Source organism: Phacochoerus africanus, chromosome 1 (genome assembly GCF_016906955.1).
Source record: "Phacochoerus africanus isolate WHEZ1 chromosome 1, ROS_Pafr_v1, whole genome shotgun sequence".
In the NCBI taxonomy this organism is placed as follows: domain Eukaryota; kingdom Metazoa; phylum Chordata; class Mammalia; order Artiodactyla; family Suidae; genus Phacochoerus; species Phacochoerus africanus.
In genome coordinates this window covers 21,165,670-21,237,758 of record NC_062544.1, presented here as the reverse complement: position 1 = coordinate 21,237,758, position 72,089 = coordinate 21,165,670, and positions in this window count along the sequence as shown.

The window sequence follows — 72,089 nt, the reverse complement described above, 5'->3', positions numbered from 1 at the left end:
TCAATTCAATTCTTCTCTTAGCTTTTCAGTTTGCAGGGATCACTTAGACTGTCAGATCCTATCCAAAAAATTCATTAATGAAAAGGAGACCAATTCCCGAATAATTCTCTGTTAAAAATAAAGACAACAAGTAACTTCACTGTGGTCCTAAATTCAGCTTCTTTTCCCTACTTGATATCATTATAATCATATCAAGGCATCATACACTCATGCTTTAAGCATCATTGTGCTCTCTGATCTCCATCTCGTTTCTGTCATCCCATAATATCTCCAGCAAATTTCATTTTCTTTCCTTTCATAAGTGCCACAATCCCAGGTCATACCAGGAAAAGTGAAACTACAAAATGTTCTCTTCATTTTAGATCACTGTTTGAAGATACATCATCTCTATTTTACAACATTTAAAAGGATTTTCATTACTCACACCTACCAGTAAAATGTGTGTAAGGACAGCCCTTAATATATATAACAGTATTTATTTAGAGCATTGTGTCTTGAAATACTGTGCTAATAAATTTTTCACATGGTGAGATGATACAATAGCTATGTTTAAAGGGTAAGATAAAATAATAGTTTTAAATGCCTCTAAGCATGGTTACTTATTTATACCATTAATGATAGTGGGTTATTATGTATACACCAGATTATCTTCCTAATAATTTATTTTTTGCCAACTTCCAGACAGTTTAGATCACAATTGTTTGACCTCATTATATTGGTGACCAATAGTTTATAATTAAACTTGTGGTATTAGGGCCATTTCTTTTTGATTGCTGTGCTTGCATGATGAGAATGATCTTCAACATTTTTGTAAAATATTCATTCATTTTGCAAAGTTAATCTTAGTTAAACTGGAGACTATAATCCATAAATCCACTAGTCCGATGTAAATGTCAGTAAGCAACAGTGAACTGAAATCTAGAAGGAATGAGGAGTGCACTGCCAGCTCCATTGGTTTGAAAACTCCATTCTTCCCTAAGGATGATTTACTTACCAAGTGTTACATGGGAGCACATGACACACAGACCTAATATCAGTGCCAGATCACTGATATATTAAGTATTACTAAGCTCATTATTTGAATATTGTAGATTAAAAACAAACATAAGCATTTCATATATATTCTTTAACATCCTAATGGGTTGTGGTTCTTAAACCCTGGTTATGCTCATAACACTTTAGATATTTTCAATTCTGGAGCATAGGTCTGATCATATCCCTCTACTTGATAAAAATTTGATTGGTTCTTCACGCTTAACCAAACTGTTTTTATATTCAAGATCATCCATATTATAATTTCAACCTATATTTTCTAAGTAATAATCACATATGTACCATTTGTTTTAAACACTTGGAAATACTTATTTTTTAAATGCATCCCATACCCTCCCATCAGCAGGTTTCTGTTATACCTTTTATCTAAAACATTACTCCAATTCTCACTTCCACCTATCAAAAACCTTCCCTTCTTCAAAGATCATCTCAAATATTATCTCAATGGAGTTTTTTCTTAGATCAGTAAATAAATTAATTTCTAACATGTATTTCATTTTGGTCATATTTCTCTCATAAAACAAAGCATGCACTGATTTAAAGAGGATGTGGATTAACATATAGCATAATTATTCCATGAGGTTTAAGTAAGGTGAAGTCAGTAGGTAAAATGAGTTGGGGATCTTTTCTTGGCCGTATTGGACCAAGGTGAGGAAATTGGTTGAGGGTCAATACCAAGAACCTCAGGTTCAGAATTTCTGAAATGATGTACCTTCAAAATACAGATGTCCAGTGAAATGACTGAGGTACTCTGCTGATAAAATTAAGTATTAGCATTTTCCCCTCTGCATTAAAAACTCTGTATATATAGTTTTCTTAACTTAAAGCTTTTCTCCACCATAGATATTTCTTAAAGCCTTTGATAGCTTAATATTTACATGTACTACAATATACAATTTCTCTCTTAATTTTTTTTTTTAGTTACTTGAGACTGAATATAGTTGTAAATACTAGGTTTCTCAAAGTGCAAAATTATTTCTAGTAGTTAACAACTGTGGTAGCCCATATTCCACATTATTAATTGGCAAACACTTTTCCATAATGGGATGGATAGTAAATGCTTTAGGCTTTGTGGATAACAGGGGAGCTGTTAGAACTATTCAGCACCAACGTTGTAAGTCACATAAACAAACGAGCCTGACCGTATTTTGATATATCTTCACCCACACTGTTTTAATATACCTTTCATATGTTAAAAATATTCTTCCTTTGATTATTTCCAACAATTTAAAAATGTTAAAAACTATCCTTAGCTCAAGGACTATACACAAACAGGCAATGGACTAAATTTGAACCATAACCCACAGTCTGCAAGTCTCTGTCCCAGCTCACGGATGGTCCAATTGTGTTCTGTTTCTGCCCCAGGTGCTAACTTTTGAGGCAAATCAAAAGTGAAGAGGGTAAGATTCCAGATCAGAGTGTTATCAATTTATAATTTTTTAGAGAAGCAAACATTGCCACCCCAACATGTGTCTTTTTGGCAAGAAGATTAGTTTAGGCTGATTATTTTTAAGGAACACAAGACGCAAGAAATTTTACTGTTACTCCCCACTTTGGCGCCCAAATAATTTAGATAAGGGCCTTGGTTCAGGAAGAGCACTATTTTTTTTTTTTTTGTCTTTTTGCCATTTCTTGGGCCGCTCTCACGGCATATGGAGGTTTCCAGGCTAGGGGTCGAATCGGAGCTGTAGCTGCCAGCCTACGCCAGAGCCACAGCAACGCAGGATCCGAGCGGGCGTCTTCGACCTATACCACAATGCCAATGCCGAAACCTTGGCCCACTGAGCAAGGGCAGGGATCGAACCCGCAACCTCATGGTTCCTAGTCAGATTCGTTAACCACTGCGCCACGACGGGAACTTACTATTACCAGAGATTTCTCCAGAGATCATGGACCAGGTGTGATGAGGAACACTTGGCAGAGTTCATTCTGTATCACACTGTCTCTGCATCGCCCAGCAAATAACTGTTTACCAAATATTTGCTTTCTCCCCCCATCCATGGCAATCACCTTTCTCCCTTTTGAAGTTCAAACCTCTGTCTCTCTCCAACATCCTCTTTTGTTTTAAGCTGAAGATAGTATTTAAGGAGAGAGTTTTAGCCATTTTGAAAAGTAACTGTTCCCTTGGTCCCTATCATGTGTAAGTGTTACTAAAATTTTTTTTTAATTTTCTCCTGTAAATGTTTCTCTTGTTAATTTAATTATTAAACCAGTCAGAATAATATAGAAGGACAGAGAGAAGCTTTTGTTTGTTTTCACTCACACTTCTTTTTTTTTAAATTTGGTAGATACATGTGGAAATAGGTTTCCACGGTAATCTTTAATATTTGTGTATTTGAACACCATAATTCTGAAAGAAGAGAAAGAATTTAGTTAGGGACCTGAATAAGGTGAGCTCAAACACATAAATAAGAAAGTAACTTGAAGGATAAACTTAGTTAATCCTAGTATCTGAGCTGATTGAAATAGCTAAGCCAGCTGGAGGGACCTTGGGGTAGTCTGATTTGCTTGGACATATAGAATAGCTGGTTAGAGAAGCTGGGCCTGGCAAAGTAGCTGGAGTGGTAGGAAGAGAAACAGGGTAAACTGGAGTAGCTGGGGGTGGGGGTGGGGGTGGGCTACTTGGAATAGTTGTAGCATAGCCTAGGAGTTATTTTGGAAAAGTAAATGGGGTGGAGGTGGGCAAAAAGTAGAGAAAGAGGTTCTTATTTTTTAAACATGGGGATGCAAAATTTTCTATGCCTGGTTTTAAACTGAAAGCAGCTCTTTTTGCCCCTTTCCTGTTTGCCCATTTCTGTTAATGTGAAAAGAACCTAATTATAGGAATGAGATCATGAGGCAAGTTAACCTAATTCCTGACCTATGCTCTCCTGAATGCACACCATGCCTTGTCTAACCTATTGATTCTTTTCCTAGACAGAAAGAAGATTGAAGAATTAAACAGACACAAACATGACTAGTTCTTTACCCTCAATAGCCCCCTTAACAATCCTGCAGGCAAATCACTCAAGCAAGATAACCTCTGCAGAGATTCAGCCAGGGTGCACACAACGGGGAATGCTATAAAACCCAACCACTGCCTTAATGATTCACTGAGATTGTCCCCTCTTTCCCCTTAAAAATTGTCATGGGCTCAGCAGAATCTTCCCAGTTGGTCTCTGGACATTAGTCCACCTTCTCCCCAGTTTGTCAGCTTTTCTGATTAAAGCACCTTTCCTTTCTACTGACACTTGCCTCTCAAATTATTAGCTTTTGAGTAGTGAGTAGGTGAACTTGAGTTCAGTAACAAAATAAACTAAATTCTGGCATCTGAAAGGTCTCTATTACAATGCAGCATACCAAGACTGTAAGCTTCTTGTGTGCTGGCTCAAGCATATTTATTACTACATATTCTTGATGAGTCTATTACAGTATTTTAAAGGTAATTCTATCAATTTTGCTAAGTCCAATTTTTTAAGGTAATAGAATAAACTGTTAGAACAACACAAAGAAGCCTTATGCATTAGGACCCAATTTGATGATGAGCAAAGCCAAACTGCCAAGGAAATCCATTATCATAATAATTAAATTCTAAATTTGAAATAGAATAAAAGATACAATTATCCTATTTTTGTTCTTATGAATCAAGATAATACTAAATGACAATGAGCCCTAAATTGAAAAGCTCATTTCTAATATGTTTCAGGAAATTGTAGGAGACTGGGATTTGCCACTCCAAAACAATTCTCTTTGGCAGAAAATTTATTTTAGGCTGGCTATTTTTAAGAAACTATAGCCACAGGAGAAGCTCTGAAAGCCAAGTAGAATTTACTCTTTATAAAAGACATTTACATTTGCATGGGAAATCTCCTTTTGTAAGGGTGTCTGTATAAAATGGGGATGACTGGTATCACTGTGAGACAGAATAATAACTCAGGTAGTCAGTGTAGGAGCAGGGGCTTCAATGCAGTCTTTGATATGGCTAATGATTAACATTTGTGGCTTAAGGGTTCCAGGGATTAACATCCCCACAGGCCTTGTTTGCTACAGGGAGTGTATTTATGCCCAGATGGACAGGAATCCCTAATCCCCTGTGACTCAGTCTATGGGAGGAAAAGGTCAAAGAAACCATGAGACTTTCAGGACATTTCCACCCCTAAGATCCCTACTGGACAAGGACTGAGATAGGTAATTGAGCAAGGCCAATGGGAGAAAACCACATCTTTCTGGACCCCACGCTGGTACCCCCCATCTTTAAGGGATAAAACCCCTATAAGACAATAGAAAAGGGGGCTCTTCTCCCTCCTCCCCGCAGCCCGGGGAGCTATTTGTTTTCCTATAATAAAGACTTTGCTTGCTTGCTGCCTGGGTGTGTTTGTGAAGTTCATTCTTCAGCTGTGTGAACAAGAACTTAGATTCTGGTAACATCTTTCTGGCATCAACTGGTGAATTTAAAATCTGCATAAGGACCTTACTCTTGATTGCTGTGTTTTCCCCTACTACAACATCTTTTAAAAAACAAACAAAAAAAATTTTATCTGTACCCATATTTAGGTACAGGCTTTGACTATTTTAGTGAGTTAGTTTCTTGGGTTTCTCCCATGTGTACATGCCCTGAAACTTATGTTTGTCTTTCTTCCTGCTAATCTGTCCAATGTCAATTTAATTATTAGGCCATCCAAAGAACCTAGAAGGGGAGAAGGAAAATTTTTCCCTCAACAAAATATTCTCAAAGGTGCTATACAAGAGAAGACATAATTTGAACTTATGGCAGTAATTTGAATATCCTTTCTATTTTCCAAATGCTAACTGTGGTCAGGCTATTAAGCTGGTGAAATGTAAGAAATTACCCTGTCCATTGTAATATGGTTGAAGATATCTCAGCTAAAGAATTAGGAAGTGACACACAGAATCTCTTCTCTATCTATGATTAAAGGGAAGGGAAACATAAAACAAATCTGGCAGATTAAAAAAAAAAACTAGATAAAGAAAAAAGTGAAAAAAAAAACCATTGCTTGTTGTACTGTATTTTAAGTATGTAGAAATGCCTTATGAATAAGAAAACTGATAAGCTCTGAATTCTTAAAACACAATTACTCTCTTAAAAATACAAAGCATCTTTTAAAAAGTCAATGAGTACATAGGATTGATAGCTTCTGAGAGTGGTTCTAGATATCCTCTCAATGGATGTTATGTTGTCTCCCTGATTTAGACTAAAATGAAAAATAATATTTTGTTGTCATTTTCAGCTTTAGGTTATTTGGCTTAAAGTCTAGATAAAGATGCAAAATCAAGCCACAGAATCTGAGATTAAAATTTCACCTCTGAGGTTAGGATAGCAATTAACACTTCTACTATTAAGTTAAAAATCACCTCACAGGACAACACTAAAAATATAACCCCTGCAAATGGGAGTATTCTTTACATTTTCATTGAAATGACATGTGATGTAAGAGAAGTAATTTTGCAGTACTCTAGAGTCTAATTTACTTCTTAAACAAGTGCCATGCTGAACAATGTTCCTTGACAAAAATAAATGGTTCCTTCACAGTCACTTTCAAACAAAGTAATATGTTCAAAATTGGGGAAATATTTAAAGACAGATGAATCTTAAGTGACACTGACATATTTTTGGTGGTGACCAAAATATACAGAACAGGTAATTTCCCACTTATAAAAGACTCTTTTGCATGTCACCCCACTTTCCTCTCCTTTAGAAACATAATTCCCATTACCCCAGTGAAACTGAGGAGGGCCCTGTGGGACTCCTGGACACAAAAGCCTTTCTATGTCCCCCACCTCTTCCCTTTAGGGAATAAACTTCAGCCTCCATGACCTTTCCAGAGTTCCAAAGGGTAGATTCAAATAGTTGATAATCAGGAAAAGGAGGGGGATGCAGAGACAAGGGAGGAACAGTCAAGAAAGAATGGTACAGACTTGGGGCAGGATATTGGTTCCATCTCAAGGAATAAACATACTGTATCTTTGAATTCTTCTGCAGAACTAAAACCCCCAACAAATGAAAGAAGTTAACTACTTGGTTAAGCATTCCATAAAGAAGGATGGCCACCAAAAGCAGTCCTTGGGCCACCAGCTTTGAAGAAGAATGCCAGCTTGCATCTTCTCTGATCTTCATCTGTGGCCCTATTTTCTACTTCAAAACTATAAAACCACATTCTACTCTCTCCCAAAGGAGGGCCCAGTCTTTAGAGCATTAGCCTACTGTGGCTTCCTTTGCCTGATAAAGCACTAAAAGCTTTTTTTTTTTTTTTCAACTTTCTGCAAAACTTTGGAGACAAAGTTTTGCACTGGTAAACAGAAGCTGAGTTTCAGCAACACCACCATCTATACTGGGATTTCTGGAAATGAAATGGTAAAATTAAAAAAAAAAAAAAAACAAGCAAACAAAAAACTTAAATTTGTATGTGAACTTTGAAGTAAAGGAAGGAACCCATAGCAGAAGAATCAATTATGTTGTACCCAATATATCAACAGTCTGCTCAGGAAAGTTCTTCTAGAGAGAGGACAAGATGGCGGAGGAGTAGGGGGACACACTCGCCCTCTCCCACAAACACAACAAAAAAAGCACATCTACAGAATAAATGACTCGCACAGAACAGCAACCAATCGCTGGCAGAGGAACCTAAACTCCAGTAATGGCAAGAAGTTCCTGATACTGCTGGGCAGAACGGGAGAAAAAAGGAGAGTGACAGAAGGTGAATCCGAGTGGGACGGGCGCTCCCGAAAGGGAACTGCGGAGGAGAAAGGGATCCTGCACCCTGGAAAGTCACCGACACGAGGAAAAGATCAAATGAACTGGAGGAATGTCCAGATGCAGAGAAGAGTGTAGCAGTAAGTTGGAGTACGGAAAAGCCGATCAAGAACCGAACGGACCATCTGAACTACGGGCACAGTCACCAAAAATTGAGACGCCAGGGTGGGGGCTGGGCATCGAGACCTCGCCTCCAAAGGTTAGTCCCCGAGAAAGGGACGGGGGACGCCTGGGTGGGGGCTGGGCACGGAGACCTCGCCTCCAAAGGTTAGTCCCCAAGAACGGGCTGGGGGGGCGGGGCGGAGCAGAAACTGCTTGGGAGGTCTAGAAACCATTTGATGGGGCAGAGACTGCCTGGGAGACTAGAAAACAAAGCTGACAGAGGAAGGGAGCAATACTCTAGGGGCGGGGAAGTGGAAAGCCGCATCAGAGGGAACCTGGGAGAAGAGCCTGGTCTGCTCCCGTGCTGGGGAGGGGAGAGAAGAAGGGGTGGTGCCCATAGAATACCCCCCACGCCACAGAAAGCTTACAGGCCCGCTAGCCAGCTGAAAGCTCTGCTTCCCAGTGTATCCCCTCCCCCCACGCCCGCCACCCGCTACGCTCTCGCCCAACCTGGGGCTGCCTGCCATCCAGGAGGGCTGGCCTCAACAATTGCCTGAAGCCTACCACCGCAGGGGCTGTCCCTGCACAGGCCTGCTTGCCCTTTGGAGGGGCTACACTTCCGCAGAGCAGCACCAAACACCACCACCCCCCGAGAAAAGGCCTGCAGCCCAGAAAAGCTAGAACAAGCCTAGCCAGGCCGTGAATAGATCTGCCTAATTCTCGGATGGTTTTTCTGAGTCGGGCTGCCCCGGGGAGGAGCCTCTTGGATTTCCAGCGGCCCTGCTACCCGCCCAAGCCCCCAGGGGGTGCCAAGCTATAGAGGATCAGCTGCATAGGACTGCCAGCTCTAGGCAGGACCCCTGCAGCCCAGAAAAGCTGCAAGAAGGTTGGCCAAGCCAGGAAAAGATCTCAGATGGTCTTTCTGAGTCGGGCTGCCCTGGGGAGGAGCCTCTTGGGTTTCCAGTGGCCCTGCTACCCGCCCAAGCCCCCAGGGGGTGCCCCACTCCCAAGGAATAGCTGCTCAGCACCACAGCCCAGAAAAGCTGCAACAAGCTTGGTCAGACTGTGAAAAGATCCGCCTACATTCGCAGGCCGTCCTTCTGAGTTGGGCTGCCCTAGGGAAGAGCCTCTTAGGTTCTCAGTGATCCAGATAGCTGCTCCAGCCCCAGGGGGTGCTACTCTGAGGAACAGCTGCCCAACACTGCCACCCCCTGCAAGAACCCCACAGCCTAAAAACACCAGAGCAAGCTCTGCATGACCAAGTGAAATCTGCTACCATCGTGGTGTGGACCTCCCAGTCCTGTCTGCCCTCAGGAAGTCCTCCTTTGCTTCAAAGAAACACTGTTAGCCCCATCAACACTCCAGAAAAGCCACACTGCCTCAAAAAAGATTGACCAACAACGCCAGCCCTCAGGAAATATTCCACGGCAGTGACAAGGCAAACACTGCCCGATAACGGAGAGTACAACTCCCTCAGGAGAAAAAAACAACAAGCAATATGAAGAAGCTGAGAAACCACCCCCAGTCAAACCAACAGGAAACTCACCTAAAAGTCAACAATGAAACGATCCCTGCAGTCTGACAGACCTGGAGTTCAAAAGAGAAATAGTGAAAATACTGAAGGAATTAAGAGACGATATAACAGTAATGCAGATACCCTCAGAAAGGAATAGAACATATAGGAGGAGCCAAGAAAAACTAGAACATTCATTTGCAGAGATGCAAACTGAACTAAGGGCAGTAAAAACCAGAATGAATAATGCAGAAGAACGAATCAGTGATATGGAAGATAGAATAATGGAAATCACTCAATCCGGTCAACAGACAGAAAACCGAATCAAAAAACTGGAAAGCAATATAAGAGACCTATGGGATAATATAAAGCGGGCCAATCTACCATAATAGAATTCCAGAAGGAGTAGAAAAAGATAAGGGGATGGAAGATATATTTGAAGAAATTATTGCTGGAAACTTCCCAAATCTAAAGGATGCTGGGTTCAAGATACAAGAAGCACAGAGGGCCCCAAACAAACTGAACCCAAACAGACCCACACCAAGACACATCATAATAAAATGGCAAAAGTGAGTGATAAAGAGAGGATCCTAAAGGCAGCAAGAGAAAAACAGAATGTTACCTACAAGGGAACCCCCATAAGATATCAGCTGACTTCTCTACAGAAACACTACAGGCCAGGAGGGAATGGCAAAGATATTAAAGTGCTCAAAGGAAAAAATATGCAACCTAGAATACTCTATCCAGCAAGAATATCATTTAAAATAGAGGGGGAAATAAAAATTTTTTCAACAAACAAAACTTAAAGAATACTGCAACACAAAACCCAGGTTAAAGAAATAGTGAAAGGGCTTCTCTAAACCGAAAAGAAAGGAAGGAAGGGAAGAAAAAGAAAAGAAAAAAAAAGAAGAAGAAGAAGAGGAAGAACTAGGACTGAGGAAACCACATCAGAGAGCAGTCACTCAAATAACCCAGCATACAGATTTAATCATGAACATGCTTCAAACAAAATAAAATTAAAAGAAAAAAATAAAAAAGTCATCAAAACCATAAAATGTGGGCAAGGGATGTTAGGAAGTAAATAACCCTTTTTGTTTGTTTGTATGATTCTCTTCTTAATTTTAATATAGTAATGAAGTGTTTGAACTTACAGGACCATCAGACTAAACACACAATTATGGGAAGGGTTAGCATACTTAAAAAACAGGGCAACCACAAGCCAAAACAAATATTGCATTCACAAAAATGAAAAAAAAATACACTCAAGCAGATAATAACAGGAGACCATCCAACCAAAAAAGAAAGAAAGGAAGAATGGAGAATCATAGATCAACTGGAACACGAGGTTCAAGTGGGAATAAATAATCATCTATCAATTATCACCTTAAATGTCAATGGACTGAACGCCCCAATCAAAACACAGAGTGGTTGAGTGGATAAAAAGGCAAAAACCTTCAATATGCTGCCTACAAGAAACTCACCTTAGGACAAAGATACATATATTGACAGTGAAAGGGCGGGGAAAAATAGACAAACAGAAAAGCAGGAGTTGCAACGCTCATATTAGACAAAATAGACTTTAAAACAAAGATAAAGAAAGACAAAGAAGGACACTACTTAATGATTAAGGGCTCCATCCAAGGAGAGGATGTTACTATCATCAACATATATGCCCCAATACAGGAGCACCCAGATACATACAACAAATATTAACAGACATAAAGGGAGATATTGAGAGAATCAATCATAGTAGGAGACCTTAATACCCCCCTCACATCAATGGACAGATCTTCTAGACAGAAAACCAATAAAGCAACAGAGATCCTAAAGGAAACAATAGAAAAGTTAGACTTCGTTGATATCTTCAGGACACTACATCCAAAAAAAAGCAGAATACACATTCTTCTCAAATGCTCATGGAACATTCTCAAGAATCGACCACATATTGGAGACAAAGCTAATCTCAATAAATTTAGGAGCATAGAAATTATCTCAAGTATCTTCTCTGACCACAATGCCATGAAATTAGAAACCAACCATGGGAAAAGGAAAGAGAAAAAACCTACTGCATGGAGACTAAACAACATGTACTAAAAAACCAATGGGTCAATGAGGAAATCAAGAAGGAAATTAAAAACTACCTTGAAACAAATGATAATGAAGACAAACCACTCAAAATCTATGGGATGCTGTGAAAGCACAGTGCTCAGAGGGAAATTTATAGCAAATACAGGCCTTTCTCAAAAAAAGAAAAAGATCCCAAATTGACAACTTAACCCTCCACCTAAATGAATTAGAAAAAAAGAACAAAAAAGTCCTAAATCAGCAGAAGGAAGGAATTATAAAGATCAAAGAAGAAATCATAAAATAGAGACTCAAAAAACAATAGAGAAAATGAGAAAACCAAGAGCTGGTTCTTTGAAAAGGTGAACAAAATTGACAACCCCTGGCCAGACTCACTAAAAGAGGAGAGAAAGAACCCAAATAACCAAAATTAGAAATGAAAAGGAGAAATCACAACGGATACAGCAGAAATACAAAAAACCATAAGAGAATACTATGAACAACTATACGGCAACAAGTTTGACAATCTGGAAGAAATGGACAATTTTCTAGAATCTTACAGCCTGCCAAAACTGAATCAAGTAAAACAGACAACTGAACAGACCGATCACTAGAAATGAAATTGAAGAGGTCATAAAATCACTCCCTACAAATAAAAGTCCAGGACCAGAATGGCTTCACAGGTGAATTCTATCAACATATAAAGAGGATTGGTTCCCATACACTACCTGAACTCTTTCAAAGGTTGAAGAAGAAGGAATACTCCCAAAGACATTTTATGATGCCACCATCACCTCATGTCCTAAACCAGACAGAGATACCAACCAAAAAAGAAAATGATCGCCCAATATCATTGATGAATATAGATGCAAAATTCTCAACAAAATCTTAGCCACCGAATCCAACAACATATCGAAAAAATTATACACCATGACCAGTTGGGTTCATCCCAGGTTTACAAGGATGGTTCAACATATGCAAATCAATCAGCATCATACACACATTAACAAAAAAAAAAGTCAAAAATCATATGATCATCTCAATAGACGCAGAAAAAGCATTTGACAAAGTCCAACATCCATTCATGATCAAGACCCTCGCCAAAGTGGGTATAGAGGGAACATTCCTGAATATAATCAAAGCCATTTATGAGAAACCCACAGCAAATATAATCCTCAATGGGGAAAAACTGAAAGCCTTCTCATTCAAATCTGGAACAAGACAGGGATGCCCACTCGCACCACTGCTCTTCAAACATAGTTTTGGAAGTCCTAGCCACAGCAATTAGACAAACAAAAGAAATAAAAGGCATCCATATAGGAAGAGAAGAGATCAAACTGTCACTGTAATGCAGATGACATGATACTATAATATAGAAAAACCCGAAGGACTCAACCCCAAAACTCCTTGAACTGATTAATAATTCAGCAAAGTAGCAGGATATAAGATTAACATTCAGAAGTCAGTCGCATTCTGTATACCAGCAATGAAATATTAGAAAAGGAATGCAAAAATACAATACCTTTTAAAATTGCACCTCACAAAATCAAATACCTCGGAATACACCTGACCAAGGAGGTAAAGGACCTATATGCCGAGAACTATAAACTTTAATCAAAGAGAATCAAAGAAGATGGAAAGAAATGGAAAGATATTCCATGTTCCTGGATTGGGAAAATCAATATTGTAAAAATGGCCATCCTACCCAAAGCAATCTACAGGTTCAATGCAATCCCTATCAAATTACCCAGGACATTTTTCACAGAACTAGAACAAACAATCCAAACATTTATATGGAACCACAAAAGACCCAGATCACCAAAGCATCCTGAGAAACAAAACCAAGCAGGAGGCAGAACTCTCCCCAGACTTCAAGAAATACGACAAAGCCACAGTCATCAAAAGAGTGTGGTACTGGTATCAAAACAGACAGACAGACCAATGGAACAGAATAGAGAATCCGGAAATAAACCCTGACACCTATGGTCAATTAATCTTTGACAAGGGAGGCAAGAACATCAAGTGGGAAAAAGAAAGTCTATTCAGGAAGCATTGCTGGGAAACATGGACAGCTGCATGCAAAGCAATGAAACCAGAACACACCCTCACACCATGCACCAAAATAAACTCCAAAATGGCTGAAAGACTTAAATATACGACAGGACACCATCAAACTCCTAGAAGAAAACATAGGCAAAAACACTCTCTGACATCAACATCATGAATATTTTCTCAGGTCAGTCCTCCCAAAGCAATAGAATTAGAGCAAAATAAACCCATGGGACCTCATCAAACTGAAAAGCTTTTGCACAGCAAAGGAAACCAAAAGGAAAACAAAAAGACAACTTTCAGAATGGGAGAAAATAGTTTCAAATGATGCAACGGACAAGAGCTTAATCTCTAGAATATATAAACACTTATACAACCCAACAGCAAAAAAGCCATCAATCAATGGAAAAATGGGCAAGAAGACCTGAAGAGACATTTCTCCAAAGAAGATATACAGATGGCCAGCAAACACATGAAAAAATGGCTCAACATCGCTGGTTATAAGAGAAATGCAAATCAAAACTACCATGAGATATCACCTCACACCAGTCAGAATGTGGCCATCATTATAAATCCACAAATAAGCAAGTGCTGGAGGGGGGTGTGGAAAAAAGGGAACCCTCCTGCACTGTTGGTGGGAATGTCAACTGGTACAGCCACTATGGAGAACAGTTTGGAGATACCTTAGAAATCGATACATAGAACTTCCATATGACCCGCAATCCCACTCTTGGGCATCTATCCGGACAAAACCATACTTAAAAGAGACACGTGCACCCGCATGTTCATTGCAGCACTATTCACAATAGCCAGGACAATGGAAACAACCCAAATGTCCATCGACAGATGATTGGATTCGGAAGAAGTGGTATATATACACATGGAATACTACTCAGCCATAAAAAAGAATGACATAATGCCATTTGCAGCAACATGGATGGAACTAGAGAATCTCATACTGAGTGAAATGAGCCAGAAAGACAAAGACAAATACCATATGATATCACTCATAACTGGAATCTATATCCAGCACAAATGAACATCTGTCTCAGAAAAGAAAATCATGGACTTTGGAGAAGAGACTGTGGCTGCCTGATGGGAGGGGAGGGAGTGGGAGGCATCGGAGCTTGGGCTTATCAGACACACTTAGAATAGATTTACAAGGAGATCCTGCTGAATAGCATTGAGAACTTTGTCTAGATACTCATGTTGCAACAGAAGAAAGGGTGGGGGAAAAAATGTAATTGTAATGTATACATGTAAGGATAACCTGACCCCCTTGCTGTACAGTGGGAAAATAAAATTAAAAAAAAAAAAGAAAGTTCTTCCTCACAATTTGGAAACTTTCCCTTCCATTTGGTCACACTGCCTGAGGTTCTTCTCATTAGAGACCCATCTTGATTAACAAAAATCTAATGAAGGCTCAGAATCTGTTATGAATATTAGTCATTCACATGTTTGTATACATCATTTCACCAAATGACTAAATTTGAATTACTTTAAATACCCCATAATAGTTTGGGTTTTAGTCCATGCGATTTTAGTTAGTAAATTTCTTGCTTCAGGAAATGAGAAATTTCCATAAAGTAGCACTGCAGAAGGTTTAAGGCAATTGTTCTCAAAATGGGGCTCTGGACCAGCAATGTCAGCCACCACTGGGAACTTGTTAGAAATGTACATTATCGGCTCCACCCCTTCCTATTAAATCAGGAATTCTGAGTTGGAGATTGGGAAGCAGAAAACTCAGTTTAATAGGGCTTCAAGGTGATTCTGGTTCATGCTTATTTCTGAAAAGCACTGGTTTAGGAAAGCCAGAGACATCCAGTAGACTTGGAAAGGAAATTATTGGAAAGTAAATAATAAATACAGAAAGCAAAAAAGAAGGGTCCCCACGGCCAACCTGTAAGTACATAGTTAGCAGGTCCCCCAAGAAAGAGAACCAGAAATGGCTTTCTTGGCATAAGGACCCATTTTTGCCTAAGCCATTTTGTGATCTAAGCCTGGCCACCACGCTACCTCTAGAACAAGTCTCAGTAATTAATGATCTTAAGGAAAGGAATGCAGAAACTAGGGAAGAACAGTCAAGAAACAATAGCGCATCCTTGGGGGCAGGGTCCTGGTTCCTCAAGGGATATACATAGTATACATCTTTGAGTTCTGCAAGAACAAAGGCCCCCACTCAGTTGGACAGAATGCTGATATTGGCCCTCCTTATTACAATCAACTAAGCCTTGGACTCTGTTGACCTTTTCCCCAATTCTATGCTGAAATCTACTTTATTCAAGCCCCCTTATGAATATGTATGTACTTTAGCGTAAAACTTCCCTAACTTTGCTGTTATGGGAGATGCAGCTTTGGGAAAGATCCCTAGTATTCTCCTTACTTGCTGCAAGTAATAAATCTGTCTTGAATCTTTTTTGTTTTACTTCCTCTTTTGGCCACATCTATAGCTTGTGGAAGTTCCTGGACCAAGAACTGAACCTGTGCCACAGCAGAGACCCAAGCTGCAGCAGTTTCAAAACCACATTCTTAACCCACAGCACTACCAGGGAACTCCAATCCTCCCAATCTTTGGCTTGGTTATGTCTATTGGCTCAACATCTACCAAAAGGCAAATGCAGTTTTCAGAAACAAACTTAATTCAAACATTTTCCAAGGATTTATTACAGTATTAGCATATCTAAGTATACCATGCAATGTTCTCCTTTGAGATTAATATAGAAGAAAAATGGGTTAGCTGGAGCAAGTAGAGTCCTCAAAATAATATCCATCTTAGAGTTCCTGCTGTGGTTCAGCGGGTTACGAATCTGACTTAGTGGCTCAGGTCACTATGGAGGCATAGGTTCATTCCCTGGCCCAGTGCAGTGGCCTGGCATAGCCAGAGCTGCAGCTCAGATTCAGTCCCTGGACAAGAATGTCCAGGTGCCACAGGTGTGATCATTAAAATTAATTAATTAATTAAATTAAAATATCCATCTCTGCTTCTGAACATCTGGGTGTTAGTGCTCTGAGCCTACAGTAGATTTCCCCACTTTAGCTTCTCTTGTGCACATGACACTGCCCTCCATGAGAAAGATCACTAGTGAGGTAAAGGTAGGTTGACAAGGAGATGCGTTGTGGTTATTAAACAATCAACTGCAGTCCCACAGTATGCTTGGACTTTATCTCTGATGCCTGGTCTTGTGAACCTCAATCCCCAATCTAACCTTGCATTTTCAGTTTTCACAACTATCCTATCTCAAATCTATTAATTATCCTGTTCTTACTTCTTCATTTGGCATTCAGCAAGTTCTCTCCTGGTTTAACTCTGGACTCAAACTCCAGTAGCCTCTCTTCCTCACTCCTTCAGTCCAGGTATAATTGAGGCTTTCACTCTGCATTTTGGTCCTCCGAACTATGAAAATTTTCTTTTCTGAACTATAATAACTTGATTCTACTCTATTGAAACACAGCTGGATACCATTCTTACCACATGCTCTTCTCTTCATTTTTAACTCTAGCTTCCCTAGCCCTGCTCATCACATTACTTTTAGTAACTAGACTGTTACTAGACCAATGTTCATTTCCACAGGAGTGAGCTGATCTCTCTCCCATCTGTCATTGTATTTTCCATTTCTTGGTAGAACTATCATGGAGTTCTTTGCTTTCTTCATCCTACAGCTGCTAAAACAATTAGCATCTCTATTTGGATCTTTGGCAGGCTCATAAGTTCTAAATCAGGTGAAACCTACCCTCCTACCAAAAACAGGACAGATAATCTTCATAAATAATCAGAATGAACAAATATTTGTAGAACATCAACTGTGTGGTTGGATATAAGAAATATTGCACTTACTGTGCTACCTACATGGGGATATATCCTTGAACCGGAGAACAGAAACTACCTTCTGCATACTGCGGGTGTGGCTGTAAAAAAAAAATTTAAAAATGATAAAACAAGAAAGAAGGAAAGAAAGAAAGAAAGAAAAGAAAGAAAGAAAGAAAAGAAAGAAAGAAAGAAAGAAAGAAAGAAAAAGAAAGAAAGAAAGAAAGAAAGAAAGAAAGAAAGAAAGAAAGAAATTCAATGAATTTTACATCTGTGGGGGGTTGTATATTTTTAAACAGTGATGATCTAATTGATTATTTAAGCACATCTATGCTATGTGCAATGACAGGGAAATATAGATGTAATAAAAAAAGAAGAAAAACTGAAGCACATTTAGAGTCCAGTAAAACTTCCTTGAGGTAGTAAGATTTAAACTGACACATCTGAAATGACTAAGAATTGCCTGGAAAAAGGGTGAGTACTGGGTAGGAGTTGTAGTATTCAAAACAGATGGAAGAGTTTATACAAATAACCTTAGGCAAAAGTTAGTTCCATGCCTTCCAGGAACTGAATGAACCCCCAGAAGGTAGGGATTGAGGAGGAAAGTAGCAAGAAATGATGTGATGCTCTTAACGAAGGCAAGGAGGAGATTAAACATATGTGAATCTACAGACCACTGACAGGGTTTAGTTTTCATCCCTTGTATAGCTGGGTGTCATCTAAACCTCACTGTTCAAATGGATGCACATGGATTGTGCATACATGGAGCAGTGGCTTCAACTGGGGACTTAGTAGAAATACAGAATCTCAGACTCCACCCAATAATTACTAATTAAAAAATCACTTTACTCATCTTCCCAAGTGATTTCAGTGTACATTAAAGATTAAAAATAACTACTAAATGATTTAAACAGGGGGGTAACCTCATCTAATTTAGATTTTGTAAAGATTGTAGCTATTTGGACCACAGATTTGGCAGGTGGTAGGAAGAATGGTGTATTTGGTAAAGTCAATTCAGTTTTTGGTCTATTGAAAGATGTTGTTATTTTGGACTAGCAAGTTGTCAGCTGAAATGACTGGCTTGAAATATATCAAGGGTGTTCATTTTAGGATCTGGTGACTGATTTATAATGAAGGATGAGTCTGGATAAGGTATCAAAGACAGTTTCAAAGATTTCTTCCTTGACAGCTGGGTAGATAATATAATCATCACTGATAAGGAGTATCGCAGAAAGTACAGATCTGGGGAGAGGTATGAGTTTCTCCACAGACCACACAGGATGTATATAAAAGGTTATGTTAAGAAAAATAAAACTAAAATTTAGAAAGAATGTTATTGTTTAAAAAGTGGCTTCCCACATTTTATCTCAGCTGTTTCTTCCCTCATCCGGTTGACCAAGAAATGCAGAAGACTGCAAATAAAAAAATAATTTATTTTAGGTCTTAGGAATTATAATTCAGGAGACATAGATTTGAGTAAAACTGGAAAACTCTTTAGAGTAAGAGAAAAAGGGGCTTATAAAGGCAAAAGCCACAAGGTTGTTAAAATTTTCTGGCAAGAATTATGACTGACTCTGACACAGAAATTAAATATTTGTCCTTAAGGGATAGGCAGTCACAGGTTATTTTAGGATAAGTGTCCAATAAGTATTTGAGTTTCTAGAACATTAGGCAGATGTTCTGGATGCTTGCACTAAGACACTAAGTGGTCAAAGTTCAGGATCCATCTGAGTTGAGATATGCATAAGTCCCACTTCCTCAGTGGCCTCCCACCTCCACTGTAGAGAGCTCTCTCAGCAATACCAGCTCCATTCTAATTTGATTTTCCATTCACAATCCCAATAAAGGGTGAGATTCAAGGTCAGAGCCAGGTAGGAACTTTATAAAGAAAAGAGCAAATGCAAAGGTATAAATGGGCCCAAGCAGAAGTAAGCAGGTCACTTAAAGGGTTACAGCCAGAAGAAAGGGGTTCTCACTTGGACCAGGATGAAAGCCATGGAAATGGATCAAAATGAACAGCTCTATTCTTAAAATAAACAACAACAACAACAAAAAATGCAAAAAAAACCTAAAACACCTTATAGGACACACTAATGAAAATGACATCCCAGTAGAGATGTTGAGTCAGACACACAGTCCTAAACTTATTGGATAGGTCAGGTCTGACAAGATAACCAACAGACTGTACTTAGAAGCCATGGAATCAGGTGAGATTAGGAAGAGAGTTTGGCTGAAGAACACACAACAAAACAAAGGCCCCAGAAATAAGGATGAGGTTATTCCAAAATTTTGATGGAAAGTAGAAAAGAAACTAGAAAAGGCTATGAAACAGTAAGAACCTTGAACTTTATTTTCTTGGTCATTTATGTAACATATATGCTTTGTAGTTAATGAACACTGTTATAGTCTAGTTATAAATGTTTAGTTATAATCATTTAGTAATATTTTCAAAACCTGAAATAGGTAAGAGTTTTACCATAAAGAGATTTTTAAAAGTTCTTTCTAAAATATGTGGCTGTTATCAATATTCTAGCTTGTGTATGCCACATATGAAATTATAGTTATATACCCTGTTGCTTAGATATTATTTCATAAATTATATATTTGAAATTGTTTCTTGATTTTAAGAATCAAAATACTTATAAGAATAAACTAACTTATTTGGAAATACACATAAATGAAAATATTTTAAAGATACTTTGCTTCGATTTTTATTTCTATATTATCTAAGTATTAAATATACAAGTGTTGGAGTTCCTGTCATGGCGCAGCAGAAACGAATCTGACTAGGAAACATGAGTTTGCAGCTTTGATCCCTGGCCTCTCTCAGTGGGTTAAGGATCCGGCATTGCCACAACCTGTGGCATAGGCGGCTCACATCTGGCATTGCTGTGGTATAGGCCAGCAGCTGTAACTCCGATTTGACTCCTAGCCTGAGAACCTCCATATGCCACGGGTGCAGCCCTAAAAAAAAAAAAAAAAGACAAAAAATATACATTTTGTTTTATTAAAATTTTATATTAATATTTTAGATTGCATTTATTTATATTAAATATTATTTTACTTTTGTTTTATCACTTCTTTTTAAAAGAATTTCTATATCCAATAAAAATGCAATAAGTGCACAAGAATAAAAAGAGGAAGATTAATAGACACTACATGTGAAGAGGGGCATTGACAAACCAAAGAATGGAAAACAGTTAGCTTGGTGAAGTGTTGTGAACATTTTCAAAGAGCAGGAAGGAAAACTAATGCCTAGAAGAGAAAAGGAAGAAATAGCATGTACATAGCAGCTATGTAACATGCAGAAAAATGCTATAGCAAGTACTAAAATTCCCATCACCTGGAATTGTCAACCAAAGTATTTTAGATACATTAGGCATATTATAAAAGTAAAAAGTAACTTAGGGTTGACTGCAAATGCACAAGCAAAAACCCTGAATGCTAATTTTCCCAGATAGGCTTTATTGAAGAAAGAGCTATTATTGTGACTTTGGTTTGAAGAAAAATGTTTTATCTACAACATATAACGAATGTTCTACTATCAGAAATAGAGAAGACTAAATGTGGATTATACAATTAAAATAATATGACAAAATTAGTTGGCACAATTCCATGGCTTCTTTTGTTCGATAAATATTTATTATTATAGGAATGACATTACTATCACTTTTTTAAAAAATATCATTTGGGATAGTGCTAATCTAATAAATATAGCTTTGGAGATTGGCCAGTGTATTTAACTGGGGGGGGGGATGTTTGATTTCACCATAGGACACTATGTCTGAAGCTGTTATTATCATAAATTAAATGAACAAATTGAGAGAAATTACTGGAGCCTTTCCAGCAAAAAAATAACTATCTTTGCAGAGATGCTTCTTCTGTGTGACTGCGGAAAAATAATTGTGAATTCCTGAAAACTGTTAATGACCTACCATTTAAAAGAGAAGCTATAGAACATTGTTGAAGTTTCCCCATAGGTTAAGAAATCTTAAATATGAAACAAATTGAAGGCTGAAATCACAATTTTGTTTTTCAAGTGACTTTAGGAGGACCTAAAGCAGGAAAAGCTTCTAGGGTGGTAAGTGACAGAGCAGCAGCTTTAAGTGAAAAGTATCATAATTGTACATACTCACTTTCCTAGTTCACTAAAAATTTATAAAATTTTAACTCATTTTTTAAAAATGGCAAATTCTAGAATTTCAGTTCTTATATGATATTCAGTGTCTTTTAAAACATGACTCTAAATGTCTCATTTAGTGCTTGCAAGAAAAATAAAACATGTTAATCTACTTTCACAGCAAAGGAAACCCAAAAGAAAACAAAAAGACAACTTACAGAATGGGAGAAAATAGTTTCAAATGATGCAACAGACAAGAGCTTAATCTCTAGAATATATAAACAACTTATACAACCCAACAGCAAAAAAGCCAATCAATCAATGGAAAAATGGGCAAAAGACCTGAAGAGACATTTCTCCAAAGAAGATATACAGATGGCCAGCAAACACATGAAAAAATGCTCAACATCGCTGGTTATAAGAGAAATGCAAATCAAAACTACCATGAGATATCACCTCACACCAGTCAGAATGGCCATCATTAATAAATCCACAAATAGCAAGTGCTGGAGGGGGTGTGGAAAAAAGGGAACCCTCCTGCACTGTTGGTGGGAATGTCAACTGGTATAGCCACTATGGAGAACAGTTTGGAGATACCTTAGAAATCTATACATAGAACTTCCATATGACCCCGCAATCCCACTCTTGGGCATCTATCCGGACAAAACTCTACTTAAAAGAGACACGTGCACCCGCATGTTCATTGCAGCCCTATTCACAATAGCCAAGACGTGGAAACAACCCAAATGTCCATCGACAGAGGATTGGGTTAGGAAGGTGTGGTATATATACACAATGGAATACTACTCAGCCATAAAAAAGAATGACATAATGCCATTTGCAGCAACATGGATGGAGCTAGAGAATCTCATACTGAGTGAAATGAGCCAGAAAGACAAAGACAAATACCATATGATATCACTTATAACTGGAATCTAATATCCAGCACAAATGAACCTTTCCAGAGAAAAGAAAATCATGGACTTGGAGAAGAGACTTGTGGCTGCCTGATGGGAGAGGGCAGGAGTGGGAGGGATTGGGAGCTTGGGGTTATCAGACACCACTTAGAATAGATTTACAAGGAGATCCTGCTGAGTAGCATTGAGAACTATGTGTAGATACTCATATTGCAACAGAACAAAGGGTCGGGATAAAAAATGTATACATGTAAGGATAACTTGATCCTCTTGCGGTACAGAGGGAAAAAAATAAAAATAAATAAATAAATAAATAAATAAATAAATAATATAAGTTTGAATGTGGAATCTATTTTATTATACTATGACTTAAGCATTCTGTAATATAACCTGTGTAAATAACATATTGATAGTGCTGGCTTTATAGCCAATGAGTTCTAAGGTCCAAATACCAATCTAACAAATACTCAGTGGGAATATAACTTGTTTGTAATTTGGATGTCATTGGAATTTTCTAGGATTTTAATATGGTGTTCTTAAGCTTATTTAAATAATAAGTAAATACCTAGAGAAAAAGTAGTGATAAATAACTGAAAAAAATACAATAAGATAGAAGAGGAAAATGCTATAATTCTGATTTAAACAGGTTAGAACAACAGCAAAAAGCCACATAAGTTTCTCCACTAGAGGGGATATGCATGATTTCTTAACCATATGAAAGAGATAACAAGCAAAACGTGATTAATGCACATTTTTAAAAAGAGAAAATTAGGTTATATTTACAGAAAAATGTCCATAAGTTTACAATAAGTTACTAGAGTACAAAATATCCTTGAAGCTAAGAAACTGAGTCACCCAAATTAGAAGGTAATATTGTCTAGACAAATCCTTTTCTTTCAATTCTTTTCATTGTCAACTTTTCTTTCATATATAGATGCTATAATAAATAGACCATGAGAATTTACCAATTTCTATTTCAGTAGTCATAACTTTTATTATTTTGATTAATGCCTATTAGTTATTATTTATCCCCTGTAAAACTAAAAAACATAGAGAAGATTACACCTCCTAAAAATTGTGGAACACGTTTTTTCAAAGATCTATTTGAAGAATCTGAAAAGGAATGGATATATGTATATCTGATTTACTTTACCATACACCTGAAACTGAGACAACTTTGTAAGTCAACTACAGCCCAATAAAATGTAATAAAATTATTTTACATACAAATAAAAATTTGATTACACTAACAAAAAATAATATGAAATATACTGAATGATTTTCTTGGAATCAGTAAGTTAAATTACAGTCTATATAATGTGTGCTTGTGAAAAAAGATTGAATATCAGTTCTGTCATTGTGCCACAACTAACTAAAAATGTCTTTTGAGAGAATTTCAGAGTGAATTTCTAATCTAATAAATACATTTTTAAATGGCATTCATATAATAATGCTTTGAATACTCAGCATATCAGATAAGGTATTTCTCTAGTGGCTTTAAGTATTTTTTATTTGTTTGTTTTTTTGATGTTGTTAGGGTAACCTTCTCTTTACATTAGCCACGTTAAATTTTCTTGAATAGATAAATCTTAGATGGTTCTCTTGAAGTGCCACCTTCAGATGACTCACAAAATTTGTATTTTATTCAAACTAACTTTAAAAATGCAGTAAGGTCTTAAACAATAAGAATTTTTAATTTGAATTAAGAACAAAAGTGTGTTGGCAAAGTCATCTATGGTAACTACACATAATTTTTTTTAATTTTTATATAATGATTTTTATTTTATTTCCATTATAGCTGGTTTACAGTGTTCTGTCAATTTTCCACTGTACAGCATGGTGACCCAGTTACACATATGTGTATACATTGTTTTTTCTCACATTATCATGCTCCATCATAAGTGACTAGATGCGGACTACACATAAATTAAAGGAGGAAATCTTTTTTTTTTTTTAGGGCCGCAACTGTGGCATACAGAGGTTTCCGGGCTAAGGGGCAAATCGGAGCTGTAGCAGCTGGCCTACACCACAGCCACAGCACTGTGGGATCTGAGCCACGTCTGCAACCTACACCACAGCTCACAGCAATGCTGGATGCTTAACCACTGAGCTAGGTCAGGAATTGAAGCAGAGTCCTCATGGACACTAGTCGGGTTTGTTAACCACTGAGCCATAATGGGAACTCCTAAAAGAATAAATCTTTGTACAAAAGTTCTTTTACCTCTTTTTGTACCCATGTTACCTTTTAGAGAAGCATATATGTGAATGATATGACTATACTGTTCAGAATGTTCAAGTTATTTTTCCAGTTGGGGTCATTCTCAATTTTGAGAGCAAATTAATTGATTCTAAGTGCAAATATAATTTTAGCAAACAATTTAAAAGGAAAATAATTTTAGCCATTTTTTTGATAAACTAATGTAATGGATTTAATGTAAAAGTCAAATCTATTTATTAGCCATAGTGTAATATTTGGGAAAAAAAAAAGCCCAGGTTAAAAAAAGTAACAAAACATAACTTACATGTCAGGTCAGCAAATACTAATGGGAAAGAAAGCCAATGGGAATTAATTGACGAATGCACTTCAAAACTTATAAATTCTATTATCTCTCATGCTCTAATATACTTAAGAAAATGTGATGAAAATAGATGCTTTGGGATGAAGTAAATTTATTTTCAATGGCTTGACAAATCAAACAATTATGAAATGAGTTTTCTAGGATTTAGAGTGAGTGTTTCTTATAAGTGAAAAGTTGTTTTTACCATAGCTCCTCAATTTTAGGTTTAACTTCTCAAAGAAAATAATAAATGTAAGGAGAAAAATAAGTATTCACCCTTATAGTAAAAGAAAATGTGAATGTTGGGCTACATATTTAGGGCCTTCAAGTAAGCCAATAAATACATTTCTGTTGCTTGGCAGGAGCCAAAGTTGTCAAAAAATGAGTACTTGTGCTGATTTTTATTTTATAATACAAAACTTTTGTTAGCAACTTTTTAAAAGGAAGAAGACTATAATTAAACACCCTTTGTTCTAGTTATCATTAATTTTTACATGCATCTTATTGGCAAAGCATGTCTTTGCCTTGCATAAGCTGTAAGAAAAACAAAAACCCTGTTAAATTAATACTTCTAAAAATACTTTAAATGTTGGAAAATATAATTCAAAATCCTACTATTTAGCTTTAAGTGTTTTAAAAAGATCATCAGAGTGAGTGTCTATGTATCAAAACAAAAAAAAGTCAAATAAGCAAGCGGTGCCCTGAGCGTTGCCTTTAACTTTGTTTCATTTGTGTAGTCTGTCCACACATCAATGACACTGAATACCTCTTCCTTTTCACTTTCTTTCATTTTTCAATGGCAGTATGGACATAAATTGAAAAATGTAACATTAAAAAAATCCATCACAGAGTTAGAGACTTATTTTTGAAAACATTAACACAGATGACCTCTTAAAAACAAGAAAAAAATAATGAAATCACAAAAAGTAAGTATGACCAAAGAGGAGAGTTACTAGCCCAGCAGTAAAGTAAGATGTACTTGGAAGTTTTTACTCCATTGGAGAAAACTACTTACTAAATAACTCATAAATCATGATGAGAATTAGTAACAATTTCCTCTTAGCTGCTGCAGCACTAAAAATATTTGATTTTCACTTAATCTACTTAAATAGAATGTTTTTATTTGAAAAGCTGCACATACCCCCAACTGATGTAAGTTCAAAAAGGAGTATTCCCAATTTCTAATAACCCAAAATAATATTAGTGTTGCATCTAAATAAATATTAGCAAGATATTTTGGAATTGTGACTATGACCATAATTTTTAAATAAATTGCCTTTATAAGATAAATTATCTTGTAAATGTAAATCATTTTATAAGTTTTTCAAATTTATTCTTTTCTTTTTAATCAGCAACCTTAAATTAAGGAGACTGGAATATTAAAAATATTTCCACATAACACCTCTTAGATGTTTTTGACTACAATTAAAGCAAAGCTGGACTTAAATTTTAGGGATAAGTAAAAATTATGAGTTACTTGCAATTTTCAAAGTATTGTAACTGCATATTCCTTCAAATTGTACATTCCAATATTTCACATTGATTTTATAAAACTAATACCAAACTGTATGTACTGAAAGACTTTCTTTGAAATTATGTCATTGTGGGTTTATTCATTTCATCTCTTTGATATAAAAACATCTCAGATATGAACTTCATTGAATCAGGCACATGACTGAACAAAAATACAGCTGCAATATCTTTTAGTCAGAAGAAGTAGAATTTATTGCATAAGAACCAGAGAGCATGACTAGGACATGAAGAATAACAGAAAAGCAAGGCTGACAGTCACTGCTACCAGCTCATCCTCTAAGAACCACCTACCACATTTCTCAGTCTGTGTCCCTATGGAGTGGATTAGAAGGCGATAAAACACTATTCTATCTATACAATGTACAGCTGACTAGTTCAGAAGCAAAGTAAACACAAAGTAATAAAAGTAGAATGCCTGTCTTTAAAAGGCAGTTCTTGGTAATGCTTCCCTTTGGCAATTTTTAGGTCTTTACTTTAAATTTAATACTTCAGTGTATAAAGACAAAATTTTGTGTATAGTGAGTGCTCAAAAGAGCTTTTGTGGCAATAGAACACCCCTGGAGAATTTATAGAATCTTCTTTAGTCAATTGCAATTCCGATGTTCCACATGGTTACGGCATTTTTATTTCATTAACGCCTAATTTACAAGCACAAACCATTCTCAATGTATCAGAACAGATGTAGGAAATAATTATAATTTAGATTGAAATCTTCATCTCCAAGTCACATATTTTTAACCCATCTATCTTAAGAAAAAATTAAAAAAGCTAATAACATATTGAAAAGGATTATAAAGAAATAAAAAAGTTACCCAATTTAAATAAAGAGGTGCCACAATTTAAGTTATTAATTCCTTCCAATTTACCTATTATTGCACAGATGGGCAATACCTGCTGTATTGAGCTGCATGGTTTAGAAGAGGATATGTGCAACATAGATAACACAATCTGCATCTATTTAAATTTGTTTTTTCATGGAATCTCCCATCGTAGCCCTTGGACATTTAGTTTAATGCTTTGAGAGTTCTTCAAATTTTGTTTTCAACTTTCTAAAGGAAGATTATTTCACTCAATTGACTCAGAATTAAATTTGGCACATATAAAAACACATATAAAAAGGAAACATCTTGCCATTATGAAAATACTAAAGCTTAATGTTTAATATCATTTATTATGACTATCTTCATCAGTTTAAAAAAAAATAGCCAGCCTAGTCAAAAAATTAAGTGTCCACACCCCCATACAGATTAATTGCTTGAATGAAGAGAGATTAACCATTTGTTCTGCTCCTGAATAGAAATAATCCACATGATTTGGATAGGCTGAATTAATCCTCATTCAACGTCAACTTTCAGTTCCACCGTAGTGAGCACATCTCACCATATGCTCCTATTAGCCCTTACCTATCCCAAAATGAATGAAAGCGGGTTGTGTATGGTATAAAACATTGAAAAAAAAAAAAAGGTTTGTCTGAGACCATCTTCTCCCTTAATTTCAATTCATCTATCCATATTTAGATTATGGTATTTTATATTTAGTCCACTTCCTACTCACATTTCTTACTTATTATGTGCTCCAAAATAGGCAGTGTAAGGATGTTCGAACTGTATTTTGCTTGCTAGGCTTCCTATTATAGTCTACATGGGATGTTAGGAATATCTTTATGAAACATCTAATGTTAAGCAAGTACATTATATAATATGTATTACTTTCCCATTAAAATATCAACCTCTGACTTCTATATTACATGTAATCATTAAGTGTCTGAAGATGGAGCAGATGAAGAAAAAAACAAACTTTCACTTATTCAAAATCTTAGTAATTTATGATTTAAGATGACACCAAAGAAAGATTTGGAGGGGAGATAGATGTAATCATCTTTGAAAAGCTTGTCTCAAGGTAGGCGAGTTTTTTTCATTTTCGTTCATTCAACTTTCTTAGAAGTCTTTCATTATGCATTGTACAGATAGCTCTGAACAAAGGAAACATTTTTAAATGATTGTCCCTACCTTAAGGGAAATTTTTGCAGGTCTCACCCCCAGACTTCAAATATCTGCAACCTAAAAAGAAACAAATCTCAGAGTTATTTACTGTATGTAAAAAGCTGTATCCCTCAAGTAAGCCCAAAGTAAGACTTTGTCCTCTCTCCTAAGCAGAGGTATATTTATGGTGGGGAAAAAAAAAAAACAAAAAACAAAAAACAAAAAAAAACAGATGATATCCAGAGATGTTCCATTTGACTATGAATAAAATAAGTGAGTGAATAATAAATTAATGATAACAGTCATGAGATGAAAAGCTCAAGACATGCAACATTAAGTAATCTGAACTTCCCAAATGGGTTTCAGATATGCGGTAGCGGGTAATCTACAGTACCAAGTAATTTCTCTTACCATCAAGATTAACCTGACTTTCCACATATCCTTATCATACAAGGGTATTCACTACTGCTTTTTTATTTTAAAATATTTGTTTAGATACATTATACGATGTTAATATTGGAATATTTAAGATATTCGATGGCATTCACTAAATTTCAACTGATTCTCATATAGCAGCAAAAAACGTAATGACTACATAGAACTTTGTAGTTTACAAAGCATTTTCATACATTTTATGATTTGATTTTTATTTATTAAAAAAAAAAGAGTGAACGATTCAGACACTTAGGAAAACAGCTTCGCAAAAATGGATAGCAATCTCTGAGAGGCAACACATGTGTTAAGTCCTAAAACTGCCTCATCTGGACAATATTACCAAGCTGTATCACCGGGAGAGGAAATCCAATCAGATCCTGGTGGTCTCCCTGAGTTCAGGAGACAGGATTGGAAGCTGGGGAAGTCAAGGTGACTAGAGTTTGCAGGGCGGAGTATTATAGAGGAGAGGCATGCAGGCAGAACTGCAGAGAACTTCAGAGAGTCTCTTTGAGTATTCAGCTGAGTAGTGATTAGTTGATGCCTGTGAAGGCACTACCACAGCCAGGAAAAGAAACGTGTGAAAGTTAAAAGGGAACAATGCCTTGTGTTCATATAGGGATGAGAATAGTGACTATTTCTGTCAGCCAGGGTGGAAAACCTCATAATTCAAGGAACATTGATGAGAATGCTAAGAAGGGTTTTGCCTCAGTAGGAAAGGAAATTAATCCTAGAAGAAATATAACTCATTTCAGCTAACAAAGGAAAAAACAAGATGCAAAAAGATCAAGTTGTTTCCAACTAACAACGTCCTGAACAAAGCTGAAGAATATTTATAGGAATTTGTATAGGATTTAAAAATATACAACAACCTGGAGCTCCCATCATGGCTCATAGTTAGTAAACCTGACTAGCATCCATGAGGATGCAGGTTCAATCCCTGGCCTTGCTCAGTGGGTTAAGGATCCGGCGTTGCTTTGAGCTGTGGTGTAGGTCGCAGTCACAGCTCAGATCCTGCATTGCTATGGCTCTGGCATAGGCTGGTGGCCACAGCTCTGACTGGATCCCTAGCCTAGGAACCTACATATGCCAACTGGTGCAGCCATAAAAATAATACACACACACACACACACACACACACACAATTGTTTGCAACTAACAATGTCCTGAACAAAGCTCAAGGATATTTATACATATTTATAGGATATATAGCTTAAGGATATGTAATATACATATACACACACCAATAAGCTTATAAATACCCTGACCACATATAACAGATCAAAGGTGCTCACAAGTAATTTCATTTAACCATTAGGAAAGGAAAAAAAAAATCTCACTCTAATTCTGCAGCTTACAAATATCTAATTGATTTGTGAAATCGCAACACACCAAGAAATCCATTCTTTCAAGGAAAATATCCAGTTACACCACTGTCCAAAAAGAATGTGTAATGATATTTCCTAGTTCTAGTATTTCGTTCCTCCTTAAATTTTGTTTGCCCAGTTTAACTACTGCAAAGGTGTCACAACAAAAAGTGCACAATTTTATTTTTAAGCATTTAAGAATATATATATGTATATATTTAGGAAATATTAGAAATGTCTCTTCCTGCATCAAAGTGTGGCATAGTGTTGGCAGTGCAAAACAAAGTAGTGAGGAAGAGTTGACAAAAAGAAAAGCACTCAAATTAAAATTTGCAAAGAATGGTAGTATGTATTATAAAATTAACATTAACATAATTTTCACAGTATGTTTCCATTTTATGATAGCAGGGTTTAGGTGACTCACCACAAATTAATTTGTGTTGATTCTATAATTAACATTGAGGATTAATAATAGTTACTATCTTGTTCTATATAGTCCTAGCACTCTACTATTTATACTACATTAAATATGTGTCCCTATTTTGCAATTCAGAATATTATATACTTGTAAAAAAATCCATGAATGAAATAAGTAAATACAAAGGATATGAGAAAAAAATTTATAAATATAATGTCATTCAGAGTATTTTCAGTGCCCTAAAATCCTATGAGTTCCATGAGCTTATCCTTTCCTCCCACTTAACCCTGACAACCACTTCTTTTTTGGGGGGCCACACCTGCAGCATGTGGAAGTTCCCTGGCGAGGGATCAAATCCACACCACAGAAGCAACCTGAGCCACTACAGTGACAGTAGTAGATCCTTAACCTGCTGTGCCACAAGGGAACCCTCCCACTTATTTTAATTTCCTCTATAGATTTGCTTTTTCCAGAATGTCATATAGTTGAAGTTAGTTATACAGTACATGCATAGTCTTCTCAGACTTTTCTGTGTCTTTCTATAACTTAACACTCATCTCTTTTTAATGCTGAATAATATTGCAGAGTCTAGATGTACCACAGTTTATTTATCCACTCACTACTTGCTTCTAAGCCTTGGTGATCATAAATGAAACTGATATAAGCATTTGTATGCAGGTTTTTGTGTAGGCATACATTTTTAATTCATTAGGGTAATTACCAAGGAGCAGGATTTCTGGACCATGTAGTTAGAGTATGTTTAGTTTTGAAAAAAAAAAAAAATCATCATCCAAAGTGGGTGTCTGTCTTGCATTCTTATCAGTGATGCATGAGAGTTACTTTTGCTCTATATCCTCATCAGCATTTGTTGTTTTCACTGTAGGCCATTCTACTAGGTATATAGTGGCATCTTATTTTTATTTTATTTTATTTCCTTAATTTTTGGCCATATCTGGGGCATATGGAAGTTTCCAGGCCAGGGATTAAACCCAAGCCACAGCAGTGATAATGCTGAATTGCTAACCACTGGGCTACCAGGCAATTCCTCCTATTATTATTTTAATTTGCATTTCCCTGATGGCATAGGCAGTCGAGCATCTTTTTATACACTTAGTGGACATCCTGAATGGATGTCTATTCAGGTAGTTGGCTCACTTTCTAATCAGATTGTTTGTTCTCATATTGTTGAGTTTTAAGAGTTTTTGTGTATTTTGTATAACAGTCTTCTATCAGATGTATTTTTTACAAATATTTTCTCCCATTCTGTGGCTTGTCATCTAAATCTCTCTCTATTGCTGTCACAGAGCAGATCCTTTTAATTTTAATGAAGTCCAGCTCATGCCTTTTGTGTTTTATCTAAAAAGAAACACCATACCGAAGGTTATATACATTTTCTTCCACATAATTTTCTTTTTTTTCATACTTTTCTAGGAATTTTATGGTTTTCTGTTTTATATTTAGGTCTATAATCAATTTGGGGTTAATTTTTGTGAAAGGTGTAAAGTCTTGTCTAGATTTTTTGTTTGTTTGTTTTGCATGTTCAAATGTTCCAGAACCGTTTGTTGAAAAAACTATCTTTGTTCAGTTTTACTGCCTTTTGTCTTTTGTCCAAGATCAATTAACTATATTTATGCGGGTGTATTTCTGCACTCTCTATCCCGTTCCATTGATCAGTTTGTCAATTCTTTTGTCACTATCACACTGTCCTGATTACTGTGGTTTTATACAATATCTTAAAGTCCTGTAACATTAGACCTCCAATTTTGTTCTTTTCCTCAAATATTTTCTTGGCTATTCTGAATCTTTTGCCTCTCCATATTAACTTAAAAATCAGTAAGTTAAAATAACTTACTGGGATCTTGATTGGGACTGCATTGAAACTATAGATTAATTAAGAACTGACATCTTGAAAATATTAATGGAATATCTATCCATTATTTTTTCTTTTATTTCAAAAATCTATTTCTTCAAAAACAGCAAGGAATTCCTGCTGTGGCTCAATGGGTTAATAACCTAACTTGATACAAGTTCAATCCCTGGCATCACTCAGTGGGTTAAAGGATCTGGCATTGCTGCAAGCTGTGGCATAGGTCGCAAATAGGCTTGGATCCCACATTGCTGTAGGTGTGGTGTAGGCTGCAGCTCTGACTGAACCCCTAGTCCTAGATCTTCCACATGCCACAGGTGCTGCCCTAAAAAAGCAAAAAAAAAAAATCAAGTAAATTGATATACATCTAATCAAACTGATAAAATATACTCCCACATAAATGAATAACTGATTTTCAACAAAGATGCCAAGCCAATTCAATGGAGAAAGAAGTTCTTTGGGAAAACAGAAAGTGAGTCCCCACTGTGGCTCAGCAGGTTAAGAACCTGACTGATATCCTTGAGGAAGTGGGTTTGATCCTGGCCTCACTCAGTAGGTTAAGGATCTGACATTGCTGCAAGCTGCGGCATAGGTCACAGATGCAGCCCAGATCCTGTGTGTTCCTTAGCCAGGAACTTCCATATGCGATGGGTTCGGCCCTAAACAGAGAAAAATAAATAAATAAATAAATAAATAAATACAATAGATGACAAAAAGTACATCAATTGATACCTCACATAATGTACAAAAATTACTTCAAAATGAATCACAGGCATAAATAATACTCAAAATTATAAAATTTCTAAAAGATAATACATGAGATAATTTTTGGGACTATGGGTTAGGCCAAATTTTTTTTAACTACTCTGAGAGTACTATATATAAGAAAAAAAAACACAATTCAAACTTGATCAAATTTAAGAACTTCTGCTCTTTAAAAGAGACTGTACAGAGAGTAAAAAGACAAAAATAGTTTAGGAGAAAATATATGCAAGCACACAACTGAGAAAGAACCTGTATTCAATGAGGAGTTCCTATTGCGGCTCAGTGGTAAGGAACCTGACTAGTAACCATGAGGATGTGGGTTCAATCCCTTCCTGGCCTCACTCAATGGGTTAAGGATGCAGCAGCATTGCTGCAAGCTGTGGTGTGAGTCGCAGACTTGGCTCGGATCTGGAGTTGCTGTGGCTGTGGCTGGCAGCTGCAGCTCTACTGGACCCCTAGCCTGTGAAATTCCAAATGCTGCAAGAGTGGTCTTAAAAAGCAAAAAAAAAAAAAAAAAAAAAAAAAAAAGAAGAAGAAAGAAAGAAAAAAGAACTATCAAAATTCAGCAATTTTAGATCTTACTACAAATGGGCACAAAAGACTTTTTTGAGAGATGGGACTGTTTTATATGATTTTGGTGGTAATTGCACAATGGATGCCTTTGTTTACAATAAATGTGGTATATTTTACTGAACATAAATGGTTCAAATCCAAGCCTTTCCTTTTATTATCAGTGATGCCACAGCAAAGTATCTTATTGACCCTCAACACTAATTGCTACATCCGATAAATGGGAATAGACACTGTGATCTATTAGGAATGAGTGAATTTACAAATATAAAACTTTAGCCCCAATTTTTACGATGTTTATTTCTATTTTCTCTGAATGCAAACCTTGCATACAATCAGACCTTTTCAAACGTCAACTGTGTCTTTGTAATGTGTTTGAGGAAGAGAAAAGAACCCTGATAGCTGGGAGCTAATGTGCAACTGTCAACTAGGCTATTTTCCTACTAGACATCAGGCAAGGCATTCTGTGCCCAAGATGAATTGAAAAGGCAAAACAAAAGCAAGTCAAAACAAACGAACTCCGTAATCACGTCTGAACTCAGACAAAAACTAGAATATTGCTCAAATAACAAAACTGACCCTAACATTCCCCTCATCTTGCTAACATTAGTGATAGCTACTTCTGTACCAACTACACCCTTAGGACTGTTTCATGTGTCCTGCTTTTTAACTAAGAATTATTAGGATACCCAATCATATAGTTATCCTGTCTCCCTGAAACCTTTTCCAAATTACCTAACACAAGTTCAATTCTTATCATAAAACCCTTCTAACAGCCTCTTAATAGGCAACTCACAACATTCTCTCTCTTTGCAAGAAGTCAATAAACCCAATATTGACCTCAGAGGTGCCCTTGGGAACACTGGCATCTCACATACATGGTCTCTTTGTTTTGAAATCCATCTGTCACCACCTACATATGAAATGTTTGCCTTCATGTAAAAGCTATTTCGGCAACCTAACTGAGATTTCTACCCCTCCCTTTCCTACCTGCAACCCATACTAGAGACTGCTGAATATTTATTAGTCCAAAAAATTTTCTTCCTAAAAAAACCCACTATTTATCGGATATCCAATTTAACATGTCCATTTTAATATTTAGTGAGTGAAAGACTGTCAGTAGCTATTCTCTCAAGAGACAAGATGCATCCTTTGTGCTGGTGAACCAATTGTAAGCTGTGATATATCTGGGTATTCAGAGATAAAGTGCCAAATGCATACCTGTAAATGGAAAAGCAATTTTCTCTTATGCTTCATATAATAGTGTGTCAAAATTCTCTAATTCCTTTGTTTTGTCTTAAATAAAGAAAGGTTAGGTTGTGAGTAAAAATTCTGTTTTGATAGCTTGAATCTTTGCAATAACCCCCAAAGGAATTAACAGGAAGCAAAGCTAGTCAAAGCAATGTTTAGAAAATAGAAGTTTGTACCTTGTCATTATATTTCACATTTTCAACCAGACCCCACAATGAGAACACTAGCTTCCTTTTTTTTAATTCAATAGATACTTTTCATTTGTGCTTCTTAAAAAGTATTTTTAAAATTGTATTTTACATAACATGACACATAAATTGCACACTGTGGAAAGAATTGTCTGCCTCCCTGAATGAAACCATTTTAATCTTGAGAGTTTTATTATCTGTTAAAATCTATTTAAATATAGGCATTCAATTTTACATTACTTGACATTTATGGGGAAGCTATTTTACAGCAGCAGATTTCTGAATAGACAAGATCACAACAAATATTCATGATTATATGACATGCTAGATTGAAAAATATGGGGAAAGGGGAATCTAAGTATTCTGGGCAGTTCACATATGTGAATATATCTAATAAAATTCTGGATCAGAGGTCTACTAATACATTACATGTGTTTGACAACTACAATTATTACACATATAAAACCAGTCTACCTATTTTCACTTACCATATTACAATATTAATTGAAGCTATACTGTTTTGAATACTGGATAAATATTTAATAGTAAAACTGAAGAATAGAGACATGTATTTGTAATGGTGGAATATTGTTCATGTTTAAATCTGTATTTTTTAAGAAGAAAATAATGGCAAATTTGCAGGTTGAATCATCTATAAAGACAATACATTTTACTATAATTATTCATCATGATCTATCCATGGGCTAGAAGATATCTCAGCTTTTACTTCAATGATATAAAAATATCAACCATGGGAAGAGTTTTAGATATGGAAAGAGACAATATTTTAATTTTACTTTTTTTTTCTTTTGGTAACACTCAAATTGCCAGCTTGAATAAGAGTTTAAAGAAATTGAGAGAATGAGCTTCTACAACTAGGCCTTTCTACAATTTGCCTCAATGAATCTCATGTGTGACAATTCAAACTGGATTTTTTTTATGAACAAGAAAGGAAACAAATCACCACAAGATTTTAAATTACACAGAAGAATCTGCATGAAACTTCTATCCATCAAATGGCCACTGAAAAATGAGGTAATTACCTAAAATAATTTGCATGTTAAGAGCTAATACAATATTACAAAGTAAAGTCCAGTTGTGAAAGCAATGCATAATTTCCTGATTAATGTCTCATGCACAATATTCCTCCATGCTCTGTCAGAGCCTAAATAACAATATGCCCAATCAATCAAAAAAAAAAAAGATAACTCAGACAAGAAATGAGTTCAGCTATAATAAATCATGATGTGGACTCAGCGAATTTTAGAATTATGACAACTAATCACAGGATATTGTGTTCTTAAGGCAATACATTTAAATTTTAATTGGCCTAATTACAGATTTTTAGTAACTCAAGATAAGGGTGTGAAGGCTTTTTTTTTAAGTTTCTAAAATGTCATCTATTAAGTTATTGAAGAAAACGTCACATTAAAATATCAAGTTTGTATCTCCGGTTTCTGCCAAAAGTTACAAGAACGATATTTAGTCAGGAAGACTGAGAATGTCAGTGGAGCAATATGACCAAATTTCCTTAGACAGATTATAAAACAGTTTCCTTCTCAGTGCAAAGTGGAAGCATTTCTTCTAAAAGAATCTCCTCTGTCAGCCAAAGGCAGGTGTGAGCCTAAACAAAGGAGAAGCAGGTGAGTCAAAGCTGTACCAATAGATACAAGGATCTTAACTGGGCTCTGATCTGAATCACTTAACAAAGTCAAAAAGGCTTTCCTTTCACTCTTCTGCTATTCTGCTCCTGTATAAATGGAGAAACTCTTTAACACAGTAAGGCTATTTATGGAACTTATTTAGAGGCAGAGCAGAGGAAGAAAAGCCAAGGTGCTTTTCCTTTTTGTCAGGGATGGGGAAATGATGAAAGGGAGGCCAAGAAAGTGTGCTCATGGTTACTCTGACCCAGCCTGAATACTGACTTTCCTTTCCTTCCTATGAGGGAAGCATTAATATATGGCAAGTGAAGAAAGCGAGTCTGGCGGGCAGACAGGCTGTTCTGTCTGGGCCCTACTACTTCCTGACTGTGACCTTAGACAAGTTACTTAACCTCTTTCAAGACTGATCTTTAACCTGAAAACTGATGATAGTAATGTAACACACCCATGGGTGGGGGAGTTGTGACTAATGACCAGCATGATTCACTAGTACTATTAGGAGACTAGTGACTAGTATCAATCACTCAGTCCAGTGACTGGATATACAACACAGGACTTTCTACCAGTGCTGTTATTAAGTCACTTATGGAGTTCCTGTTATGGTTCAGTGGAAACAAATCTGACTAGAATCAATGAGGATGCAGGTTTGGTCTCTGGCCTCACTCAGTGGGTTAAGGATCCGGCGTTACTCTAAGCTGTGGTGTAGGTTGCAGATGCGGCCTGGATCTGGTGTGGTTGTGGCTGTGGCATATAGCTCCATTTTGACCTCTAGCCTGGAAACCTCTATATGCCTCAGATGTAGCCCTAAAAAGACCAAAAAAAAAAAAAATTAAGTCACTTATTTAACCTCATACCCATTCCTCATTTCTAAGATGGTGATAATAACAATAGCCATCAGATATATTTACTGTGAGAATTACATGAATGAATAAACCTAAATTTCTTATAATAGTACTTGATATATAATAAGACCTCGAAATGTTAATAAATTAATCATTGGTAGCCACTAGTCTCATGCAACCAAATTCCAAATTAATTAAAATTAAGTAAAATTTGAAATGTCACATGAATCACATTTAAACTGCTTAACAGCACATGTGGCTAGTTCTTATATTAAAGGATACAGATTAGAATATTTGAGTTATTTCATAAAATTCTATTGGATAGTGATAATATATATGTACACTTGAAGGAAGATTTCTTGGGAAAAATGACCATTCATCTTGTCAGCCTGTGAGTGGGATGGAGAGGATGGAATGAAGGATAGGCATTTATGGAAGATGATCAATTTGCACTTTACATAACTTCATATTGTTTCAGGTTCTTTTAGGTGTGTGCTTTTTTTTTTTAAATTTAGGCATATAATAGGAAAGTTTTTAAAACTATGCTATAACGATTATGAATACTTTAACTTTACATCAAACTGACTCTAGTTAATAAGGAATGAATTATTCAAACTACCAACTCAACAGCAATGTGCCATGTAGATTTCACTTGAGGCAACAACTCGGTTTTCAAAAATATGCCTTTGAGTGATATCCCAATGTAACAAAACTTTCCAGAGGTATGGTAGTCTAAATTCTTTCAATTATGGTGACTAAGACATTTCAAAATGTGTCCGGCTTGAAACAGTCTCACAGATTCATATAACTGTCATGAAATTCTCAGCAGCTATAGACTATTTATTAACAAATAGTATCAGTAATGAAAAGCAATCATATCACTAATTTCTCAAGTAACAATCACTTTCTTAATTTCAAAACTCTGGCTATTTTTTTCCCATTCTCATCTGGATTTCCTGGGAATGTTTGATATTAATAACTATAATTTTGGAAATATAAGTGACTCTAAATCTTGTTATACAACTCTCTCCCTGTTGTATACTCTTCTTTCTCAGGTGAACATGTGGCTTGCTAGTATTCTATCACAATTCAACCAGCATTCTGCTTCAAATTTAATGCTAACTTATTTATTTATTTAAAAAATTTATTACTCAAATGAATTTATCACATCTATAGTTGTATAATGATCATAACAATCTAACTTTTTTATATAATTTTAAATGCTCTTTTGACTGTTCTACTCTGTTCTCATATTTCAGATATCGTCTAAATACTGATTATGTCATGTTCTATACCTGCAGTGCCAATTTTTCCTTTAAATCTCAGGCTTCGATTTTGTGTTATTTTCTGCATGCCCCATAGACCCAAACACAGATTTTCATAAAGAACATTTAACTAATCTTTTTTTCTTCCTAGAGCTTCATTTACAAAAGAAATACCCATGCACGTACAGGTTTTTCTTTTGTTTTCTTATCACTAATAAACACTTGATAATCTTTGAAATGTATCTGTTTTATATTCTTTCCATTAAGTCACTAAATCGTGCTCATTCTGCTTCCCGTTGTATAGAATATACACTCACCCTTCCCTCCAGATGCCTACTTCTCTTGGTTGTATTTAATCTTTCAGAAATCTTCATCTGAACTGCTACAATAACAGTAACTCAACTGACCTATTACCCCCTGCCCCCAAATGCTACCAATACCCTTTTTTCTGAAACACATTTTTTAATTACTTAAAGTTTTTTAATGATTCTCACCACTTACAGGGACTTTCACAAGCATGGGTGAGAGGCACATTTTCATGGCTGTTGCTTACCTCAGTTCAATTTTTGTACCAATACTGTCATGTCCCTGGCTGTGTCAAACTATCTGTTGTTCCTAATAAGTGTTATGCTTTATCTTCCCTCCAATATCCACTGTATATGTTCTGTGCTATACCTGAAATCTTGCCAGTCTTTCGTTTTTCCTTGAGAAAACTCATAATATTTTAAGACTCAAAAGCTACATTTCATTTTTTAGTATACTTTTCTCATACTTTTTTTCACCTTCCTCTTCCATGCAGAACTCAGGTTCTGATGTCACCTAGTACTCCTATACTAATGCATTATAAAGGTAAATTGTTTACCTGTTCAGAGAGATGAGATCTCTAAAAGTTTTACTCTTAGCATAGTGTCTGTAATGGGTAGGTGTTAAATGTCATGCATCAAAGTCCCTCAATAATATTTATTTAATAAATTATTATCTATGGAATAATTGATAATGTAAAATGTGGTTGTAAAATGCTATGAATAAAAAGACTGGGGATTGCAAAAGTACTGACAATTAAAAGGTGGTATTCAGAGGTGCAATTAAAATAGAAGTTTCATCACTCCCTCTTCTGTGAAGCAGCATCTTCACTTGGCTTGAAGCACACCCTACTCTCATGGATTTCCTCTTGTCTTATTGTCTTTTCTTTCTTATTCTACTTTGTAGATTCCTCCTTATATTTGCCTCCTTCAATACTGGAATACCTCAAGCCTAAGATTGTGCTCTTGATCTAGCTGAACACCCATAAAGATGTCATGTAATCCCATTGCTTTCAGTATCTTTGCTATGAAAAAGACTTAGTTTGGAGACTTGTGTGACATGCCAAACTTTAAATTCAACTGCCCACTCTCAATGTAATACTGTCAAATTTCATGTGTTAGAAATCAAGGTCCTCATCTTCCCCACCAAAATGTGCTCTACATCCTAGAAACTTACAATTCTATCCTTTCAATTATTTAAGGAAATCTTGTGAAATATATCCTCAGAAAATGTGCAGAACCTGACCCTGCCCCAAGACCTCCACTACTGTAATACTGTCCAAGCTATCATTCTTTCTCACTCTCATTTGTGTAGAAGCACTTGAAACTGTCTCGTTATGCTCTTCCACCTCTGCTCTCTTCAATCTAGTCTCAATACAGAAACCAAAATAATTCTGATAAAATATAGGTCAAATCATCTCGCTCTTTGCTCATTACGTTCTGGTGGCTTTTCAATTCGCCTACAGTAAAAACCAACACCTTCATGTTGGCCTATGAGATTCTTAAAGATCCCAGTTACATGGTTGACCTTATCTTTACCTTTTCTTCATCCATTCATTTCTAGCTTTCTGGCCTCCTTGCTATTCTCTGAATGGATGATTGACAAAGCATGTACCTAGATCCAGGCATCTGTACTGTCTGCTCTCTCTGTTCAACAAACTCATCTCTCAGACACCAGTATGACTCACTTTATTTCTCTCACCTTCTTCAGTGTTCACCACATTATTTAAAGTGGAAATCACCATCACAGTTCCTGTCCCCCCTTTTTTAAAAGTAATGATCATGTAACATAGTGTACATTTGATTATTAATGTTTGCTTATTTTATTTCTCAATTTTTGTAGAAAGGTAAATCTATAAGACAGGTATTTTTTTTTTTTTTTTTTACTGGTATACCCTTAATGCCCAGAAAGCTGCTTGACACATGGTCATCAGTAAATATTTTCTGAATCAATGAATGACTCTAATAAGTAATTTGAGAAATAAAACTAATGGATAGGTGAAGAAGTGGAAAATATAGCAAAAAGAATGAGTACATACCTAAAAAAGAAATAAGTACATTATTAGGGGAAACAAAATAAGAAATGCTTCCTAGTGGGTGGTCCAATAAAACTTGTAGACTACTGAAAAATAAAAATAACTATTTCAATTTTTACAAAGTAGATAATATTGCTGAACAGTAACTTAATAGTTTCCCTTATAGTTGACCTCTCAGACGCTTCAAAATGTTATATACATAAAGTGAAACACAGCAGACAGTATTTCCATAAACTATTTGACCACATAAACCATTTCTGATCTTCTTATAAAACTAGAGAGTCATAGAATGACTTTCAGGAAATGGTGAGGAGAAAGGGATACTGTATATGAGCTATAATTCTGTCTCAGTAGAGTAAGATAAAAATGTGATAAATGAGCCTAGAAAACTAGAAAGCTAGCAAGATGTTCATTAATGGTGAGTAATAACTTGAATAGTCATGAAGAGACAAGGGCTCTGTGGATAATTATCAGTAATATACAATAAGATGGAATCATATTGCCTGAAAAAATAAGACTTCTGAAGTTTAATAAAAATATATAGTGTAAGACTTTTTCACTGCCTCTGTTATATCAAGAATAATAACATTTCCTATTTCTACAGAAATATAATTTATCCCTATACTTTAAATGTAGGGATAAATACAATTTACCTACTATACTTATCTTTAAATACAATTTATCTACTACACTTGTACTTCTACAACTCTTCCATCCTAGAGGTCATAAGAATTTCTAGAAAAGATAAACCTGTCAAAATTATGGAAGACTGTAGCAAGACATAACAATAAGAGCTAAAGAGTTAGAATCAGAATACATGTACCAGTATGGACATGAGCAGTGACATATAATTGCCCCTATATTCAACTTGACTGGGAAGGAGTTGAGATTTAAGAGTACAGTTTTATAGGTTTATATCAGGAGTCAGTGTCAGAGGCATGATTAATGCATAACCCGTTGATATCTGATAGTTGGTTCATTATCACCTTTAGTTGATTTATTTATCTAATATCAGCTATAATTAGGACTATGTCAGCAATGTAAACTTACATTTAAATAAGGCTATAAAAAGACAGGTAAAAAGCATGCTGATTATAGAAACTGCAAACTAGAATATTTCTGTGTCAGGTCACAGTTGTGATTATATTGTTTTCTCTCACCTTAAAAGTTTAAATTTTAATAAAGATTAAATAGCATCTCTCTGTAATTTAGAAAAATGGTAAAAAACCGGTTTCTATTTATGCATGTATATCTTTGTCTAATTGTTCACATTTCCTAGCATGATATATTAAATTTACTAATTATGAAAATCCTAAAAATTGGTGTTTCTCTTATTCTATATAAGGAACAAAGGGCATTGAAATTACGTGCTAACTTTATATATCAATGAAACAATGTTATTGAAAAATTAAATTTTATTTCTTTCTTTGAAACAGGCTTCAAAATCTATATAATTGTGGGGTTTTTTGTTTGTTTTTACTTTTTAGGTCCACACCAGGCATATATAAGTTCCCTGGCTAAGGGTTGAATCAGAGCTGCAGCTGCTGGGCTACACCCCAGGCACAGCAATGATGGATCTGAGCCATGTCTGCAACCTATGAGGCAATGCCTGGTCCTTATCCCACTAGGCAAGGCCAGGGATCAAACCCACATCCTCATCAATACTAGTGGGGTTCTTAACCTGCCGAGCCACAAAGTAAGTCCCAAAATCTATATAATTGTTTAACAAATAAATCTGCATTTTTCATTTTGTTAAACAATATAACTTAGTTAACAATAGTTAACAATGTTGATATTTTTAATTTTAATTTTCTTTTTTTTTTTCCATGCCCATATCATATGGAAGTTTCTGGGCCGGGGACTGAACCCTTGTCACATCAGTGACCAGAACTGGATCCTTAACCCATTGCACAACAGCAGGGACTCCTGCTGTCATATGCTTGCCAGAGAATTGCCAAAAGTATTTTCCGTTTATAAATTCCTAGTAACTTCCTTGAAATAGATATGATTTCAACAGATTAAAGGTAATAATTTATGTAATGTGAATATTTGAGAAAACTTTTTTTTTCTTCTCAATACATATAATTTTATGGACTCCACTTGACTTTATGTAATGTTTATGAGCAGGGATATATAGTAAGAAGAACAGCACCCAAAACAAATGACCTTAAGTTACCCTCTGCATCATAAATATACTGTTATGAGCACTGTGTATTACTTGAATCTTCAAAACAGTCTGATAATAATAAAAATAATAATTACAAGGGCAAACACTGATATAATGATTACTATAACACATTGTTTTAAGTGCTTTCTGCATATTATATTATTTAATTCATGATAGTATCTATGAGAAAAGTACTATATCTTTCTTTGACAGAGAAGGAAATTCTATGCAGAGAGTTAAAGGAATTTGTTCAAGGTCACACAGCTAGGGAAGTTTTAGGATTTGAATCTAAGTAATTCGGCTCCAGAATCTATAATCTTTATCTGTAAATTATACAATGTCTGTTTTGGTTAAGTTGGCTAGTTGTTTTCAAACTGTCTGGCAAATGAGAAAAGTGAAGGTCAGAGATAGTAAGTTTCAAGTTAGGATTTTGAACTGAAGTTCTTTGAGTGAAATCCTACAATACAGTCTTAGAGTATTTTTGTTCACCAATTTTTTGTTCCCCGGGAGAGCTATTTGTTGGCATCTTTTATGAAAAGTTATGAGTTCTAGAATATGAGTTCAAGTAGAAATGGAATAAGCTACTTGTACACTAGGTGAATGAAATCAGTATGGGTTTCTTAGTTTCTTTTCAAGGGAACTAGGGTCAGTGAAGGGAACTAACCTTTATTTAAAATTCTGAATATACTAAAATATACTGAATCTGTACTAATATCATGATATGTAACTCAGTTTAATTCTTAAAATAACCCCATGAGGCAATACTATTATTACTATTGTGCTGATGAGGAAAAGGAGACTCTGAAACATGAGAAATTCAGTGTCAGGAGGAAGATTTCAACTTGGTCTATTTGATGTTAAAGAGATTCCTATATACCAAATTCAAATACTGCTCAATGAAAGCACAATGGGATTTCAAGCATATTGTCACATGCAAATATTTGCTGAGGCACTGAGAATTGCATAGAGTTAGGCAAATTTGATATTACAAATCACCACAAGCACTTTCATACCATAAAAACTGATATCTTCTTTTGAATGTAATTTGATTAAAATGGAAATTTGCTGTATAATATTACTGATCTGGGGGATGGAAAGATGCAGTATGACATTTGCTACCACATAGTGATAGAATTTGAACACAAGCTTATAATTTCCTAATTCATTATTTTTTCCTATTTGAGTTAGGATAAGAAAAAGGTGTGAATACTTCAGAGATAAACTCATTATCAATATTACTATTGATGCAAAGTCCTGGTAGGATAGACTATTGTGAGAATGTTCAGTGAATATCAGGGATCATTTGGTTATACACGATATTTTGTGTATTATGTTTCAAGTTACTTGGACAATGGATATATTTTCCTTACAAATCAAAAACCAAGTTAGGAATCAATAGTTATTTTTTTAATATAAATACTATAAAAAATACACTTTTTTAATTTAAAAAGAATGATTACCTAGCAAAACTGCTTAACCAAAAATAGAAAAATGAGTACTAAAATGTGGTATTACCATCTTTTCCCCAGATCTCACTTCTCAGGTTTAATCATTAGGGGATATAATTTTAGAACATTTTATATTTTCCAATATATTCAATATTTTTTTTTCTTTTTTTTTTCTTTTTCTTGGGGTCACACCCACGTCATATGGAAGTTCCCAGGCTAGGGATTGAGTTGGAAGTGCAGCTGCCAGCCATAGCCACAGTCACAGCAACTTGGGAGCCAAGTCATGTCAATGACCTACACCACAGCTCACTGCAACACTGGATCCCTGACCCACTGAGTGAGACCAGGGATCAAACCTGCAACCTCATGTCTACTAGTCAGATTCACTTCCACCATGCCACAATGGAAATTCCGTATTTTCATTACATCTATATTTTATGTATTTTCATTCAAAATAATATATTATATATTTTTCATAAGTTGCTTTTGTTTAGTCCAAATATTTATGATGCATATACATAGATGATCTTCATTCTTCTAGAAAACTCTGGAGTCTTCCATAGCACTTCAAATTTTCATATTGAAAATAATGCTGCAAGTATCTTTACATACTTACCTAATTGTAAGATTATTTCTAGACTTTTATGCAGTTTAAAAAGACATGTGGCTAGGAATTATATATAATATCTTGAGATAAAACATGTTGGAAGAAAGAGAAAAATAATATATATATATATATACATATATATGAATATGCTGGGTCACTATGTTGTACAGCAGAAATTGATACAACACTATAAATCAACTATACTCTAATAAAAATAAAATTTTAAAAAAGACATGTGGATTTTCTTCATCACAGCCCCCTCTGCCCACCCTGACCCCCAAGGGAAAAGTCAAATTTTATTTTTTTTTAAGTGGAGAGCTCTGTAGAGGAATTGTTCACTTGTTCAAACTTGTAAATGTGGCAAACTTAATCATTCTCTGTCTCAGCTTCTTCATAAGCAAAATAGAGATTATAACAATGCCTAAAGCAGAGCTTATTGAGAAGATTTAGATCAATTCTCACTTAATAAGGATTCAATAGATATCACCTATAAACTAAAATAATCTTTAATCATCTAGGATATGAATGTTATGTGAAGTGGCAAGCTCCCTGGCTTCTCAACTAACAAAATGGCAAAGTATTTTTTTTCCAAATTTGTTCCACTAATTTGAAATGTGATTTTTTTTTTAATGACACTTAGTTTTATAATTCCACCCAAGCTGGGTTTTTTTTTTAGGTTTTTATTTTTTCTATTATAATTGATTTACATTGTTCTCTCAATTTTTTCTGTAGAGCAAAGTGACCTAGTAATTCATATGTATATGAATATATATAATATATATAACATTCTTATATATATGTAATATATATGTAACATATATATAGCATTGTTTTTCTCACATCATCCTCCATCATATTCCATCACAAGTGACTAGACACAGTGAAATGCCAACTTTATAATACACAAAATTTATAAAATTATCTTTGCGGCTTCAGAACCACATGTTTTTGTCTCACTGATTTACTTGTGTATTCTTTCAACATAACTATTATAAACAGTGAATTTTAAGGATAGATAATATAGACAGAATGAAATATACCCATTACTATGTCTAGGAAACTAAGCAATAATCATAGGCACTTTGATAATTATGTAATGAGTGACTTTGAGAGTGAATAACATTTAATACTCAGAATCATAAAATTAGAAACAATTGCAAACATGTCAGTCTGAATATTTAAACTCATTCCATATCAATGATTTGAATAACTTAGTAAACAGAAAGCTACATTTGAGACACTTATTAACAAATATAAAAAAGCTTTCCAATCATGCACCTGTGTGTGTGTGTTTGTCTTAAGTATAAATAAAGAAATTACTACTATCTTTTTTACATGTAAATTTTTTTTTGTTAAGCTTTCATGAAAGCACCATTCTGTATTTGTATTCGCTTTTTAAAGTTATTGTTATAAGACTTAAAATCAATGTCTGAACACCTGTAAAGGAATGGATATGTATATTCACAAAGGAAATTGGATCATTTTGTTGAAAAGGGACAGACCCAATTGTTCTGGATATGCATTACTTCTCTACCTTTAATAACTTAGGAAGACACTGTTTCTGCATATCTGAGTTATTCTGGAGGCTCTTCCTTCCTCATAAAGTCATTTATACCAGAGAGCTTTCATTGATATATTGTCACACAGAAGTTCCCTGTCCCTCTTTTCTTGCAAATACATACAGGATGATGGGGTCGAGTTCACTATCTTTTGGGAAGTTTGCCATTGTTTATCCAGCCCAGCTTTGCCCCTCTGTGAATACCTCTCTTATGCGATAATGAGAGCCTGGGGAATCATGCGTGTTCTGCTGCTTCATTGCTTATAGAATTTTTGCCCAAAAGCCCTATTTTAATTTTACTTGGAGTGACATTAAGTGATGTTTGTATATAGGAGACCCTGCCCCCAATGGTACAGCCATGGAACAAAAAAGTACATGATGTTGTAACATCAAATTGAGAAAATAAATATATAGACAGGTTTATGTTTGGCAGTTATAACTAGAGAACACAATTGTTTGCACTGGTGTCTTTCAACTGAGGAGGCATTTCTCTATCAAACCAAGAATACGCAACAAATATCTTCTCTCATTTCTTCTACTGCCTACTCCGAACCATCATCAGTATCCTTGGACCCCTTCCTCATCACTTCTCTCAAGTAAAATAGAGAAAAAGGCCTCCTTTTATAAAACTGAATTTGAGTCCTTCAGCTATACCACCATTTACCCAGTTGTAGGAGCTGAGAAGGCATTTCCTCTTCCCTGATACACTCCCTGATCCCTTCCTTGGAGAGTTTGTTACTCTCTCCTCTATACTATCCCCTACACCAGGGGTATTCTTTATGTGTTCTCTCATGAAATTTGAATTATTTCTTTGCCGATTGTCTTCTCTAGAAAAAAAAAAATGTAATTCCTTAAAAATCAAAGATGCGGTGGTGAAGAAGAGAGACAAAGTCCTATCCACATGAAACCTACAATGAGAGGAAAGAAATAATAACATAAAGATGCAAATAAACAAAAAACATAAAAAGCTGAAACACAAACAAATAGAACTTTACAGATAATAATTTGTGCTGAGGAGGAAATGAATAGCTCACTGTAGGTAAAATAGTAAGGGATAATTAGTGAAGTAAGTTCTTTGGAAAAGGTGGCTCTGGAAGGCAATGAACCTGAGAGCCAAAGAAGGAAACACTAAAAAAATTAATGAAAGGAGAATTCCCAGCAAAGGCCAGATCAGGAAGAGCCTTGATCACGGGAGGAAAATTGGACTTTTTTCTTAAGTTCAATTCTAACTTTCTGACAACTCTAACTTTCTAAATGAACCTTCCTAAGTTCAGTTCTTCCAACAATATTATTTTAGAACTTATTTTATACCTGGATGTAACAATGGAAATAAAATCTCTGTCCTCAATGGAACTTATGCCACAGAGAAGATGAGGATAAAATATAAAATAAATAAACATGTTCGTAAACAAAATAATTCCAGACACTGATAGGGTCTATAAAGATGGTAGAGAAAAATCTTAGTGTAATGGGGTGGTGGCCAGCATGGCCTCCCTGAACAGTAAAATTTGATCACAGCACTGGACAATATGAAGGATTAAGGGAAAGGGCATGCCAGGCAGTAGAAGAACAGTGTAAAGACTTGAAGCCAGAATAAGTTTGCCCAGACGGAGGAAGACACACAGGAAGCTGGTGTGATAGGAGCCCTTAAGTCACAGAGACAGTGGTAGGAGGATGAAGTAGCATGGTAGACCAGGGCCAGTCTGTTACTGTACTGAATCAAATATTTGGGTACGAGAGAGTAAACACAGAATTTCACAGTTTAATCCAAAGTCTATCTCCACATTACTTTTTTACTTATATAGAGAGAGATGCTGCTTCTCAAAAGGCTTTCCATGAGGCCACCCACTGCCCAGGTATACCTGTATTCATGGAACCAATATCGATCATTTTCAGTCCCTATTGAACATTAAAATCTTTCATAAAGTATGTTTTGTTTTTGTTTGTGTTAAATAAATAAATCTCCCTGGCTCTTTCCCATGAAAAGCAGAAGCCTAGATATGTATGAATATACATATTTTTGTTGTTGTTTGTTTTTTAGGGCTGCACCGATAGCATATCGAAGTTCCCAGACTATGGGTCAAATCGGGGCTGTAGATGCCGGACTACACCACGGTCACAGCAATGCAGAACCTGAGCCACATCTGTGACCTACACCACAGCTCAGGAAAACATCGGATCCCAAACCACTAAGTGAGGCTAAATCAAACCTGCATCCTCAAGGATATTAGTCAGATTCATTTCCGCTATGCCACAATGGCACGTTTTTAATCATAGGCAATCTGATGAGCAACAGAAGTAGAAAACCACTGTTTTCTATTCACTTGATTTAATTGGCCATTCATTGTCCATAAAAAACAGGAATTATCAGGAGGAAGTAATTTTCATCAATATGATTTCTTTCTCATTTTAGTCGCATTTTTATCATAGAGATTACCAATTACAAAGTGTGTTGATATGACTTTCAATCACATTTTGCCTGGATGTTATTGAAGATTTCCACATTCTCTTCTCAAACTTGAATCATGTCACTAATGAAAAGATTAGTTTGTAGCTAATGAACGAATTTTAATGGTAAAATTTCTGAATGTTACTTTCCTTATATTGCAGGAGTTACAAATTATCTAGTCATAATTTAATATATACTATATTAGGGTTGATATATTATTAAATTTGTCCTTATTGATAATTCTATCACTTAAAGTATAGTAATAAACCAGCTTAATATCTATGCTATATGCTTAATATCTGAAAAATATTACTGGAAATTAAAATGCACAAAGATTTATAATGTTTAATATGAATAAAAATGTAAAAGAAAAGAATACTCAGTAACCTTCCAGCTGAATATAAGAATTCCAATGCCAAGTTGCTTTAAAGAATAAATTCTGGAGTTCCCATCGTGGCTCAGTGGTTAACGAATCTGCCTAGAAACCATGAGGTTGCAAGTTCAATCCCTGGCCTTGCTCAGTGGGTTAAGGATCCGGCATTGCAATGAGCTATGGTGTAGGTCACAGACAAGGCTTGGATTTGGCATTGCTGTGGCTGTGGTGTAGGCCGGCAGCTGTAGCTCTGATTAGACCCCTAGCCTGGCAACCTCCATATGCTGTGGGTTCGGCCCCCCCAAAAAAACCAGAATAAATTCTGACATATCAGCACACATAGTATTTCATTATTCATGTGGGTTTTGCATATACTGAAGGAGGGAATTAATTAAATATAGTATTTTTGCATATATGAAAGAACTCTTTTCATAAAGTAAGATGAATCAATCAGAGTTCCTCAAAATCAAAATAAAATGTCTTTTGTAAAACAAATCTGCATGTGAATATTACACCATTCAACAAATATAGTTACATTTAGAGATTATGTATAAAATTTTCCTTAATTACCATAGTAGTTTTCTCTTTAAATATCTTTTCAGAGAATATTATCTATATTATAATTTTCAGAAAAGCAATACTAAATGCATAAATGTGTTGAAGGTGACTTAAATATTAAAACTTTATGCTTCAGAGTGGTGATTCTCAAAGGAAAAATGTACGGTTTCAAAAAAAAGGGATAAGGTGGGACATATAAAACACTGTAACTGCTTTGATATTTTAATCTTTGTATTTATGCTAATAAAATAAATTAGGAGTTAAAGTATTATATAATCTCTTTTTAAAGAATATAAAAGCAAGTATATGTTTAAAAAACTTGTAAAATACTGGCTTACAATTCCAAATGACATATTTTACACCAAAATATGATATGCGTCTCAGTGCTAAATTACAGAAGACATGTAAGTTCTCTTACTTCATCAAGGAGAGAAAGCCATATTCAAAATATTAAGGGGAAAGATTATAAAACTTTTTAAACATCAACCCTCATTAGATATTTGACTATTGTGGCATTTCATCATATATGTGGGACAAACTAGGGTTTCATTCTAAAAAGACAGTGCCAAATAAAGTGCTTTCCTCTAATTCTCAAATTATGGCTGCTAATTCCATTATCATTCTGGGGAGAGGAAAAGATCATTTAAAGTTGACAATGATAAATTCTATACCAGTATAATTTTTGTAGGAATTTAGAGAAATTTGGTACTTTAAACTTAGGCAATTAAATAGCAACTAAACTGATAAAATTTCAGGTATTTCCTTTGCAAGGTCAAACTCACCTCATTAGTTTTAGATTTATAGCTTAAAGAGTGAGAAGGTGCTAATTATTCCAAGGCAATATACATTTAATACCTGGAATTTATGACATGCCAAGCATCTCTTCTGTTTTAGCATATTATGCTGAGGAAGAGATGGGAAAAGGAAAATACTCATTAGAGCATACAAAACACTAGCTAACACCATGCTTGGCACTTTATATGTAACGTTTCCTTTCATTTTCAAAGTATACCTCTTACTGCATATTATTATTCAGCTGAAAGAGGTTAGTTGAATCAACCAATATCACATAGCTTGTTAGGGTCATTTCTCAGCTATCAACATCCTTCAGCTTGACTCCAATACTTTCTGCTCTTTTACTCAGATACTGTGATCTCTGTTCTGAACCTGTATTATCCCACCACAATGAGAAATTAGGTGAATAAATTTTTTGGGGGGTACTATAATTTTTTTAAGTTTTATTGAAGTATAGTACATTTATAAGGATGTAATAATAAAAATTTTATTTATTTATTTATTTATTTAATGGTTGAGGTGGACAAATCTTAAGTACTATCTCTAAAGAGGCTCAATTCTAGACTATCTTCCTTGAAACATAAGAGGAATAGATGGCATGTTAAATGGAAACAAGCATCGTAAGATCTCCTGATTTTTAGCAATACCAACAGCAAAATCTGTACACAGTTATTAATTCCCATGTGGCATGATGTTTTTATGCTTTCAACTAATTTTCATTACTTCATCACATAACGTGACTATCCAAGAAAATCAATCTACTTCTATTAGAAGGTTTCAGTGATGAATGGTGTCAAAGACTATGTGTGTGCGTGCATGTGTGTGTAAATATCTGCATGTATAATCTGTCTTGGAAACTGAAATTCTGGCTTTGAATAACTCTTTCAAAATCTTCAGTTTCTACTGGAGTTGTCTAGGATAGTACACATACCCAGAGTACCTACTGGATTGCTGATTCCATTGTTACAGGGAAAGGCATTCCTTCCTGAACTATCTAATGGGAGGTGGGAAAAGTGTGAGTCACATTTTAGAGATGGGGTATGTTTGGAAACTTTCCTATATTTGGCATATGCCCCCAATAGGATACAACTGATGGAGAATACAAACATAATGAAAAAATGTTTTATGACAGGAAAGGTGACCAATAAGTATTGGTCCTCCCCCTCTTTTTTAGGGCAGTACCTGCAGCATATGGAAGTTTCCAGGCTAGGAGCTGAGCAGGAGCTGCAGCTGCCAGCCATAGCCATGGCAACACTAGAATGGAGTCGTGTCTACGACCTACACCACAGGTCATGGCAACTGCAGATTCTTAACCCACTGACCGAGGCCAGGGATCAAACCCACATCATCATGGATACTCGTCAGGTTTGTTTCCACTGAGCCATGATGGGAACGCCCAATGTTGGTTACTTTTTCATTCTGATATGGCTTTCTCTAATAGACTTCCAACATGCATCTGAACATAATCTTAAAATTAGTATCTTATAGCAGAGAAAAAGTAAACAGGTTCAAAATCTTGAGAAAAATGGGTTTTAATAGGAAATTATTTGAAACAGATAGAAAATGCTCTGCAGTGTCATTTCACTATGAATTTGCATAGGTCAAAATAATCACATTATGTCTGAAATGCAAATGAGTGTTAACCTGAACATTAAAAATTAATAAACTATCCCCAACCTGTGATATTATATTAATAATCAGACATTCCTTTTTCTGGAGTCCAAAAGAGACATTCTCAAGCTCCAAATGTGAAATAGATATGTAGATGTGCCTTTTAGATTATAGTGAAAAGCCGTAAGAGAAGCAATAAATAAACAAATAAATAAATTTAGAAACCCAAACAACCAAAAAACAAAACTAATACTGTATCACACATAAACATAAAAGAAGGATTAAGCAAAGTGTTCCAAGTGTGGTATTTTCTCAATCAGCCCCAGTTTCTCTGGTATCGTTTCAAATAATCAATCTATCCTATTCTAAGAAACATACCCTGAATCATCACTCATCCACCACAGCACGTTTAGCTCCTCTAGATATACAATTTCATCATAAAGTAACCTATAGAATTTACATTTAGCCTTTCACAGGTCACAACATTTTAGTCTTGATATAAATCAATTATACCCTGCATTAAGAACCTGAACTGTCCAGGCAAGTTTTTACTTGCCTAAATAAATTTTATTCTTGAGTTCTCATTGGTGTAATTAAACCAAATAGGCAATAGCCATTTGATGGCAGAGTTGACAATTACTCATTTGCTTTTAGACTTTGAGATATTCTGAAGTTTTAAAACACTTTGGAATACTGAAGTCAGTGGAATATTAAATGTGGTGTGAGTTATTCAATCTATTTTCCCATTGCAATGATGTAGATCTCAAAGATTGATTATATTCATAATCAATGTAGATATATAAATACATGTTCATAGATTTGTATTCATATGTGTATGAATAGACAAGTTTTGTTTTTGTTCTCGTTTTTGTTTTGCTTTTTAGGCCATATCCGCAGCATATGAAAGTTCACAGACTAGGGGTCGAATCAGAGCTGCAGCTGCTGGCCTATGCCACAGCCACAGCAATGTGGGAACCAAGCTGTGTCTGCAACCTACACCACAGCTCACAGCAATGCTGCATCTTTAAACCACTGAGCAAGGCCAGGGCTCCAACCTGTGTCCTCATGGATACTAGTCGGCTTTGTTACTGCTGAGCCACAATGGGAACTCTGACAAGTATTTTTTAAAGCATGAAAAGCAGCTGTATTTAATGCCACAAATCAGTATTTCAAAGATTTTAAAACTGAATTGTTACATAAAGCAAAAACAATCAAGACATTTCAGAGTAATGTATTATTAATTTTTGTTAATATTTTACTATGCATCAAATTTGAAATGTAGACCTTTTTTTACCTTACTGTATTTATAAACCTTAAATTTGTATAGATATAGAAAGCTGCATGGAACCAGTAAAATACAAATTACAATGTAATTTTTAGATGTAAAACAACCTTGAAGATAACAGTAATTCATGCATTTTATTTTTTATATTTTGGGAGCTGAAGATTACTTCATTTTATTCCAGATTGCATCAAAGCATAAATACACAAAACATTGCCTTTATAGAGTAAGGAAATCTATCGTAAAATTTAAACTATCAAGTTAATCTTTAAATTCCTCCCGAAAGAATGAGATATGGAAATCCAAGTAATAACACAATAATGTGCATATGAATTGCTATTAAATTTTTATATGTCTGTAATTAGACAGCAAAGACCAGCTATTTAAAACTTGGAAAAGAAAAGCATCTATAGGATTTACATGAGTTCATGTAATTTATTTTCAGTAGTGTTAAAGTATATTCATAAAACATTAAGATACATTTAAATGTAATCCAATGGAATGACCCAAATGCATGCAATAGTAGTTAAGAAAAGCATGGCTGTTAAAAGCATTTTGTAAATAACACTGATATTTAAATGGTAATGTGAGGCCCTGATACATTGAATATTACGTGAAGATCCCATTTAAAGTGATATCTTTATAAAATTAGCAACACCTTTTTCAATATGCAGAAAGAATAGTTTTCAGAGGGAAGTAGATTTCAATAGGGAAATAAAATCAATTATGAGGTCAGTTGGGTTTCTGGCACTTACAAATGATGTGATCTTGAAAAAAAATCATTTACCTTGGTTTTCAAGTTTCTCATATAAAATTTTGGGTATTCTACTAGCCGAGGTATAAGAATAATGTTTTGAATTTGGTGTCTCCTAATAGCACTATTTTTTTTTCCCAGCTGTTAAAGAATACAATTGTATGGGAAAAACTCGAGGGTCCTTCAAATCAAAGTAGATTATTGCCTGCTTTACCTTTTGCTAATACTAGATGGCTGAGTCACATCAAATATGGAGAATAATATGGTGGCACATATGGGTATTATTCTACCCTATCGTAAGTGCCTTTTCTTCAGATTTACCCTACCCTTCTTTTGTGAACTGCTTCTTCTGACATCATCCATGACTTATTTCACAGTGTATTCTACCTCTTTCCCCTCTAACCCCACAGCTTTTGATTGATCCAGGTGTCAACACTATGTCTAAGCTGGGCCAAAGATTCACTTTTCCTATTATTCTTAGACTTGACATTCAGAACAAGCTGGTCTCTCCCTAATAACTTGACCTGTAAGATTAAAATCTCAGCTGACATTGAAACCATGTACAATCTCTCTAAAGTGAGAGATGAGAATAAAACTTACCCAGACAAGTAAAGGTGAGAATCAGAGAAAAGATTTTCATTCACTCATTTCATGGCATAGCAATATTACTATCCTTGATTTGCACAACATATCCAGAGGTCTTATGGTATGTTTACCTCTTAGAATAAGCCAATTTGAATCTTGTTTCTGTGCCAACCAAACAAGAGTCCTAACTAAAAGAGGAGCTTTTGCAGGTGGGTATTGAAATCCCATCTGTATCTTCCTAAACTACACAATGCAGAAGTAGGGGATGGGATTGATTCAAACTTGACTGGATTGGAAATTAGTAAGACAGAACTCTCTAGAATAATCTTGTTCTGTATTTCTCCTGCACATATTTATTGGTCTGGAGGGGAATAATAACCAGTGAGTATGGAGCAACTGGACTTCAAGGAAAAGAGTCTACCAAACCTGGCATAGCCATGAGAAATCTAAGAATCAATAAATATTACATACATAAGACTACCTAGTACAATAAACATAAATTTTCCAGTCTGAATTTAAAATACATATCCTTTTTAATAAATGATTTTATTTGTATAAAATCAATGTTTAGAGAAGAATATAAGCTAGATATAAAACTGGATTATGATCACTGTACAACTATAAATGTAATAAACTCATTGAATAATTAAAAAAGAATATAAGCTATAAATTAAATTCATGATGCAATCTCTATTACCTATTTTTCTAAAGCAAAGACATAACATTTTAACACAATGTTTTAAATGTGTATGACTCTCAGCAACAATGGCAAAGGAGCTAAAAATATCAACAATACCAATTTCAATTTCCTTTAAATGTTGCTAGTCTAAGTATACTTGTAAGTGCTATTTTTATTATGGATTTTATAACTTATTGAAATATTTATAACTCAATTTTAGTGATATTTGATTTGCCAGGAGTATGTAATCTATAATATCAACCATCTGTATTATTTTTGCATGAAGAAAAAAAAGTGTGGATTGTATTAACATATATCTAGCCACACTCTACCACCTTTCCATATGTCACCATTAGAATCAGAAAATGATGACTGAATGTCAATTGTTCTAAAATCTAAAAATGTGCAATATATGAGAATAAAATTTTAATATGTAGAGCTCAAGAGAATCCCTGAGAAAGACTGACAGGGACAATCAACATAAAAGAGCATGTGAGAATTGTATTTTCCCACTTCCATTATAGAACCTACTTAGGAGATATTGGTTGTTCACCAATAAGAGGGAGAAAAATTACTGTCTGTCCTATGAGAGAAACTTCATCCAGAGGTAAGACTTGTTTGATACCCTCTCATCTCCATATCTTATTTCTTTAATAGCACTTTGCTGATACCAATTTGGTCATGCAATTTAGAGCTACCTACCATGGTTAGGAACAGAAAGTGTTAGGACGAGTTAATTTACATCCCAGGATATGGATTCGTATTCAAGGATATTATACTTAAAAAAAAAAAAAAACTGAGAATGGGGAAATAGTCTTTAATATGGTTAAACAAAGGCATTGCTGCCTTGCTCAACTTCCTGAAGATTAAGACTACAAAACTGAAGACATTAGGAAACAGTTAAAGTTTTGAAACAAATTCTATGAAGAAGGGCATTCATATTCCAAGAGAACAGATCCTGAGCAAGCTAACTGTAAAAACAACCCTCTTCTAATCTTGAGCAGAATACTATAAACTCATAATCAACTTCCTTTAGCACAAGCAATAAACAAACTGTACATTTTAGTAACTTGGCATTAATCATAATCATTGCTCTGAAAAACACATGCCCACAAACATGTCTATTTTTATTCTCCTACTTTAATATACCATGTCTTTTAAATAGCTGCACCAAGTTCATCCTAGCCACAATAATTTAATTAATAGCAAATAGTGATATCCCCATAAACTTGGCTAAGCAATTGTATGAGTGAGTGTATATACAGGTGTATGTCAAGGGCTGTGGGGAGGGGTGTGGGGGCTTCACATTCCCAGACAATTCTCTAGACAAAGCTGTTGGCTTTGAGCTGATAAAGGCAATTACTTTTTTTCTCATTTTTTCCAGTTTCCTAGTCACTCCTTTCTCTATACCATTTTATACCATTTGCTCCATTCTCTTGTTTCTCTCTAGAAATTAGCTTTCCTTGGCTATACATTAACATTGCCTGCCTGAATATGGGAGTTTCTAGTTTAAATGGCCTTTGGATTATTAGTTTATACACTGGAGAGAAGAAAAATCTACTGTAGCATTAGACAGCTAGTCAGTGTGCAAGCTATTTCCTCCTTTGGCAAGTATCTACCTTGAATTCCTTAGTCCAGTTGAGCAGTAATTGTTAATGTGACTGCTTGAGTCCTTCAACGAGTGCTACAACTGGGCCAGGTTCCAGAGATCTGAGTGTAGGGTGGTTTGTTACTCCAAAAATATAAAATACAAAGACACTCTAGAGTAGATCTTTTTCCAAAAAAATCTGACAAAAATTTACCTTATGCATTCTGCCACTAAATATGATTACTTTTTAAAGTCACAACTGTTAACTGTTGACATTTGCAGTGGGCCTATGTTTCTAATCGTGTTGAATGAAAAGTCCATGAGACACTTTTTAAACTTAATTTTTCTCTCTCTTTTTTTTATATCTTCTTTAATGAAAACATTTTTTTTCTCATATTTGGCCACCCTGCAGCATATGGAGTTCCCAGGCCAGAGATCAGATCCAAGCCTAGCTGCAACCTATGTCGCAGCTGCAGCGATGGCAGATCCTTAACCCACTGTGCTGGGCCAAGGATCAAACCTGTTTCCCAGGGCTCCAGAGATGCTGCTGATCCTGATCCCACTGCACCACAGTAGAAACTCCTTAAACTTAGTTCTTAGTTGTACTATGACCAAATGCTTTTCTCTTATACTTAGTATTTTACATTTGAGATGCTTCTCTTTATCCACTATCAAATACGTAGTGAATTCATGTTTTCATCTTATACTTTCATAGATCATCTTCAACATACAAAAAACTTGATTAAGAAAATGAATAAAATGTCTTTATAGTTATATGTACTCTATCCATTTCTCTCCCAGTTACCAGGCCTGTACCTGACTATCACCACCTAGTCATTGAAACCACAGGAAGAATTAAATTTGGAAGATAACATGACTTGCCTTACATAAAGGAACACAACAAAAAGAGATCCTACAAAACTCATTTATTATAGAGATGTTCTTGAGGGCATGATGTATGATACTGGCCAGATTTCAGTACTAAGAAAATCCATGCTTCCCCTGTGAAATTGGTAAGATTTTTTAAAGATTATTTTTTGTATGTTTGTATGTATATGTATCATATTGATGGTGGTTTTGCATACATTATAACCAATTGTATTTGTCCTTTTGACTTGTCAGTGAAAATGTTAAAGCTAATTCTATGATCAGGCCAAGACATTGGTCAATATTCCCACCCCACATCTATATTTGTCCTAATTTATTCTTTCTTTCATATTGTCATTTAAAATTTTTCTTACAACTGATTTTATACTTTATTGCATGTCATTAATTTAGGACACACACAGAAAGAGAAGGATAGATGGAATAAAAGAAGAAGAAAAGCAAGAAAGAAAGCAGGCAGAGAGAGACGAGAGATATCTGTTTACGGCAAGCGTCCTAGACAGGTAGCCTATAAGTTGGCTCTCATTTCTAGAACTGTATTATTTGAAATTGCACAATATTGAAAATAACTATAATTTTAATTAAATGGCCAACATTTAAAATATCTCACAGAAATCAGGTTTGGTTTATCTCAAGCAAGTGGAAGCTTAGAAAAGTATATTAACACTATTGCATGGAAACAATTATTGCTTAATAGCTATTGCCCTCTTTAGGCAGGCAGGTAGGTACTCCTCAAGTACTAATACTTAATGTGATTCTTTGTTTGTAATGCTAGCTTTGTCCTCTCCACATATTTATGTTTCTTAGTTGGCCTCCACATTCAGTTTAGATTTTACCACTGTGGTATGATTCCTGTTTTGAGGAACTCTTAGTGGTAAGGGGTATACAGATATATACACAAATAAAGGCATATCCCACTTATTCTCTTTTAAAATAAGAGTGGAAGAGAGTTCCATGAATGTGAATAATAAATAAATCAAAGTCATAATTAGCCACTTCGGAGATGTATTCCCTACAAAGTGACTTCAAACTAAATTAACATAAAGGTATGGGATAATTAACTGTCCCTTACTCTTTATAGATGTTCAAATGGGGAGCAGCTCTACAGCACAGCCCACACTGACCTACAGTTCACACATGTGAGGTTGCACATCATCCTCCTGTTTAAAGGATATTAAAATGTCCCATGTTTGTTCATATTTTAAGAAATTTTCAATATATTTGTTGAGAATCAAATATAAATCATCAGCCAAAAAAACAGTGTGTTAATGGCAAAAAGATTCAAGAGCATAAACAAAACAGATTGGCAGGTGCCATTCAAACTAAGGAAAGCACAATATTACATGCTACTAAACAGATGAAAAATTGGTGCTCTCAAAGACAAAGCTAAATGAGGTATGCCTGTAAATATGCCATTAAGCATACTGCTATAATAGATGTAAAAAGAGTGGGGCATAATGGGGAAAAGAAAGAGATATTGAGAGAGATTAATTCTAGCTGAGGGGTATTATGGAGACCTCAAGAAGAAGAGGGATATGAACAGGGATTTAAGAAAACCAACTTAAGCTGATAAAGAAAATGAAAGAGATGTAGGATCACTCATCACTCAGGGCAACAATTTTTCTTAAGCCTAAATTAAACTTGCACAGAGATAAACATTTATGACAATTAGGGCTACAGCCTGAAGCATTTTGGCTCACACACTAAGTGTGTTGGTTAATGAGCAAAGATTTCCGTTCCTTTGCATGCATAAATACTAAGTGCAGAATTTATCATTCACTAAATCATATTCGCTTTTTTTTTCCCCTTCATTTCACCAGTGGTTGCATCAATTGTCATTTAACTGCTCTAAATAATGTGTTCTCTTCCCAGTTGTATTAAGCTGTTCCTATCATGGCTAATGATTTTCTGATTTCCACATGCCAGTGATTTTTGGCACTAACAAACGATGCCTCTTTTTTTGCATGTTGCAAGTAGCTTAAATTATATTTTACATACATATTTAAAGGATCGTTAGTTAAGTTAATATCCTTGCTATTCAGGAGTATAAAGTTGTTCAGAGTCTAACCTAATGCTACTATAGTCTGTAGTATTTCAATAGTCTAAAAAATAGATTTTAATCTCTATAACTATAGGTAAACTTTGATCTGAAAACATCTTTATACCTTTTCATTTGCAGATATTGGCATTCTTGTGACTTTGACTTCTAGTAAAGATAATGGCATTTATAAGCTGCAAAGAACAAGTATTACTTACTACAAAGAATAATAAAGACATTCTAGCTCTTAACCTTCAGGTTATTATCCAGATATTTACATGGCACATCTTGCACTTTTCATTATGTTTCATTTTCACAGAAAATACTGTTTACAAAGTTATGATCTGGAATGGAAAGAATGTTGAAAATGTTAATGAGGGCATCGTTTTTTTTAAATGCACATGTGAAGGTCCCACCCTCTTTAGGCTTAGGAAAAGCCACCATATGGTATATAAATAACACAAAATGGGAAGACTTTAACATAACTGATTACTGACAGACTGGCAAGGAGTTGGCTTTGTACTCTGAGTAGGAGCAAAAGGGCAACTAAATATCCTTTGTTGAGATAAGCTTATGTGTACGAGGATCTGTCTTGTTCCTAATCATAGATCAAACATTAAACAAAACATGGTCTGATTGTAGCTATGTGTTGGGAGTTCTATCTAAATGACACTGTGCTACTTGAGAGGAGATAACACTGATTTCTTAATATTGAGGAATGGCTGCCATCCCCCAAGTTCCAGAACAGCTTTTGCATCATCATACACATTATGTTTTGCTATAGGCAGTGGAAGGGTAGTTCATGGGGCAGCGGAAACTATGGTATTAACTTGTTCAGTAGCCACTAACACAGAGAATCTAGGGCCAACATTGCATTCAAAAGATCAGGTAGGTTCCACTCATTGAGAATTACCACTGAGACAGATTACATGTTGTTAAATACTGTTCATCATAAGAATTAGTTGCATTAATCCACTTGGGTGGATTCATCCAAGTATCAGATGAGAAATTTACAAGTAAAAAACAAAAGAGTTATAAGCAGAGAGTCCACTGAACCTCATATAAATTTCACAGGGCCATCAGAACCTTATCTGTTCCTCTTGACTTCAGCCCACTTGGGGCAGGAGAAAATAAACTATCATGATTCATAGAGAGAAAGTTAAAGATTATTCTATTAATTGTTAATATTTTTTCAAAGGGCTTCAATCATGTCTTCTAGTCAATTTTTGATGACAAAGGCCATTAACAACTTTTGAAAGAATATTGGGTATAATTATAAAAGGTATGAGAATCTGAATGGCTGTGGACCATAAGCTAAAACTGTAGGCGTGTTGAATATTGGAAATAACACCCAGGATGGTGCAGAAAAGCACCTGGGGTTTACAGTGGGTATATTTGAAGAAAATTACTAAATATCTTGGAGTTTAGAGGTATCATATATAATACGATTCTTTTCTAATCACAGAAAAGTCTTGACCAAGACTTTTTCCTGGCCCCTACTATCTAATGAACCAAGAATTCTATGAAGGAAGTGTGCGCAAGTGGACAAACCTGGTATCTTTCTGAGTATAGGTCTAACAGGCACTTGGTTTATATTATTAGGACAGAGATGAGAGGTTGATTTATAACAAATTCACAACAGGAGGAAATAACAATCTTAGTAGGTTCATGCCGGAGGCCCGCTCTGGTGGCCAGGGAGTGTACGCTTTTTCCCGATAGGAGAGCGACGCGCATCGGCGAATGTACATACGGAGACAGCCTCTTTGTCCCTTCTTTCAGGGCGCTTGACTGCTCAAACTTTATTGGCAACAGTGGTTGATTATATAGACAGTTTTTCACTACAGATTACATTACAGTGTTGAAAGTACACTGGTTAACTATTACATGGTATAGCAGCTATGCATCCTGTTTTAAGATCTTTATCTTAACTAAACTTAGTGAGTACTTTGAAGAGGCCATAAAACACAAGAATTTAGCATTTACAAACTTTGTTTGTAGACTGGTGTTTATCTTCAAAGCGTTATGGCAGGGAGACAGTGTAAGTAAATATAAACCAACTTAATTAAACTAGCTATCACTAAAAAGCTTTTAAAATCAAAGACAAAACTCATAGCTAGGTTTTTTGGATAAGATATGGCTAACTTTTATGGACCTCATTAAAATCCTAACTCTAAAGTTACTATATAACTAGTTCATAGATAAACACTATGTTTTAACTAAGTTGGATTTAAATAGGGGAAAAGTCCTTCAGGATGAAATTTTTATTATACTATTGCTGTGATTTTTTTAAGTCACAAATCACCATAGGACAATAAGAATGGGAAATAAGAATAATAAGTAAATAATCAGGAAAGACTGAGAAAAACTGAATAACAAATAAAACAGCAGGAAAGACTAAGTCACCTGAGAAACAATCCATGTTCTCCTGTGCAAACATGGAAATTGCTTTCCCAGAAAAGCCTCAATTCTTCCCCATCAACATCAAAGTGAGAGCTGTGTAACCTGAGGCCTGCCCTCAGCTTGCACCATGCAGGCAGGCTTCCATCCTGACCAGAGGCCCACCTTCGGCATGCACCGTTCAGGTGAGCTTTTTTCCTGACCAAAAGCCCACCTTCGGCGTGTACCGTTCGGGTGGGCTCCCTTTCTTGGTTAAGAACCTGCCTTCAGGTTTTTCTGCCATCAGGCCCAGTCCTTTTTTTGAGTCCCTGCATTTTCTTGGCTCCCCGCAGGTTCAATAACATATCATTGAAATTCCACATACTTAGAAGCTATTCACAACAGATAAATGATATGTGTAGTGTGGCCCCACATTTTAGCTTGCTGCACCACTACACCCCAGTTTTAACTTGAATGGTGAGGGCATGTGCCCCAACATTACTTGCCTTTGAATGTCAGCGTTGACCTCACTAACACTAATGCAGTGCTATTGTACCTTACAAACTTTGTCTGATTTTATCTGGTAGCTAGATTCCTTCATTTTCTTGCTACCCTGGCTGTAATACTCATTTTATACGTCATCAATCTCCCTGAAGAGATTTTAATGGAGGGTATGTCCATTTGAACTAATAATAACACTCTAACGAAGGAGAAGGAGGAGGAAAGGAAGAAAGAAAAAATGATGTGGGAGGCAAAACAGAGGCAACATCAGCTACTATTTATTTCCCACTATGTGTCATGGCTGAATTAAATGCTTGTAAAACATGTATCTCATTCAAATCTCACTTAACTATAAATTAAAAATGTAGATGTGCTTCAGAATTATCCCGCCACTGAAAATAATATTCCACAGGGTGAAGGAAAGAATATGAAATTTATGATGGGTGCCTGAGACATTTTAGAGATAAGGAAACAGGCTTAGAGGAGTCTAAGTAGGAAAACCAATATGATAACCCAAAAGTATCAAAGCGAAATACAAATTTAGCTTTTCCTCTAACTATTTTTAACCATTTTACTACAGAGCACTACCTCTCAAATTGGATATAAAACTACTTTCATACTCTAAATGAACCAATTACATTTTGTGATTTTTTTAGAAATGTAAAAAATCATTTTAGCAATAGCTTCATATTTCTTCTTCATATTTCTTGCTCCATTATGCACCCTGTGGTACAAATATTAATAGGAAAAAAAATGACCAAATCAGAATTTGAACAAGGAAAATATTATGGCCAACTATTTTCAAAAATTGGCCAGTTAGTTTCTAAAGGTCAAATAGAGTATGTTTGATTCTATAACTGGAAAGCACTTAAAACTATTCCACTGGTTTATTGATTATTTTGTAAATAATTGTATATACATATGCATATAGTATACATATATGCACAAATATATGCATATATGCACAAATATATGCATATACGTACAATGAAAGTGAAGGAATGAACTAAACTGAGATAATAACATCACTAAATCAGAATTGAGCAGGAACATAATTTCAAATATGCAAGTATCTTTCCAGATCTTTAATGCATGCACTTATTATTATTTATTTTTCAAAAGCTTTTATTTTTGCACTTTCTACCGTGCTAGGTGCTGATATTTGCAAATGGGCATGTAAAAAAGATCAGAGTTTATTTACATGTATGTGTATAAACACATATTAAATGTTTTCATAGAAAATAGTATCTGTGTACAGTGCAAGTATCATGAAATTAAAATATCTTTGTTAGCATACTCCTTCTGTTTATATTCTCAATGTCATTTTGAAATTTAATCTTTTTCTCATCAACACAAAGAGATTCTAATATTGTGACACAGAAAAGATTATAATTGCTTAATTATTTGTGCAATATGGCAAATACACATTTTGCACATATCAACAGAGATGTTATGTGGAATAAAAATGTTGTCATTATGTATTTGGTTTTTAAACAAATGTGCTTACATTGAAATCTTAGAAATAAGTTAAAAATCTGTTTTCTGTTCTGTTAAATAATAACAACTACTTCCATTTCTCACCACAGTATTGTATAATTCATGCATTGGGGAAACACTTTTCTATCTACTTGGTACCAGGTTTTCTAGCAGGCTGTATGGATAAAGTGGTGAGTTTTATTTAAAAGCTTGCTGTCTTGGGAGTTCCCACCATGGCTGGTGGTAATGAACCCAGCCAGTATCCATGAAAACACAGGTTTGAGCAATTTCTATTTAGATGCTATCAAAATATGGTCTTTTGAGAATATTTTTATTATTATTATTATTACTATTATTATTACTATTACTATTATTTATCTTTTCAGGGCTGCACCCACAGGATATGGGAGTTCCAGGCTAGGGGTCGAATTGGAGCTGTAGCTGCTGGCCTCCATCACAGCCACAGCAATGCAGGATCTGAGCTGCATCTGCAACCAACATCAGAGCTCACAGCAATGCCAGATTCTTAACCCACTGAGTAAGGCCAGGGATCAAACCTGCATCCTCATGGATGCTAGTCAGATTTGTTTCTGCTGAACCACAACAGGAACTCTGAAAATATTTATTATTAAAGTGAAGAAGATCCCTCTATTCCTAGTTTCCTGAGTGTTTTATGATGTGTTAGAATACATTGATTTTCAAATGTTGAGCCAGTTTTGCATACACAGAAGTCCCAGTTGGTCACATGCATATTTTAGCCTTACATTTTTCAATTTGATTTGATAATCTTTTGAGAATTTTTTACATCTATGTTCATGGGAGATATCGATCCACAGTATTTCTTTCTTGGAATATTTTTATGCCAATTTGGTATTAGGGTAAGGCTGGCTCTGCAGAATGGGTTAGGAAGTGCTTCCTCTGATTTTATATCCTAGGAGAGATTGTTTCTGGAATTATTTCTTCCTTAAATATTTGGCAACATTTACTGGTAAAAATCATCTGAAATTAAGGCTTTCCTTTGGAAAAGTTATAAAATATTAATTTAATGAATGTAACAATATACTTAGGTTTATTCAGATTATCCATTTTTTTGTTAGCATGAGTGTTGCTAACTTGTATATTATAAGAAAACGATCAGTCTCATATAAATTATCACATTTTAGAACAAAGAGTTATTAATACAATTATCTTTAAAAAGCAGGGAATTATGTTTTAATTGTCTATAGATTCAAGAGTGATAATATTTCTTTCATTTCTAATATTAAGCTATCTTTTTTTCCTTGGCTAGCCTGACTAGACATTTATCAATTGTATTTATCTTTTCAAAAAATTAAATGTATTTATCATTTCCAAGTTATAACTTTCTATATTATTTTCACAACTTCATTGATTTCTGCTCTATTTTTCATCATTTTTTAATCTTTTATTTATTTATTTATTTATTATTATTTTTGTCTTTTCTAGGGCCACACCTGTGGCATTTGGCGGTTCCCAGGCTAGGGGGTCTAATTGGAGCTGTAGCCACTGGCCTATGCCAGAGCCACAGCAACGTGGGATCCAAGCCTCATCCTGGACCTACACTACAGCTCATGGCAACGCCAGATCCCCAACACACTGAGTGAGGCCAGAGATCAAACCCACAACCTTGTGGTTCCTAGTTGGATTCCCTAACCACTGAGCCACGACAGGAACTCCCACTACTTTTTTTTTTTTTTCCTGCTTGTTAGGAGTACATATGCCCTAGCTTCCTAAGGTAAAATCATATATAATCGATTTTTGATACTCCTTCTCTTTTAATTTATGTATTTAATGCTATAAATTTATGCCTAAGCATTAGTTTCACTACATCTCAAGCATTTTGATAATTCTATTTTTTTATTTGTTTGTTTGTTTTGGCTGGGCCCACAGCATGTGGAAGTTCCTGGGCCAGGGATTGAACCTGCGCCACAGCAGTGACCTGAGCCGCTGCAGTGACACCACCAGACCCTTAACCTTCCATGACATAAGAGAACTCTGATAAATTTTACTTTTATTTTTACTTAAAAGTATTTTAAATTCCTCTTAAGACTTTCTCGTTGATCCATGTTTTATTAAAAATACATTTTTATGAACTAATTTGTAAAACATATAGACTCACAGAAGATAAACTTACAGTTACCAAAGGGGAATGGGGACAGGGAAAAATTAGGAGTTTGTCATTAACAGATAAACATTACCATATATAAAATAGATAAACAACGAGGACCTACTGTATAGCACAGGGAACTATATCCCATATCTGGGTATATATGAATCATGTTGCTATGTAGCAGAAACTAATACAACACTGTAAATCAACTATACTTCAGTTTTTTAAAAAAGTATATTGTCTAATGTCCAAATATTTGGTGTTTTTTATAGCTATCTTTAAGATGTTGATTTCTACTTTAATTCCATTTTGATCTATGTAAGATATTTAATCATTTACATGTGTTAAAGTGTGCGTATGGCACAGAATGTGATCTATCTTGGCAAATATTCTTATAAGCTTGAGGAAAAAAAATGTATCTTCTACTACTGTTGGTTGGAGGACTCCATAAATATCAACTAGATTGAGCTGATAGCTATTGCTGTCAGAATCAACTATACTTACTGATTTGTCTCTCTGCCTGATCAATCAATAACTGAAAGAGGGCTATTGATATTTTCAACTGTAATAGTGAATTTGTCTATTTCTCACAGTAGTGCTATCCATTTTTGCTTAAGAATTGTGTCTTCTTGGAGATGATTTATTTATCATCATATAATGCTTACTTTATTACTGATAATTTTCTTTGTTCTAAATTATGCTTGCTGAAATTTATATATAATATAGTACTGTTTTCTTTGGATTAGTGTATGAAATATCTCTTTTTACTCCTTTAAATTTAACCTGTATAAGTTTTTATATTTAACAGGTTTTTTTTTTTTTTTTTAACAGCCACACTTGCAGCATATGGAAGTTCCTAGGTTAGGGGTCAAGCCAGAGCTGTGGCTGCCATCCTAGGCAAAGCCACAGCTGGATATGAGCTGCATCTGCAGCCTATGCCACAGCTTGCAGCAACCCTGGATCCCTAATCCGCTGAGTGAGGCCAGGGATGAAACCTGCGTCCTCACAGAGACTATGTTGGGTCCTTAACTCTCTGAGCCACAATGGAAGCACCTAAAGGGCACTTCTTATAGACAATAAACAATCGGGTTTTGTATCCACTCTGACAACATCTATCTTTTTTTTTGTCTTTTTTTGTTTTTTTAGGGCCACACCCACAGCATATGGAGGTTCCCAGGCTAGGGGTCTAATCAGAGCTGTAGCCACTGGCCTAAACCACAGTCACAGCAATGCGGGATCTGACCCACATCTGCGACCTACACCACAGCCCATGGCAACACTGGATCCTTAACCCACTGAGTGAGGCCAGGGATTGAACCCATAACCTCATGGTTCCTAGTTGGATTCGTTGACCACTGGGCCACGATGGGAACTCCAAACATCTATCTTTTAATTGATGTATTCAGAAGACTTACATTTAAAGTGATTATTGATAGAGGTGTCATGTTTATAACGGTATTCTATTCATTGTATTTGGTCTTTATTTTTTTTTTCTGTCCTCTCTAGTTTTATGTGAGTATTTATATGACTATACATTTCCTCTCACAGCATGTACATAGTACTTCATTTTGAAAGTTTTTATTGATTTCTCTAGAATGTGCATTAGACATTTTTAGCTAATCCAAATCCACCTTCAAACAGCAATATTTTAGTTTACATGGAATAAAGTTACCTTATAACAGTCTTCCCCAATCCTTTGTCTCATCTTATGATACTGCCATCTTTCACTTTTCTTTATATGTGCTATAATCACCCCATACATTGTTATAATTATTACTTTTGAGTTATATTCTAGATGAATTAAGAATAAAAATAAAGTATTTTTGTTTCCTCCTTTATTCCTTCTACACTCTTCCTTTCTTCATGTGGATGTAAGATTCTGACCTACACAAATTTCCTTCTCCCTGAACTTCTTTTAACATTTCTTTTAGAGAAAGTCTATTAATGAATTTGCTCAGTTTTTATTTGTCTGAGAAAGTCTTTTATTCTCCTTCACCTTTGAAGTATAATTTCACCAGACAAATAATTCTAGGTTGGTGAGGTTTTCTATCAATGCTAAACCTTTCACTTCACTTGCTTCTAGCTGGCATGGTTTCTGATATAATCTCTGAAAGAACTGTTGCCCTATTTATTTCTTGATATGTAAGGTATTTGCCCCCCTGAGGTTCCTTTTAAGATTTTCTCATTGTTTTTTGCTTTTCTTCAGTTTGAAATACAATGTGACTCTTTGTAGTTTCTTTTCTTTGTTTGTTTGTTTTGGAATTTTGCTTAGGATTTCCTCTGAGCTTCTTAGATCTGTGGTTTGGTGTTTAAGTCTGCAAAATTTGTAGCCATTGTTACTTTCAATATTTCTCCTGTTCTTTTTTCCATTCTGCTATTCAAATTATGCTTCTGTAAAACCTTTTGAGAATCACCCCGGGGGCCCCCACAACACACAGTACTTTTGTTTTGTTTTCAGTGCTTTCTCTTGGCATTTCAATTTAGAAAATTTCTATTGGATTATCTTCAAGTTCACTGATTATTTCCTTCATCATGACCCATCTGCAAATGAGTCCATCAAAGTATGTTTTATTCCTGTTACAGGATTTTTAATTTCCAGCATTTATTTTTGATTATTTCTTAGGGTTACCATTTTTCTACTTACCTCACCCATCTGTTTTGCATGCCATCTACTGCTCTCATTAGAACGCTTAATACTTCCATAATAATTATTTTAAACTCCCTGACTTTCACAATTTGCGTCATATCTAAGTCTGTTTCTGATGTTTGCTTTGTCTCTTCAGATTGTGGATTTTCTTGCCTTTCAGCATGTCTTGTGATTTCTTTTGTTGAAAGACAGACATGATGTGCTGAGAAAATGAGGAAAACAGGTCTCCAGTGTTAATCTCGCTAGTTTTGGCTGTGTTTAATGTGTGATGTCTCAATAGGTGCCAAGGGCTGCAAATTCCTCTGATATATGTTCTGGTCTCCCCTAGTTGCCTTTTGGCTTCCCTAAGAACTGTTTCATACCTACTAAGTACAAATACCTTTTTTATGTGCTTATATGTATAACTCATTTAATCATCATAAGCACTGTATGGGGTAGATTCTATTATTATTACCATTTTACACTTGCGAAAATCAAGACATAGACTGGTTAAGTAATTTGGCATACATTGTCATATTGATAACCTGGAAAACCAAGATTTAAACAGGAATGATTCAGCTCCACACCCCATGCTGAAAACCACTAATGCACCTATGCCACTAATCTTAGAACATTCCAATTTCCTTCATAACCACTAGTATGGCTGCCACTTTTCTCCAGTCCTTCCCCAAATCCTCACCTAAGTGCATTATTTTGACTGCTGAGCCCACAGAAAACTACCGATAAGAGTCAGAGAAGTTGGAACAGTTTTTCAGTCTTAATTGAGAAATAAAATGATAATTTAAAAGTGCAACTAATGTTGAAGGGAATTGAAATGAACGAAAGAGAAATAAGATGGATTTATTTAAGCAGTTTTAAATGGAGAAGATGATACAAAGTAGAGGCAGAAGAGAATATTCTTTTCCCAAATTATGCATTAAGAGTCAACAATCTTTATCCCTGTTATAAAATAAAATTTAAAATATTCATGCTTTTGTTGTTGTTGCTAACTTGGAGGATAAGTTTTGTGCATTAGAATTTTTGTTGTTGCTGTTTCCTTATATGCACCAACTTAATAAATTATAACTAACCTTAACAAAGAAAACAACTCTAAACCCAATGAAACTGAGGGAAAATATTCAGCCATGTACAATCTAAAATAAGAATTGCATAACGTCTTCTCTGCTCCAGTGAGTTTAGCTACAAAAAGTGTTTTATTAAGTGTTCATCAAATAACTTTCACATGTCATGGGAGCATTTTGGAAAGACTAGAATTATAAACTACTAAGAGTTTTGTGAGAATATGGGACATTAAAATGAAGAAATAGTTGAAATATAGAGATAACTGCATGAAAATAAGTAATTCAAAAATGTTAAGTCCTGATTAAATTGCAATTTTTTTTATGTCTGGGGTCCTATGTTTTTCTATTTACTGATCGATAAAACATAACATCCACTGCTTACTGAATCTAAAACATGAGGTTAAGCACTTTACAATCATTTACTAACAATAATTTCATAATTAGAATAAAAATCTATGTCTAGTTTCTGTGAGCTTTAATCTTTTTGAAGGCCATCTACACTACTCCTTTTCTACTTAAAGAGTCTGGTAGGAATAGTCTTGCCATAAAATTAAACATTAAATTTCCAACTTTTTGCTACTGCTCTGCACTGCCAAAAAGGTCCTAGAATGTATGGTCTACTCTTTATGACAGCACATTTAAATATTGTTTTTTTCTTATGCACAAATAACTCAAGATATTAACTGGGAGATAAGTGTAGTAGTACGGGGCAAAAAGCCATGAATCCTATTATAAGTATGTAGAACTTCATTTAATTTTATTTATTTATTTATTTTGGCTAGGAGACCTTACAATGTGGTTGCATGCTTATTAAAATAGTCCAGAAGAGTAGGAAAAGTTGATGATGACATAGAGGAAATGGGCAACTGTATCATTTTTCTTTCATACTCCAGAGGAGATGGTATTCAAACCATACGTGAAGCCTTTAGCCTTAGCTGGGAACAAAGACAGCTCATCCATAGTAACAGAAGGGATGGCAGAGGTTGCTGGCACAGCTGTTAATTATGTTAGCTCATGTGGCTGTGGAGACCTTTATTAAGTCTACACTGATTGCTTCTGTTGCTTAGTGAAACAAAAAGATGGTTAAAAAGCTAAGAATGAGACAGGAACTG